This window comes from Heptranchias perlo, chromosome 6, assembly GCF_035084215.1.
Source record: "Heptranchias perlo isolate sHepPer1 chromosome 6, sHepPer1.hap1, whole genome shotgun sequence".
In the NCBI taxonomy this organism is placed as follows: Eukaryota; Metazoa; Chordata; class Chondrichthyes; order Hexanchiformes; family Hexanchidae; genus Heptranchias; species Heptranchias perlo.
Window position 1 is genome coordinate 106,652,949 of NC_090330.1, and position 72,089 is coordinate 106,725,037.

Genomic DNA, 72,089 nt, shown 5'->3' on the forward strand with positions numbered 1-72,089 from the left:
TGGAGGGTTGGCAACCCCTAACTGTCAAGCAGCTCCCAGTTGACGAAAACCGCAGTGGCAGAAGCCGCTGATCTGCCAGTGGGGAATAGCAATAACAGGAGGCTCCCTCGGCAGGAGCACGGTGGGTGTATTTGTGTCCCCACTCCCCTCTGTCGCAGGAACCCCCAAAGCTTGCAGCTCCTGCCACTGCAGTATATTCTGCTCAACCTGTGAGTGTACGGCTGTATTTTTTTTAAGATTCGTCTTGAGCTGGGTCTTTGCCAGGAGCTACAGAGAGGTGCACAGAGTTGACTGATCTGCCTTCACGTTCATTGAAGGCAGCATTTTTAGTACATCTCAACGCTGCAAGCACGACCCTGCCATCAAAGCACGGTACAAAAAACAACGTGTTTCAAGATAGAAATTAGGAGAAAGAAATGGGTTACAAGCATGATAAGGGGTGCAACTCACGCTGCACCTGCCCATTTCCAGGGTTAAAACTGAAACCAAGCCCCTTGATGAATGCAGTTTAGAGCTGAGCCATATGGATAAGGAAGTCCCAGGTTCAATCACGGCTCAGTGCTGATTTCGGCCAAGACGTGCGATCGATCGTGGTAGTGTAATTGGCCTCTGCTGTCCAGGGCCACAGTTCCCGCTCCTGATTTCGGTCCAGTTACCCTGCTGGGTAAGTGCAGGGCTGTCACCGCTCAGACGTGAGGTTCAGCTGTGTGTGAAGACAGCGTTTTTCCATTCTCCGCATTCATATACAGCTCTGCACTGGGAGCAGCAGGAAAGGTTGCTGGGAGCGCTTGGCCAGATAGGGTTGCCAACCCTCCAGGATTGTCCTGGAGTCTCCAGGAATTGAAGATTAATCTCCAGGACACTGGCTGCGAGTAACGCCCGGGAGAAAAATCATCGCGGAATTTAAAAAAAACACTGTTGAGACACCACCTGCTCAAAGGACTGCGCTGCTCACAGAAGACCAGAAAGCAAGCGATTCTGAAATGGTCCCACAAGTGTGAAGCATTTCCTGCAGCATTCCTTCCCATCACGCCCTGGACCCTGTAGCCGTCTGATGCTGCTCCCTCACACTTGCCACTTGCTTGTGTTCTAGCACTGCTGCCTCTTCCTGCGATTGACTAAGTATCGGTTGGTCTGGGTTCCCGAGCCTTCCCTGTGGCCACAGTGGGGGCTCGTGCCAGCTCTTCGCTGTTGTGGTTTCCCCCCGAGGCCTTCCAAGGACATACTGGGCAGAATCCCCAAGTATAGCCCCATAGACCACCCCAGACACACACACTTAATGTAAGGGTGCGGGCAGAAGAATCGTGCTCTCCCCTCCCGCCAGAAAACCGTTTAGGAGTACAATCGGGGGGGAAATCCTGGAGCAATCAATTTCTCACCCAGTCCTTGAACGGCGATTCGCTGCACTTCTGCCCAGGATTTGATTGGAATTTCAGGCCCTGAGGACATATTTACATTACAAGCCTAGCGCTGATGTGAAGTGGTTCCAGTTTTGCACCAATGCTTAACTCGCTCCTCTAAGGATTCTCATTCTAATCTGTTCCAATATCATGTCTGGCACTGAATCCACCGAATAGATGGAAGTATTATCATCAGCAGAGCGGTAGGATGCACAGGAATTGGAAGACAACAGCTCAAGTGATGTATGTTTCTGCATGCTTTGTAATAAGTGTATGGCATCAAAGATATTCAAACATGGAATCAAGGTTGAAGATGTTAATTTGTGTTGAGTCTTACTCTTTGTAGAAAAAAAAAGAAAGATAGCTTACCAGAATCAATAGTAGTTCAGCTGTATCATGGGCTCCAGCTCTCTCTAAGAACTCCCTGAAAACAACACCAGGCACTATCCTCAGCAATTATTAACTCATTGCATTTATATAGCGCTGTTAACGTAATAAAACGTCCCATAAGCACTTCAAACTAAATTTGACGCTGAGCCAGATAAAGAGATATTAGGACTAAAGCTTGGTCAAAGAGGTAGGTTTTAAGGAGCGTCTTAATGGAGGAGAGAGAGATAGCGAGGCTGAGAGGTTTCGGGAGGGAATTCCAGAGCTTAGGGCCCAGGCAGCTGCTACCCTACAAAGAGAGGTTCATTTTACATCGGAGACCACATTCAACAGCTGAGTTGAATAACTGCCATCTTCTCATCTCAAGGTACCTTGTAGTTGGGAAGTATTTATACTAATCCAGGTGTGACATTGACATCCCACCTCCTCTCTTCAAGGCATTGAAGTGAATGCAGAAGTTGCCAGAAATGTATTGCAGGTAAATCAGCGCCTGCAGGAAAAATATAAGATAATGTTTTAGTTCCAACCAGTTTCCAGCATTTTGAGTTTCCTCTTTACCTTATTGTTTGATTATATTTGGTTGGATATAAAATGCAGCAAATGAAAATTCTCTTTAGAAATTGGTGTTTAGTTATAATTTTCAGTTAGACTAAACCTAAATGTTGCCAATGATATACTAGGCTGGTTTCATTGCTCTGAAATATCTAATTACTGCAATTAATTTGCTTAATTCTCCAGAGCCAAACAAGACAGTGCAAAGACCATTGGAGTAATTACCAGTTTTAATAAGTAAAACTTAATTGTCTACCAAAATTAATAATTCTAAATGGCAATAAATGGGATGACTGTAAATGAACTACCAGATACCCAGATGTCAAAAGTATCTTGAAGCAATTTTTCCCGAGCTATATCTATCCTTGTGCTCTACATTAATCATTTCAAAAAGCAATTTTGAGAGTTGACCCAACAGCTCACTTGGTTAAGGGTTGTGTGTAACTGAGCCATGCAAGGCCAAAAGGCCCAACTTTAGATGCATAAGCTGAGCGTGACAGAAGAGGTGTTACAGTTGGCCTTGGAGCCGCTGGTCTCGGGAGGCGAACATCACTCAAGAGTCTGGCCTCTGATTGCTGTTGAAAGATCCATTCTGGAAACTGTGTGAGCCTGGATGTTGGTTGAGAACAGGACCAGGATCGGGATAAGGATCAGGATCAGGCACACCGCAGTAAATATCACAATTGCCTGCTCCCAGCTCAGGATACCTCTGGAATTGCCCTCTGTTGTATAATAACCTGCTGATATTCACTACGCAGATTCACATAAGAACGAAGCACATGTTGTTGAGGCAACAGATGGCGACCAACATTTGTGACGGTGAGAATCAGTGCCCTCAGGAGAGGAAGAGGGGGGTCAAAAAGGGGAAAATTGGCCAACATTAAAAAAAATACAATTTTGAAGAAGACCCAATGAAATAGCACATTGATGTCCCAAAGTGCTGCATCATGGCGTGGTCAGGTGCAGTTACATACTCACAATTCCTGATACACTGGAGCGAGGAGGGGGGATTCTGTGGTATGTTAATAAGATGGTTAAATACAGCAAAAACAGCCGCTAACAATTCTGAGAGATTGGAGCAAATTTTCCTTCCCACCTTCGTAAGAATCAGTTAAGTGAGGTTTCAGATTACCTAGTCCGTGCCATGCTTGGTGCTAGCTATCTTTCACATCGTGCTCAAGCAAGCGGAGAATCGTCGAAAAATAACCGCAGCAAATATTACAAGTGCAGAGCACTTCTCTGTAGGCCAGAAGGAAAACTGGATGGAATGCCATTCTATAGAAGTTGGCTATATGGCGGCCTTGGCAGATGACTGGGAGCAGGTTAACAAATGGTTCAAAGTGCAAAAGTAACTGAAGAGGAAGAAAAAGTGGGGGCAAAATAAATTTAAAAAGAAGTTTTGATTCGCATCAATATATGGGCAGATATTTTAGTCGTAAATATAAGGGAGTACATGAAAATAAGATGCGATTCACCAGTGTAACCTACAAAGTCAATAAATAATACATGGCATTATTAAGAGAGGTTATTTCACATGATGCAAATGCATTGATTAACCCAAATATTACTGTATGAGAATCACTGTTGATGTTACAGTGAGTAACTGCACTAGAGAGCAGTTATATCATAGGTGCTCCCAATTCTCACCTAGTTTATGCAAGCAGACAGATTTCAAGAGAGTGTCTTGTTGATGTTACAGTTCTAAAGATGTGTGCTCGGCTTGTTAAGGTCACTCCTGCTGCCCTGATAGGTATTGGCGGCTGTGGTATACGTATTCTTATGACAATGTACTTTACTTACAGAAAACTAAATCCCGACCTTTCAACAATGGTTTCTATAGTTCGTGTCCAATCCACAACCCCAGTTCTACACCCGAGCAGCAAGTTGACAATCCATCCCTTGAGGGCAATTTTAACCTGACCCGCCCGTCGGGGAGCTGACGCAATCGGGTGCAAAACTGGTTTTACAGCCCACCCTCTCCATTGGAGGCAGTGGAGAGCAATATTGGGCAGGGTGTAAAACCAACGTCCCACTTGATCCCATGGGATTCCCGCCTGGAGAGTTAGGTTAAAATGACTCCCTTTAAGTACATTGTAGTTTCTTTTTTAAAAGTTATTTTTTCTGGATTTAATGACTATTTCAGTTCTTATTTATTTGTTTCTATTACGAAGTAGCAGGAAGAAGAAGAGGATTGTGCTTATTTAAGTGTTGCTTAACACTGGCGGGAGCTGTAAACTATAGCAAGTTGCCACTTTTGCCCATTTTTTCTTATCGTCCCTCCAATGATAATACATTTCCAGACAATGGACTGCAATTAGAGGCTTTTTATTTTATTTTTTTGGCGGTCAACTTCTTTAAGTAAATAGATCTCCACCCCAGTTACAATGGCTCTTATATTAATGGGGAGGGGGAGAGGCTGATCCTGACCCTCACTCCACCCACCTCCTCCCCTCCCATCCCACCCACCCCCCCGCTCAGGCCTCTGGTTGATATTGCAGACTGGGGATGACATCATTGGACTCCCTCTGCATATTTAAAACAGGACCCCACTTCCTTCCTGTGGGTATCCTGCTCAAATGTTGGCTTTTATTGCTAGGGGGATAGAATATAAAAACAGGGAGGTATTGCTGCAGTTATATAAGGTATTGGTGAGACCGCACCTGGAATACTGCATACAGTTTTGGTCTCCATACTTAAGAAAAGACATACTTGCTCTCGAGGCAGTACAAAGAAGGTTCACTCGGTTAATCCCGGGGATGAGGGGGCGGACATATGAGGAGAGGTTGAGTAGATTGGGACTCTACTCATTGGAGTTCAGAAGAATGAGAGGCGATCTTATTGAAACATATAAGATTGTGAAGGGGCTTGATCGGGTGGATGCGGTAAGGATGTTCCCAAGGATGGGTGAAACTAGAACTAGGGGGCATAATCTTAGAATAAGGGGCTGCTCTTTCAAAACTGAGATGAGGAGAAACTTCTTCACTCAGAGGGTAGTAGGTCTGTGGAATTTGCTGCCCCAGGAAGCTGTGGAAGCTACATCATTAAATAAATTTAAAACAGAAATAGACAGTTTCCTAGAAGTAAAGGGAATTAGGGGTTACGGGGAGCGGGCAGGAAATTGGACATGAATTTAGATTTGAGGTTAGGATCAGATCAGCCATGATCTTATTGAATGGCGGAGCAGGCTCGAGGGGCCAATTGGCCTACTCCTGCTCCTATTTCTTATGTTCTTATGTTCTTAAAAGAGTCGGTAAGTCTGGGGAGACGCCGGAAAGGAAATGGAATCGGTGGGGGTAAGTGGCTCTTGCTATTTTAACTGCCCCCCCCTACCTCCACCCTGTTTCCACCAGGCGGGGGTAGTTAAAATCGGAGCCTTATAAACTCTGAATGTTCTTGATGCCAAGCACATGTGCAAGTGACCGGCATTCTACCAAGACCCAGAATGCAGGAGTTTGTCAGGGTCACTAATCTTCTTCATGTGTCGCCATCTTTTTTAATGTGGGCTTGATCGAGAATATGATCTATGATTTGGTCATCATCTCAGATTCTTTCTGCCCTTGGGCACTGATAGAAAATAAGAAAAATGCAAGCATCGAATGTCGGGATTTACGTAGATTTAAAAAAAGCCTTGTTTCCTGTAACATACGGGCAAAATAATTAACTGTGTGGCATGGATACTCTTCCTTTTGTACAAGGCTGTTATTGCAGCAGCTACATGGTGAATTGTATTAAGATTTCCAAGTGGCAAGTTGTTCTGAAAACATTAAGTGTTAATATTCTGCCTTGTGGGCTTTGAGAACCTTTAAACTATTATGTGGCACTAAATGCCCTCACTCAAAGGGGAAAGCTTCCAATTTTTTTTACAAACACGATCTAAGCTTACTGCCGGTGGCAAATTAAGAGACCGAGTTGGAAGTTATTTCCGCATTATTCAAATCGCCCATTTACATATGCTAATATATGCAAACAAATGCAAACAAACATGCGATGATATGCTGCTGATGGCAAAAGTCAAAATGGAGTCCACAACAGACCCAGATAAGGCAATATTTTTCTGAAGCTGAATGGAGATTCAGTCCTCATGCAGCTGAAACACATTATATCAAAGATTTTCAAATTACATTTAGGAACCTGAGGCCACAGTGTTGATGTTCGATCGATGTAACATACAAATGTTTCCTTTTATGCAGTCTCCCTATACAGTAAAAGTAACTAGAAAGTTTTGTGCATAAACAACATGCAAATTTCAATCTATAAAACTCTAAAATACAGGCATAAATTCTTGTGTACAGTATTCCACAGCAGCACTACCTGAATGTATTAGTTTCTGCCAACATGCTGTCCGCAGTAATCTATCTCCAGTTCCTTTGCGTGCGTAAGTCATTACTGTTTGTCCGGTCACACTACTAATAATAAGCAGAGATGGACTTTTTATGAGATTCATATCACAAACTGCTCTTCTCCACAGCCATGTTGGTACACCAGTGAACAAAATTGCACATCCCACATGCAACAACACAACCCCCCAATCTGACTCTATTCCATGGCACACTTTCCCTGGGCCATTTATTCCATATACTGGATCCCACCTGAACAGCCAAACTGAAGCAACAGCAAAACAGCACTGCTGTCTCATAAGAACATAAGAAATAGGAGCAGGAGTAGGCCCTGCGGCCCCTCGAGTCCGCTCCGCCATTCAATAAGATCATGGCTGATCTTCTACCTCAAATCCACTTTCCCGCCCTATCCCCATATCCCTTGATTCCCTTAGTGTCCAAAAATCTATCAATCATAGTCTTGAATATACTCAACGATTAAGCATCCACAGCCCTCTGGAATAGAGTGTCTACTCTGTCAAGCGCCCTAAGAATTTTATACGTATCAATGAGATCACCTCTCATTCTTCTAAACTCCAGAAAATATAGGTCTATTCTACTCAATCTCTCCTCATAGGACATTACACTCGGTCCCCTCATCTAAGTCATTGATATATATTGCAAACAGCTGAGGCCCAAGCACTGATCCTTGCGGCAGCCCACTTGTTACAAATTACCAACCCGAAAATGACCCGTTTATTCCTACTCTCTGTTTTCTGTCCATTAACCAATCCTCAATCCATGCTAATATATTACCCCCAATCCCATGAGCCCTTATCTTGTGTAACAACCTTTTGTGTGGCGCCTTATCGAATGCCTTTAGAAAATCCAAATATACCACACCCACCGGTTCCGTCTTATCTACCCTGTTAGTTACACCCTCAAAAAACTCTAATAGATTTGTCAAACATGTTTTTCCTTTCATAAAACCATGTTGACTCTGCCTAACCATATTATGATTTTCTAAGTGTCCTGTTACTATGTCCTTAATAATAGATTCTAGCATTCTCCCTACTACTGATGTCAGGCTAACTGGCCTGTAGTTCCCTGTTTTCTCTCTCCCACCTTTCTTGAATAGCGGGGTTACAATTGCTACCTTTCAATCCACGGGGACCATTCTAGAATCTAGGGAATTCTGGAAGATCAAAACCAATGCATCCACTATCTCTGCAGCCACCTCTTTTAAAAACCTAGGATGTAGGCCATCAGGTCCTGGTGATTTGTCGACTTTTAGTCCCATTAATTTTCCAGTACTTTTTCTTTACTAATCTCAATTACTTTAAGTTCCTCAATCTCGTTAGACCCTTGGTTCCCCACTATTTCCAGTATGTTTTTCGTGTCTTCTACTGTGATAGATACAAAATATTTGTTTAACGTCTCTGCCATTTCCTTATTCCCCATTTTAATTTCTCCTGTCTCTGCCTCTAAGAGACCGACGTTTACTTTCACTAATCTCTTCCTTTTTACATACCTGTAGAAGCTCTTACAATCTGTTTTTATATTTCTTGCTAATTTACTCTCATTTTCAATTTTCTCCCTCTTTATCAATTTCTTGGTTACCCTTTGCTGATTTCTAAAACCCTCCCAATCCTCGGGCTTACTACTCTTTTTGGCAACAGTGTAAGCCTCTTCTTTTAATCTAATAATATCCTTAACTTCTTTAGTTAGCCACAGTTGGATCACTTTTCCCGTGAAGTTTTTATTCCTCAAGGGAATGTATATTCGTTGGGAATTATGAATTAGTTCTTTAGATGTTCACCATGGCTTATCTACCGTCATATCTTTTAATCTAATTTCCCAATCTACCTTAGCCAACTCGCCCCTCTTACCTATGCAATTGACTTTGTTTAAATTTAAGACTCTAGTTTCTGACTTAACTACATCACTCTCAAACTCAATATGAAATTCTATCATATTATGATCACTCTATTCCCCATAGAATCCTTACCTATAAGATTACTTAATAACCCTGTCCCATTACACAATACTAGATCTAAAATAGCCTGCTCCTTAGTTGGTCCCTCGACATATTGTTCTACAAAACTGTCTCAAATGCATTCCATGAAGTCGTCCTCCAAACTACTTTTGCCAATTTGGTTTGCCAAGTCTATATGAGGATTGAGGACCCCCATGATCATTGCATTACCCTCGTTACATGCTCCTCTAATTTCCTGATTTATACCCTATCTAACACTAGAGCTACTGTTAGGGGGCCTGTAAACTACTGCCACCAATGTTTTCGGCTCCTTGTTATTTCTTAGCTCCACCCATACTGATTCTACATCCTGATTTTCGAAGCTTTCTCACTACTGCCTTTATCTCACCCTTTATTATCAGAGCTAACCACCGCACCCTCCCACAACACCGCTTTTTCCATTTTGCTTATCTTTTCTAAAGGTCAAGTACCCTGGAATATTTAGTTCCCAACCTTGGTCACCTAGCGATCGTGTCTCAGTAATGGCTACTAGATCAAACCCATTTATCTCTATTTGTACCATTAATTCATTTTTCTTGTTACGAATGCTTCGTGCATTCAGATAGAGCGCCTTTAATTTTAACTGTTTACTATTTTTCCCTGATTAGTAACTATTTGTCAACTAGGATCCACTGGATTATCTGTTGCTCCTTCACTGCTGCATCAATGCCTCATCCAGAAGTCGCCTTGTTGACCTAGAATCCTTGGCCTATGTTAGTGTTGGCAACTAAGCTTCACATGGGCAAAGAGATGGTTTTTGTCTCCTTGGCTCTTTCTAATTCCAGTTAGTCACCTTGCTACTATAGCATGGGAATGAGCCTGTTGTTAGGGTGAATCAGTGGGAATCATGAGGTCATGTATGTATCTTCCCGATCTTCCCTGGTGTCAGCGATGGTTCAGTGGGTAGGACTCTTGCCTCTGAGGCAGAAGGTCATGGGTTCATAGCCCCACTCCAGAGACTTGATCACATTATCCAGGCTGACACTCCTGTGCCAGTACGGAGGGAGTGCCTCACATAGAAAATAGGAGCAGGATTAGGTCATTCGGCCCTTCGAGCCTGCTCCGCCATTCACTATGATCATGGCTGATCCTCTATCTGAATACCATATTCCCGCTCTCTTCCCATACCCCTTGATGCCTTTTGTGTCTAGAAATCTATCTATCTCCTTCTTAAATATATTCAGTGACTTGGCCTCCACAGCCTTCTGTGGTAGAGAATTCCACAGGTTCACCACCCTCTGAGTGAAGAAATTTCTCCCCATCTCAGTCCTAAATGTCCTACCCCGTATCCTGAGACTGTGACCCCTCGTTCTGGACCCCCTCCCCCCCCAGCCAGGGGAAACATCCTCCCTGCATCCAGTCTGTCTTGCCCTGTCAGAATTTTATACGTTTCAATGAGATCCCCTCTCATTCTTCTAAACTCGAGTGAATACAGGCCGAGTCGACCCAATCTCTCCTCGTACGACAGTCCTGCCATCCCAGCAATCAGTCTGGTGAACCTTCGCTGCACTCCCTCTTTGGCAAGTATATCCTTTCTTAGGTAAGGAGACCAAAACTGCACACAATACTCCAGGTGTGGTCTCACCAAGGCCCTGTATAACTGCAGTAAGACATCCTTGCTCCTGTACTCAAATCCTCTTGCAATGAAGGCCAACATATCATTTGCCTTCCTAACTGCTTGCTGCACCTGCATGTTTGCTTTCAGTGATTGGTGTACAAGGACACCCAGGGCCCTTTGTACATCAACATTTCCCAATCTATCACCATTTAAATAATACTCTGCCTTTCTGTTTTTCCTTCCAAAGTGGATAACTTCACATTTATCCATGTTACACTGCATCTGCCATGTATTTGCCCACTCACTCAACTTGTCTAAATCGCCTTGAAGCCTCTTTGCATCCTCCTCACAACTCACGATCCCACCTAGTTTTGTGTCGTCAGCAAACTTGGAAATATTACATTTGGTTCCTTCATCCAAATCATTGATATGTATTGTGAATAGCTGGGGCCCAAGCACTGATCCCCGCGGTACCCCATTCGTCACTGCCTGCCACCCCGAAAAAGACTCATTTATTCCTACTCTCTGTTTCCTGTCTGTTAACCAATTTTCAATCCATGCCAGTATATTACCACCAATCCCATGTGCTTGAATTTTGCACACTAACCTCTTATGTGGGACTTTATCAAAAGCCTTCTGAAAATCTAAATAAACCACATCCACTGGTTCTCCCTTATCTATTCTACCAGTTACATCCTCAAAAAACTCTAGTAGGTTTGTCAAACTTGATTTCTTCGGACAGCCTAGAAGGAAGCAGTTAGGCTCCTGAGTCCTGTTTAGTGGCCTGGGATGGCTTTCCGGATCCCCAGAGCTCTCACCAGGTCTCCTGTTTGATTTGGGGAGGAGGTAAGAAGGTTGCAGCAGGCCAGGCGTGATGTCCAAAATTTTGGCTGTACTATGCTCAGGCAGTTATTTGGGCCCCTTTGACAATGACCATATTTGGGAGTTTTACCCCCATCCTGTCACAAATTAATTATAAGAACATAAGAACATAAGAAATAGGAGCAGGAGTAGGCCAATCGGCCCCTCGAGCCTGCTCCGCCATTCAATAAGATCATGGCTGATCTGATCCTAACCTCAAATCTAAATTCATGTCCAATTTCCTGCCCGCTCCCCGTAACCCCTAATTCCCTTTACTTCGAGGAAACTGTCTATTTCTGTTTTAAATTTATTTAATGATGTAGCTTCCACAGCTTCCTGGGGCAGCAAATTCCACAGACCTACTACCCTCTGAGTGAAGAAGTTTCTCCTCATCTCAGTTTTGAAAGAGCAGCCCCTTATTCTAAGATTATGCCCCCTAGTTCTAGTTTCACCCATCCTTGGGAACATCCTTACCGCATCCACCCGATCAAGCCCCTTCACAACCTTATATGTTTCAATAAGATCGCCTCTCATTCTTCTGAACTCCAATGAGCAGAGTCCCAATCTACTCAACCTCTCCTCATATGTCCACCCCCTCATCCCCGGGATTAACCGAGTGAACCTTCTTTGTACTGCCTCGAGAGCAAGTATGTCTTTTCTTAAGTATGGAGACCAAAACTGTATGCAGTATTCCAGGTGCGGTCTCACCAATACCTTATATAACTGCAGCAATACCTCCCTGTTTTTATATTCTATCCCCCTAGCAATAAAAGCCAACATTGCGTTGGCCTTCTTGATCACCTGCTGCACCTGCGTACTAACTTTTTGATTTTCTTGCACTAGGAATCCTAGTGCTTATGAATTTGTTTTAGGTCTCAGTCAGGAGAAATTAACAAAAAAAAATCGCTGGAAGAAAAACTGCAGAAATCTGACCTTGTGCTGCACCTAAACTTTTAGGGGTAAATTATACAGCCAGTTCAGAACTGGGATAAATTCAGGAAATTCACGTGAGCTTCATTGTGGCATGGGGGGCCTCCGAAACATGTCAATGAGCTGCCGGGGCTATTGCCGGCAATTTCGTGGAATTGTCGTAAAGGATTGAGGAAATTGAGGTGCAGCGTAAAAACGGGCTTGAGTCACTTAGGCCCGAATTTCCTCGACCTTCCATACCAAATATCAGCACCACGCCGTCGCTACACTGCTGTTTTGGCGGAAGTTTTAAGGAAATTTGTAGGCCATTGCTTTTTGGCAAATGGTGTCAAAGATATACCAGTGCATGAAACCACCGTTAAAATTGTCATTGTAAGCTGCTGTTAATGACGGCCAAATGCAATTTTACACCTTGACAGCTGTTATCTGAGAGGTGGTAAATCTGTGTAATTATTACTGACAGGCGGAATATCACTTTCCAAATTTCCACGCCGAGAGGGAGCGTAAATCAATAATCCTATTGAAAGAAATGGAAACAGAAATGCTCGGTATAATTTAGAAAACTACTTTCTGTTCTCATTGTTACTCAAGCACTGATGTGGGAATAGTGGCACAAAGTGGTTTCGCTGAGAGCTTTCTTAAAAGTAACTTTCAATTCTAAATATTCTTCAGCAGCCCCGTGGTGAACGCTGCATGAAAATAGAAGTTAGAAAATATGTGTAGTGACGAGAGCCAAAGGGCCAGATTTTGCCGAAAAGATAACCGCATGTGAATGACGCAGGCCGTTGTTAATGCACAAATCGGCCAGCAAGTTTAGCGAGGAAGAGATACCCTGTGAATTGCAAATCGCCACAAGTTGCTGGACAATGTGCCATTATCTTCACGAAAACGGCATCTCTCCCTTAACCTCCCCGTGATTTTCATGAAGTTGCTGCATTTGCACATTAATTGCCCATTAAACTCGCCACAGAAAGGGTGGTAGAAGTTTGGAACTCTCTTCCGCAAACGGCAATTGATACTAGCTCAATTGCTAAATTTAAATCTGAGATAGATAGCTTTTTGGCAACCAAAGGTATTAAGGGATATGGGCCAAAGGCAGGTATATGGAGTTAGATCACAGATCGACCATGATCTTATCAAATGGCGGAGCAGGTACGAGGGGCTGAATGGCCTACTCCTGTTCCTATGTTCCTATGTTCCTAGAAAGTTAAGTCTAGTAATTAATAGCGTAGGTACATTTTTAACATTTTAATTGTTAATGACTGCCAGTCAACCTCTTTAGCCCAGTAAGTGAACAATTAAAAATGTGGAGTCTCATTCCTTCAGGTAGTGAATTGTTGATGGAGATTCTTACTTTACCTTTCTGTCCTTTTTTTTTGTCTCTCCCACTATCCAATCTTTCTTTCTCTCTTTTTATTTCTCTTTCTGTACCTGATTTGACATTGAATTCACCCTCCTTCTCAGCCCTTCCTCTGTTTATTTCTCAATCCTTAAATCTCGTTCATTAAGCAGCTACACCGTTTGTCCCGTTGTTCACCAAGGTCCCAGCTGCCCCGTTTCCCTCGCTGTGCCGTTATCAGCTCACACTTCCAGCAACTTTGTGGGCAAAAAGTTTAAGAACCTAAACGTGCACGAGTAAGTTTAACTAACGGGACACACCATGAGATGCCCTACTCCAGCAAAATCTGGGCCATAGTTTCCACAATCGGCAACCTAATATGGGCCTGTACCTCCCACATAGTTTATTAAGTAGTAACACTATCGGGTTTATGTTTCACAAATGAAAAGCTAATCATTTTTTCTAATGCAATCAGAGTGTACCAGTACTTATATTCAGCCTTTTAAAATGAAGGATGTTGGTATTTATTTTTACTGAATGGCTCGCTCGATCTTATCTTATGTATTGGGAACCACATTCCTTCCTTTAGGCTACAAGATAAATTAGTTTCTAAGTAATGATCTTGTGGGTTCTTATTTCCACTGAGGGGATAAGGTTTGAAGTGTGATTCAGTGGAAGTACGTGCTAAAATTACAGTGAAATATGTACTCCGGACTTTCGTTTGTATTAGATTAACCAACGGCATTTTACCAGTTTAAACCCTGGTTTGTGTAAGGGAATCAAATTGAGAATTAAGATAATGTTAACCGTGTGCATGTAAATATGTGAGGCAGTTGCTGTGGTAAAGAACAACCAGCTCACTATATCTAGTGCAATATGAGAAAGAAAGTCTTGCATTTTTATAGCACCTTTTGCAACCTCAGGACATCCCAAAGCACTTTCCAGCCAAGGAAGTACCTTTGAAGTATAGTCACTGTTGTAATGTAGGAAATGCCAATTTGCAAACAACAAAGTGATAATGACCAGATCATCTGTTTTTTTTTTCAGTGATGTTGGTTGAGGGATAATTATTTGCCAGGACAGCTCCCACGCTTTTCTTCCAAATAATGCCTTAGGATCTTTCACTTCTACCTGACATAGAGCCTCGGTTTAATGTCTCATCTGAAAGACAGCACCTCCGGCAGTGCAGCACTCCCTCAGTACTGCACTGGAGTGTCAGCTTAGATTTTATGCTCGAGTCTCTGGAGTGGGATTCGAACGCACAACCTTTTGACTCAGAAGGCGAGAACGCTGCCCTCTGAGCCGTAACTGATACTCCATGGCGGACACTACGAGCAGGGAGTAATTTGTCAGATTGTGGTGCGTTTGGCTCAGTTTTACCTGAAAATCCTCGTATGGTTTCCAATTAAAAATAAGTCTTTATTTGCAGTTACTGATTGGCGCAGACACTTCCTCCCTGTCCCTTTGTTTAGGGTTTATGTATAACCCGGGAATGAAAATCTACAGTCCTTTAGTTGCATGCCCACCCTACCTCCGTTTACTCCACGCAAGGGCACTGGCTTCAGAGGGCCTTGGCCAGGGGAGGGGACTTCTTGGTTGGGAGTTTCCATGTCTCCAGCCTTGTGGGACAAAGATGGGTCGATACGCTGAGTGAGAGGAGTTGTACCAGCCTATATACTGGGCCCCTGCAGACAGGACATTATTTTTACCAGTATAAACATGGCCAATGTGTCACTGGGCGCATTTTTTCGGGAGCTGCAACAGCACCCCCCTCCCAGAGCGGGTACCCTACAGTGTCAGTTGTGGCTCAGTGGGTAGCACTCTCACTTCTGAGTCAGAAGGCTGTGGGTTCAAGTCCTACTCCAAGAGACTTGAGCACAACAATCTGGGCTGACGCTCCAGTGCGGTATTGAGGGAGTGCTGTGCTGTCGGAGGTGCCATCTTATGGGTGAGACATTTAACCAAGGCCCCGTCTGCCCTCTCAGGTAGAAGTAAAAGATCCCATGGTACAATTTCGAAGAAGAGCAGGGGAGTTCTCCCTGGTGTCCTGGCCAATATTTAACCCTCAACCTCCAACATCAGTAAATCAGATTATCTGGTCATTTATCTCATTGTGGGATCTTGCTGTGTGCAAATTGGCTTCCGCGTTTCCTACATTACAACAGTGACAACACTTCAAAACTACTTAATTGGATGTAAGGTGCTTCAGGATGTCATGAAAGATGCTTTATAAATGCAAGTCTTTCTTTCTTTCTGTAACCGATGACCAACAGGAGAAAAAGAAGCAAAGGAATCAGTAGCAGCTCTGATTCAACCCTCTGGTACCAAAATAGAACCATTGCATCCTGTAGTAATGGGTATGGGATCTTCATACTTTTCCCCTCCAATCAAACCTCCACCCTGGTACCCTTGAACACTGTGACAACATGATTATTCCAGGAATGGTATTCCAGGTAACAGATACTGGGCTTCATCAGTGAATACCTTAGCTAAATAAAAAATAAAACAAAACGTTATGGAGTTTAAAGAGGTAGAAGCTAATTTGGAGTCAATTTTAACCTAAATCGCCCGTCGGGCAACTGACGGGATTGGGTGCAACTCTGGCTTTACACCCTGCCCGATCTAACTCTCCATTGAAGTCCATCGGGCAGGGTCTAAATCCAGCATTCCACCCAATTTCGTGGGGTGCCGGCTCGGCGAGTTAGGTTAAAATTGCCCCCATAAAGTCATAATGGGCCTTTCATTGGAAACATTACAGGTAGGTTTGAGGGGAAAAAAAAAACCCATATATAAGGGTTGAAAACCAACAGGGCAGCACATTCTGCTGCAGTGCCAGGATTCACCCATCATTGAGCCCACCAAAGTTCATGGAGTCAAGGGAGGGTCTTACTCAACCATGGAGGAGGTATGGGAGCAGTGCCTTGGATGGACTGCAGATTTACGGCCCCCGATTGTTGTGTACAGTGAAACCTATAATAAAGGGACACCTGCAAAAAAGGGAAATTTATTGACAGTCCCAAATAATTAACTGGACATACAATGACTATTTTGAAAATAGGGACACCTGCAAATAAAGGACACCTGAAGCAAGTCCCAGGGTGTCCCTAATTTACAGGGTTCACTGTATTTACATGCTTTGTCATTGGCATTGAACGAGCATTTTATTGCAAAGTGCATATGAAATAAGAGAATACAAATCTAATTTACTTTTAACTCTTCTCATGCCAGGATTTATTTCCACCCTGAAGCTCTACGAAACTATATTTCTCCTCTCACTGAATGACTGGAATGATTTAAGTGACTTTGCGTTTCACAGGTTCATGCCTTTTTGCATCTCAGGTGTCACATTCAGATATTACTGGCGAGTCTGGGATGTTTGCAGTAGTTTGTTATTACATTCATGTCGACTTCAATTTTCTAACTTCCAGTTAATCAAACCGAAGGATTTTCAGAGCGCATTTTTAATCCCTCAATCTTTTTACCCTGCAGCCCCTGCTCATTACTTCTGAAGAAATATTGTTTGTGACAGGGAGCTCAGAGTACAGTGCATTAGACGCTCGCCTCCAAAACTAGACATACCTGCGTTTGTAATGGAAAAAAGAGTCCCGTCTCTGAATTACGAGTTACAAGAAAGTACCAGTCATCCACTATGATATCTAAACAATGCCAGTATTTCTATCAAGTTTCTTACTCAATATCTGCAGACATATCAATGCCTGAGAATAGACAAACATAACAGGACTTACAAAAATGTTAAGAAGTTAATTGATCTCCTTATTCAAATCAATGCTAATTACAACTGGACCAATTTTGGTTAATTTGCAGGGTGAATGCCTTAGGGATTTTCATGTCTTCATGGATCTAAGGAAAACAGGCATTTAGGGGGCTGTTTCATTCGATAACTTTCATTTGTCAGTAATAATGAATTTATGATGAATCATAAGTGGGGAAAAACCGTGTCAGCTTCCCATTTAATCTTTAGGCTGTAAGTTGCCTTCAGGAGTATGAACCTACCCTTCTTTAACTTTTAGCGCCAGCAAATAATCCAGTTGCTCCTTTTCAGAAACTTTTGTTTTAATTTGCCACTAAATTGACAATTCACTTGGAGAGGCTTGTATATAAATGGTTAAATTGTTACACCGATGTATTCAGGCTGCTGTTCTGAGATTGGGGATGAGGCACGATGTTGGGGCAGATTAGAGGAAGATTTACTTTGCATCTAACATGCAATACTTGACCTGGAAGTGCTTGAACTGACATTTGGTACTTGAAATGAAATAGATTCCATTTCCCAGCACGAACATTTTGGGTGTGTGAAATTCACAAAAAAAGGCGTTAAAAAATACTTTTGTTCTTAAACATACCCTTGTAACCTAATAGTCTATTAGCTTTAAAACCTGAAACCTGTCAGAAGATTCAGTAATATCAAAGATCCTGATAGTCATCTGTCCTGCCTTCATTCCATGTGAAAAGTTGGAATCTTGTATGTAGCTCTTGAGGCCGAGGATTTGTAGCCCTACGTCTCGTTCTATGTGGGGACAGAAGCAACTTATTTAGGGAAGAGATAGTTAGGATAATGTCTTGAGGAGCTTAAAGATGCTAGAGGAACCCAAACAATACAAATAGTTAATGCAGAGGATACCCAAAGATTATTCAATCCTTCTGCAACCACTTACTTTCTATTTGCATATACAAAACAAAGGTATAAAACTCTCAGTTTTGGTATTATCCATCAGGAAAGATTGAACAGGCTGGGGCTCTTTTCTCTAGGAAAGAGAAGACTGAGGGGTGACCTGATAGAGGTCTTTAAGATTATGAAAGGGTTTGATAGGGTAGATGTAGAGAAGATGTTTCCACTTGTGGGGGAGACCAGAACTAGGGGCCATAAATATAAGATAGTCACTAATAAATCCAATAGGCAATTCAGGAGAAACTTCTTTACCCAGAGAGTGGTTAGAATGTGGAACTCGCTACCACAAGGAGTAGTTGAGGTGAGTAGCAGAGATGCATTTAAGATGAAGCCAGATAAACACATGAGGGAGAAGGGAATAGAAGGATACAGTGATAGGATTAGATGAAGTAGGGAGGGAGCATAAACACCAGCATAGACCAGTTGGGCCAAATGTCCTGTTTCTCAGTGCTGTACATTCTATGTAATTCGATGTAATAATGGAGTGCCAGACTACCTCAACTATAAAAGTAGGCCTTAATTCAGCCTCAGTGAGTTTCTATCCTGGAATAAGCAGATGGTCTTCCAGGTTTTTATCATTTCCGCCAAGCTCTTTCTTGAACCATCAAATGTTCCAGTAGATGAACTATCCAGGTCCAAAGCACTTTGGACTGAGATCAGTATATTTTGATAAAAGCAGACCAATTTTGAATTCTAGTTTTATAATGTCCACAACCTAAAGCTACAGAAAAAAAAATCTCCAGTGGAAGTTTTGCAATACAGCATCTAAAGTGTACAATATTCAATTTAAACCTGTCAAGTTATGTTGATTAATAATCACTGGGGAAATCATAATGTGCCTCTGGACAAAATTATATTGCGTATATTTCTTTCACTAATATTCAAAGTAATTATGAGATGATTTATCAACTATAGCTATTAAGTGATTTGTATGACAAATATAATATGGCATTCCTCTATAAGTTTTATGATGGATTTTTTTGAAATTTCCTAAAAACTTATTCCTCTACGTTAAGGTAGAGGTGAATGACCCTGGTTTGGTGGCATTTGGAATGGCATCAAATTATCTCTATCAAGTTAATATGTAATAAATGGCTCTGCATAATCGTGGTAGACAGATTGATTCTTCCATAATCCTTGACTGCAGTGTAGACCACTAAAACAGGATCTTTCATTGGGACTTTGAACATTGATTCAACCATCGTTTATTAACATATTGCATGTAAAATGATTACATTTAAAAGAGAATACTGTTGTTGGGGAAGTACTTTGAATACAAAGTATTACACCTCCCCCTCCCCCCCCACCAATCTACATAACTGAAAACATAATTCAAAATGTCCTACATCTTATTTTTGCATTTCTGCTCATGGAGGTCCTCCATTTTGTGTTTCCTCTTGCCTACAAGAGCTGCTCCACTCATATGACTCATTATCAACTGCATCAAGAAGTGGATTTGTAAAGAAATCTGGAGATCAATAATTAGGATTGGTCCAGGTGCCAAATGGGAGACTTGCAAAAATGAGTAAAAGTCAGCACATCAATGACAACAACTGCCACTTGTTTGGTGTGTTCGACACGGCAAACATCTCAGGACACTTCACAGAGCAGAAACGGTAGTAACAGAAGAGGTGACGCAAAGCGGAGGTATAGGCATTGGTTTTTGAGGATGCTTTTGAAGGAGAGGAGGGAGGGGGGTCAAGCATGCACAAGAGGTTAAAGTCAGATGACCGAAGGCACAGGCTGGGGCGTAGGGCTGATGGAGTTTGCAGAGTTATGGTGGGGGTAGGTCAAGGAGACATTTATGAATAAAGGTGAAGATTTTGAATTCAATGTGTTGGGAGACAGGGACCTAATGGAGATTGGGGAGAACAAAAGGAGTTAGGCAAGAGGGATAGGATGTGAGATGGATGCTGCTGGGTACGTAGACGCTGCTGACATTTTGTTGCTTGGTGACTTCTGAAGCAGTTTCAGACATTGATTTCAGGGTTTCCTTATAAGATCCCTAATTGTTGTCAGGAAGAAGTTCCATAGTTGCTAGCGGAGATCATGAGGCTGAAACACAAGAAGAAAATTAACAACATTGTACCAGCTAGAAGATTCTAATTTTTTTTGCAACTCTGCCTTCCTCCATCTCTGGCCTCTTGTGCATCCTGAGTCCTGGCCATTGGCAGCCGTGCCTTAAGCTTTATAGGCCCTAAATTCTGGAATTTCCTGTCCACACCTCTCCGCTTTAAGACCCTCCTTAATACTCACCTCTTTGACCAAGCTTTTAGCCATCCCTCTTAATATCTCCTTCTATGGCTCGGTGAGAATTTGTGTCCGATTGTAGTTCCATTGAAGCGCCTTGGGACATTTTTCTACTTAACGGCAGTATATAAATGCAAGTTGTTATTGTTGTTGATGATGAGCTATGTTTCTCAGCCCCATATCCTCCCCACCACAAAGACTGCCTACTTCCACCTCTGTAAACCACCCACCTTAATCCACCTGCTGCTGAAAACCTCATCCATGCCTTTGTCATCTCCAGACTCAATTGCTCCAATGTTCTCCTGGCCAGTCACCCATCCTCAAATCTCCATAAACGTCAGCACACCCAAAACTTTGCTGTTCGGATCCTATCCTGCACCAAGTCTCACTTACCCAATCTCCCAACTCTTCAGATTTAAAATTCTCATCCTTTAAATGCCTACAAATCTTCAGCCGCCAAGGTTCTACCCTCTGTAATGCCCTTTCTAAACTCCTCTGCCTTCTGCACCTCACCCTTCTCCTTTAAAACTCCCCTTGAAGCCCACCTTTTTGACCAACCTTTTGTACTCATCCCAATAATATGTAATAAATGGCTCTGCATAATCGTGGTAGACAGATTGATTCTTCCATAATCCTTGACTGCAGTGTAGACCACTAAAACAGGATCTTTCATTGGGACTTTGAACATTGATTCAACCATCGTTTATTAACATTTTGCATGTAAAACAATTACATTTAAAAGAGAATACTGTTGTTGGGGAAGTACTTTGAATACAAAGTATTACACCTCCCCCTCCCCCCACCAATCTACACGTGTTTGCCGTGTCGAACACACCAAACAAGTGGCAGTTGTTGTCATTGATGTGCTGACTTTTACTCATTTTGCAAGTCTCCCATTTGGCACCTGGACCAATCCTAATTATTGATCTACAGATTTCTTTACAAATCCACTTCTTTAGCTCAGTGTCCAGTTTTCCTTATGACTCTGTGAAGTGCCTTGGTGCATTTTTCTATGTTACAGATGTGTAAAATGTTTTGACATTCATTGATTCATTCTTGTGAGCCGTTTTTGAAATTGTAATTTTCCATCTCTAATTGCCCTGAGGGTATTAAAAGTCATCTTTAGGCCATGATGTGGAGGTGCCGGTGATGGACTGGGGTGGACAAATGTAAGGAATCTTACAACACCAGGTTATAGTCCAACAATTTTATTTTAAAATCACAAGCACTCACTCACCTGACGAAGGGGATAATCTCCGAAAGCTTGTGATTTTAAAATAAAATTGTCGGACTATAACCTGGTGTTGTAAGATTCCTTACATCTTTAGGCCAGACTGAGTACAGATGATAGGTTTCCTTCCCTGAAGGCCATTAGTGGCCCAACTGGGCTTTTCTGATGCTGGCTCATCAATTAATAGATTTATTGAATTCAACTTCGCAACTCACCATGGTAGGATTTGAATTCATAAGCCTCGGCATTGCTAGTCTAGTACCATAATAAAGAAAGACTTGCATTTATATAGCACCTTTCACAACCTCAGGACATCCCAAAGCTTTTTACAGCCAATGAAGTACTTTTGAAATGTAGTCACTGTTACAATGTAAGAAATGTGGCAGCCAATTTGCATACAGCAAGGTCCCACAAACAGCAATGAGATAAGACCAGATAATCTGTTTCAGTGATGTTTGTTGTGGGATAAATATTGGCCAGGACACCGGGGAGAACTCCCCTGCTCTTCTTCGAAATATAGCCATTGGGTTCTTTTACGTCCACCTGAGGGATCAGATAAGGTGTCGGTTTGACCGAAAGACGGCACCTCCGACAATGCAGCACTCCCTCAGTACTGCACCGAAGTGTCAGCCTAGATTTTGAGCTCAAGTCTGGAGTGAGACTTAAACCCATGACCTTCTGCCTCAGGGCAAGACGGTGCTACCAACTGAGCCATGGCTAAATCCTAGTTGCTAGCCTAGTTGCCATACCAACCACAAAAAACATATACCCCTAGATATAAAGATGCATTTAAACATTCTGCCAGTGTAAAACATTCAACCAATTTAAAGCTTCGAGATTCTGATCAGTCTGGTCACTCTTCCATTTTGGTTCTTTTGTTATTTGACATGCTGATTAACTTCATATTGTGTTTCCAAGGAAATGTTATGATATTTTTCCTGTAGAATCGAAAATTTGGGGCACTGAAGAAAATGTAATACCTCATTCTCCAAAATTATACATTATCATTTTAATTATTACCACTGCATTTTCTATTATTATGTCAAATTGATCAAGGATGGAAAATATGCAGCTTCAACACAGTCAGCACTTAATTAATTTTTATTTTGGGTTCAGAAAAAGCTTTGAAATGCATTCATCACGTAAGCTATCATAACATTCTATGAACAATCTTTCATAAAGCATCCCATTATGTATTTGCAAAGGAAACAGAGAATCAAGGCTGTTATCTTCTTTGATCTTTCTCCTTACACACAGCGGTAGGACTCTCATACCCGCCTCTCAAAGGTGGCACATTAAAAACAAAAGAACGAACTTGCATTTATTCAGCACCTTATCACATCCTCAGGACAACCAATAGATTATTTTTGTCATGCAGGCAAATGTGGCAGCCAATTTGCACACAGCAAGATCCCACAAGCAATAGGTAAATGAATGCCCAGTTCATCTGTTTCTTTGGTGGTATTAGTTGAGGGAAGAATGATAGCCAGTACTCTGGGAAAGTTCCCTACTCTTCTTCAAATACTGTCGCAGGGTTTGTTTCCTGTTCACCTGAGGGCCAGACAGAGCCTAAGTTTAACATCTCAACTGAAAGGCAGCACCTCTCACAGTCCAATACTCCCCCATTACTACACTGACACATCAGGCAAGATTATGAGTTGAACTGCACAGTGGGGCTTGAACGAACTATCTTCTGTCTCCGAGGTTAGGGTGTTACTGACTGTGCCATGCTGGACAGAGTGCCACCGCTGCATCACACTACATCAACAACAACTTGCATTTATATAGCACCTTTAACATAATAAAACGTCCCAAGGCGTTAGGAACGTTATCAGACAAAATTTGACATTGAGTCACATAAGGAGATATTAGGACAGGTTGGTCAAAGAGGTAGGTTTTAAGATGCGTTTTAAAAGAGGACAGAGAGGTAGAGAGGCGAAGGGGCTTAGGGAGGGAATTCCAGAGCTTAGCGTCTAAGCAGCTGAAGGCACGGCCACCAATGGTGGAGCGATGAAAATCGGGGGTGCGCAGGAGGCCAGAATTGGAGGAGCGCAGAGATCTCAGAGGGTTGGAGGGCTGCAGGAGGTTACGGAGATAGGGAGGGTTGTAGGGCTGGAGGAGGTTACGGAGATAGGGAGCTACCATGGTGAGTTGTTACAGAGGTCAACACGAGTAACAGGAGAACCTCTGCTTCTTAAATATTTTTGGCGCATGTCAAAAAGTTGAGATGCTCAAAAAAATAACTCAAATACAAAGGACACGTTTATAATATTTAGAATATGTACAGATAAGCATTTGTCTAAATGCCCATGTTCATAAACTATAGGATTCATCAGACATTGCAACTTTGAAATCAAAGAAAATATTTACATGGCATTATTACAGGCCAAAGGCAGTCAGCTGGTCTTGAGTTATGCTACTGGAAATGTAATTGCCTTGTAATATTTTGGTCAATCCCTTTGAGAATATTAAATTCATGGATGAACACCATTTGCTAAGCTCAACCTGTTCATAAATAAAAATACACAATGTAGTCAGAATGATCTTACTGTTAAATTGAGGACATGTATCAGCTCAGGCAGCATTTGTGTTAGTTTTAACCATCTTAAGATGGGCAAACCATTCTGTCAGCTGAAAGATGTAATGTACTGAAGGACATTCGAGGAACCAAAATAGAATTAGTTTGAATAGTTACAGAAACCGTGCAACTAATTTATTTACTTTAAAATTACGTGGAGAGACTGGAGAATCTGGGATTATTCTCCTTAGAGCAGAGAAGGTTAAGGGGAGATTTAGTAGACGTGTTCAAAACCATGAAGGGTTTTGATAGAGTAAATATGGAGAAACTGTTTCTACTGGCAGGAGGGTCGGTAACCAGAGGACACAGATTTAAGGTAATTGACAAAAGAGCCAGAGGGGAAATGAGGAGAAATTTTTCTACGCAGAGAGTTGTTATGATCTGGAATGCGCTGCCTGAAAGGGCGGTGGAAGCAAATTCAATTGTAACTTTCAAAGGGAATTGGATAAATACTTGAAAGGGGAAAATTTGCAGGGCTATGGGGAAAGAGCAGGGGGGCTATGAATTGGGCGGCATCGCGCCCATTGTGTGGGACCCAAAATGGGGTCCGGAATGTGCGTGCACACTTCTAGCGCCGGACGCCATATTGGTACAAGCGTTCGCGCACGTGCAGATAATGAACGCCGACACCATGTAAAGGAGGGAGAATATGCAGAAGATCAGTGTGCAACGCTGATTTAAAGGGACAGATGTGATTTTGGAACTCAACGGTCCAGCCAATGTCTTAACCTCGCACAACTGAACAGGTCTTAAACAGCATGGAGGACCCCACCAGCATTAATTTAAAGGGATCATGCAGAAGTTAAAGGTTAGTTGCTGGATTATTGCATCTGGCTGCTGATGCATTTGTACCTGTTTTTGGAGGTTTCCTATACTTGAATACTAGGACTAGGGGACATCAACTAAAAATTAGAGCCAGGACTTGCAGGAGTGAAATTAGGAAATGCTTCCACACGCAAAGGGTAGGAGAAGTTTGGAACGCTGTTCTGCAAATTGCTATCTCAATCGTTAATTTTAAATCTGAGATTGATGGATTTTTGTAAACCAAAGGTATTAAGGGATATCGGGCAAAGGCAGGTATATGGAGTTAGGTCACAGATCAAACATGATCTCATTGAATGGTGGAACAGACTCGAGGGGCTAAGTGGCCTACTCCTGTTCCTATCTTCCTATGTTCCTATAATAAAGTTTCAATACTCTACAGAGGGGTTGGCTAGCTGACAGGCAACAGCAAGGGCAGGAGTGGGACAGGAATGCTGTCATCCTGAGAGAGGCCAGCAGGTTCATGTTCCATGGAGCCACTGCCACTTGCTGCCTCCTGTTATGTGCCACTTTCTCCTGCAAGAAAGCGGGACGTGTGTTGGTGAGTGTCCTGCAAGATGTTTGGGTGATGTGCCTGTCATGGTTGAATAGTTGCTGGTGTGTGTGACCTGTGAGTTGTGGGTGTGTGGCTTGCAACAGTGGTAATGTGTGAGGGTGAGAAAATGCATGTGATTGGAAGAGTTGAGTACTGATTGAAAGAGTTTGTTGGTAGGTGGGCGATGGGGGGTGTAATGCGAGGACCAGTGGATGTGACTAGTGGGGCAGTTGGTAGGCAAGTAACATTTGCACCAAACAAGTGCCAGGCAATGACCATCTCCAACTAGAGAGAGTCGAACCACTTCCCCTTGACATTCAATGGCATTACCATCGCCGAATCCCCCACCATCAACATCCTGGGGGTCACCATTGACCACAAACTGAACTGGACCAGCCATATAAATACTGTGGCTGCAAGAGCAGGTCAGAGGCTGGGTGTTCTGCACCAAGTGACTCACCTCCTGACTCCCCAAATCCTTTCTACCATCTACAAGGCACAAGTCAGGAGTGTGATGGAATACTCTCCACTTGCCTGGATGAGTGCAGCTCCAACAACACTCAAGAAGCTCGACACCATCCAGGACAAAGCGGCCCGCTTGATTGGAACCACATCCACCACCCTAAACATTCACTCCCTTCGCCACTGGCGCACTGTGGCTGCAGTGTGTACCATCCACAGGATGCACTGCAGCAACTCGCCAAGGCTTCTTTGACAGCACCTCCCAAACCCACGACCTCTACCACCTAGAAGGACAAGAGCAGCAGGCCCATGGGAACAACACCACCTGCACGTTCCCCTCCAAGTCACACACCATCCCGACTTGGAAATATATCGCCGTTCCTTCATCATCGCTGGGTCAAAATCCTGGAACTGCCGACCTAACAGCGCTGTGGGAGAACTTTAACCACACGGACTGCAGTGGTTCAAGAAGGCGGCTCACCACCACCTTCTCAAGGACAATTATGGATGAGCAATAAATGCTGGCTTTGCCAGCAACACCCACATCCCATGAATGAATAAAAAAAAGATTCCACTTGACAGTTGACCTCACTCACTTTGACCATTTGTGTCAGAGCATTGAACTTCTTCCTGCACTGCATCCATGTTCATGGAGCTATGAGCCTGGTATTGACGTTGTCCCCAACTGCCTCCCACTGCCTTGGGAGCATATGTCTGGAGGGCCTCTTGCTGCCCTGCAGATATGAGATGCCCCTCCTTCTAACCACCTCTAGTGCATCATCAGAGAACCTTGGTGCACACTCTCTCGCAGGCCTGGTACAAAATCAGATCGGCAGATTGGTGAGGTCTGGCGTGCAGATTGGAGGATGTGGGATTTAGTAGTGAGCAACCTTTGTCCAATGTTTTAATACAACTCAAAGGTTTGTAAATATAGGGATGGGACCAGCATCTGTGTTTTACGTGTGCAATGTCTGATCTCCGTTCAGACTCGTATCTTATATTTTGCAAATATGAGGTGCAGGCTGCCTTTAAGTGGTGCTAGTCACTCGCGATATCAAGGCCCCCCTGCTGGTGAGCAGCCACTCAACAGTGCAGGTAGCGCTGACTGCGCGCAGCAATCACTGAAATCATCAGGCAGCATGAATGTTACATGCTGCCTGCATCTCAATGACGGGTTAATCACGCACTGCGACCCCCGCGCCCAGTTTTGGGGTTATAACCCCAGGGGAGTTTGACTAATTGGAAAGCTCTGTCAAAGAGCTGGCACAGGCATGATGGGCCAAATGGCCTCCTTCTGTGCTGTAAGATTCTATGATTCAACAGAGCTAAGCGATTCCACAACCAACGGATCAGATCAAAGATCTGCAGTCCTGCCACATCCAGGCGTGAATGGTGGTGGACAATTAAACAACGAACGGGAGGAGGAGGCTTTGCAAACATCCCCATCCTCAATGATGACGGAGTCCAGCACGTGAGTGCAAAAGACAAGGCTGAAGCGTTTGCAACCATCTTCAGCCAGAGGTGCCGAGTGGATGATCCATCTCGGCCTCCTCCCGATATCCCCACCATCACAGAAGCCAGTCTTCAGCCAATTCGATTCACTCCACGTGATATCAAGAAACGGCTGAGTGCACTGGATACAGCAAAGGCTATGGGCCCCGACAACATCCCGGCAGTAGTGATGAAGACTTGTGCTCCAGAACTAGCTGCGCCTCCAACCAAGCTGTTCCAGTACAACTACAACACTGGCATTTACTCGACAATGTGGAAAATTGCCCAGGTATGTTCTGTCCACAAAAAGCAGGACAAATCCAATCCAGCTATTTACCGCCCCATCAGTCTACTCTCAATCATCAGCAAAGTGATGGAAGGTGTCGTCGACAGCGCTATCAAGCGGCACTTATTCACCAATAACCTGCTCACCGATGCTCAGTTTGGGTTCCGCCAGGACCATTCGGCTCCAGACCTCATTACAGCCTTGGTCCAAACATAGACAAAAGAGCTGAATTCCAGAGGTGAGGTGAGAGTGACTGCCCTTGACATCAAGGCAGCATTTGACCGAGTGTGGCACCAAGGAGCCCTAGTAAAATTGAAGTCAATGGGAATCAGGGGGAAAACTCTCCAGTGGCTGGAGTCATACCTAGCACAAAGGAAGATGGTAGTAGTTGTTGGAGGCCAATCATCCTAGAAGGACAAGAGCAGCAGGCACATGGGAACAACACCACCTGCACGTTCCCCTCCAAGTCACACACCATCCCGACTTGGAAATATATCGCCGTTCCTTCATCGTCGCTGGGTCAAAATCCTGGAACTCCCTACCTAACAGCACTGTGGGAGAACCGTCACCACACGGACTGCAGCGGTTCAAGAAGGCGGCTCACCACCACCTTCTCAGGGGCAATTAGGGATGGGCAATAAATGCCGGCCTCGCCAGCGACGCCCACATCCCACGAACGAATAAAAAAAAAATGAAATGAGGTTATATTGAATGTTTTTAAAAGATTTGCCGTGTCACCTATCTCACCCGAACTGGCTCCTCCAGGCTAGTGGCAGTGCTATAGGAAATAATGATATTATTGTATCTATGTTCCTATGTTCCTATCTGACACTTTACTAAGACTTGCTTGGAGAATGGAGTCAGGGTATAGGTAGATGGGATTGCAGCCACTTGTTCAACCTCACCTCGTAAATATAGGTTGGCCCTTCATAACAGATGTGTTAATCTGTTGGAAATGAATCATTGGTTTTAAATCTGAATCGTAGCTAAAATTTAATGTAATTGGTACCTTAGTTGCAATATAAGCGACATCAAATTTGTTGCTCCTTTAAACATCTTTGTTGTGTTCACAATGACAAAAAGCAGAACATCTAAATGTATTGTATAGAAGAGTTATATCTGTAACCATGGGCTATATCTTCTAACTCTTGGTGCTGAAATGGAATGGCGTCTAGGGGCAGTAGGGGGGGGGGTGGGAATCAGGTGGAGATCGGTCTTCCTGATCCCTGCTGCATGTGAATTTCTAAAAAAAAAACAGGCAATAGCGGGCAAGAATGTTCCAGGCTGGCAGAAATGCAGTATTTAAAGGATGATGCTAAAACTGAGAGGTTATACCGACCAGGAAAGATTGAATAGGCTAGAAAGAGAAAGCTGAGGGGTGACCTGATAGAGGTCTTTAAAATTATGAAAGGGTTTGATAGGGTAGACGTAAAGGAGATGTTTCCACTTGTGGGGGAGACTGAAACTAGGGGCCATTAATATAAGACGGTCACTCATAAATCCAAAAAGGAAATTCAGGAGAAACTTCTTTACCCAGAGAGTGGTTAGAATGTGGAACTCGCTACCACAAGGAGTGGTTGAGGCGAATAGAATAGATACATTTAAGGGGAAGCTCGATAAACACATGAGGGAGAAAAGAATAGAAGGGTATGTTGATAGGGTGAGATAAAGTAAGGTGGGAGGAGGTTTGTGTGGAGCATAAACACCAGCATAGACCTGTTGGGCCGAATGGCCTGTTTTTGTGCTGTAAAATTCTATGTAATTTTATGTAATGTATTTTGCCTTTTATGGTGCATTATTTGCAAATTCTCAGTAGACAAAGACAGGTAAAATTTACTGCAATTTCTAGCCAACCTTATTGAAATTTATGTCCACAAAGACAGTTATGATTCTGTATGACTGACCGAAATTAAAATAGGAATTTAGTGCCAAAGGTTCCACACACTGCATGCTAATATGACCAATATAACCCTAATATAACCCTTATTAATAAATGTTTTACCCCATCCAATAGAAGGCATAAATACAGCAACTCTAAAACCAAATCACATGTTTGTGATTGAGTCACGAAAGACGCATGAAAATAGAATTTGGTCTCATCTTGAAGAGTTCACCACTCTCAAAACAAAACAAATGAAATGTGGACCTTAATGCCTTTCTCAGTACATAACATTTCACTTCCAACACCAATCTGTGTACCATCTGTTGCGTAACCTCCTGGGAGTGACCTCTGTCTGTCAGTTCCGGTCGCTGCTAGCTCACGTCTGTTACCAGCTAGGCTAATTACTGAATACATGTCATAAAAAAAAGTATCAGCCATTTATTGGAGGCAATGCGAAGTGAAGTCACCCATGAAAAGTTATTTGTCACGATGTACTTGATAATTAAGCTTGATGCCAATGTACTGAGAGCTCACCATAAGGAGCCGTTTCCAATCCAAGCTGTACTGCAACAGTAAATATTTAAAAATGAGAGTCATGGAAATATACCAAGCACAGTTCAGGCTTGGAATATGAATTATGCATTGGAATGTACAACGAGGTGTAGAACTACAAAGCGAGTTTTTTTTTTAAAAGTGGAAAGAAGAAAGGCAATGAAAATATGTCACAGGGAAAATTGTTCTTGAGAGCGGTACACAGTGAGGATCAAAATGACCGTAATGGGCTAAATGGCCTCCTTCTGTGCTGCAATTTCCACAATTCTACGACAAGAAGTAGAACACAGGATTTAATGGAGTTTCTAGTCTCCTACACTTTTATAATGTAGAATCTGACTCCCTCCCCTAAAAAAAAAAGAAGAATTTTCTCACTAATGGTTACCGAATTCAAAAATGGATCAAGTCCTGGCATTTTCATCTTAGTCTGTCAGCCCCAGCAGGCAGACGCTCAATTTGGCAATCTGTTTGGCAAGTATCATCTTGAGAAGCTTGAGAGCATGAAGGATGAAAATATCATTTAATGTAACAGGGAGGCAGTCTACTCACATAGGGGGATGAAATGCAGCATCAAGTATACCCCAATCTCATTAGAAGGCTCTCGGTTACAATACCTTCTGTAGTGAGAGAATTGAGCGTTGGATTCCAATTGTTCCACATCATATTAGGCGCTATGTTATGAGACATTTGCTACAGTGTGCATCTCATTACGGCAAGCAAAAACACTTGGCTCTTCAGGGCTGTGTTATAATGAGGATGAACCCAAGAGTTGTGCTGGTGTCAGACAGCAATCATTAATGTCAGCAACATAAATCGTGAAAAATAGAAAACCTACAAAAGATGTTAAATAGATACAAGAGGGTGAGCAATCTTGATCTGCCACTCATCAAATGGCAATTATTTAAGGGATTGGTTTGTGGAGACCAGCTTTGCAGCTACAGTGATAGAAATTATTTGCCACTGCACCAAATGCCATAATAAATGAACAATACACGAGGCCAGAGGTATGCTTGGCCCAATCAGAGAGAAAGGAACAAATCTTTTCTTCCTTCATTTGATACCCAGTGACTGCCCTGCCACCCTCTCCGCTCCCCCCCCCCCCCACCCAAGTTGTCTTTGAGTCATCATTCTCCAACATGCTATGACCCCTAGTGAGGTAAATTTAGACAAATGCATTGATTGTACAGCTAACAAAACATTTAGCATGACAAATCTCAAGACTGCAATTACCAGCGAAGCTGTTTCTACATCTGCTGCCCTGTTCAAGCTGCTCTACTGCGGAGTAGTGAGAGTAACACATGCTGGCCCTATACATTCTGCTGCATTTCCATTTTGAGAACCATAATATACAGAGCAGTAATAGCCAAGGAAAGAGACCACTTCTAAAGTATCTTTGATAGGGTAGACGTAGAGAAGATGTTTCCATTTGTGGGAGGGACCAAAACTAGGAGCCATAAAAATAAGATAGCCACTATTAAATCCATTAGGGAATTCTGGAGAAATGTCTTTACCCAGAGAGGGGTAAGAATGTGGAACTCGCTACCACATGGAGTGGTTGAGGTGAATAGCATAGAAGCATTTAAGGGGAAGCTAGATAAACACATGAGGGAGAAAGGAATAGAAGGATGTGCTGATTAAGTTAGATGAAGAGAGGTGGGTGGAGCATAAGTGCCAGCATAGACCAGCTGGGCCGAATGGCCTGTTTCTGTGCTGTACATTCTATGTAATTCTATGCAACAGGCAGGCAAGAGAAGATCTGCTGCTAAACAAATGTATTTATGAAAGGAAACACATAATAGGTCGAAAATAGACATTACCAGAGAGAGCCAGAAAAAGAATCATTTGGAGAAGCGAGACAAGCAAAATAAAAACCAGAGAACTTAATGGCCTCGATATTAACCGCCTCATCCCCGACCCCCGACTGGGGGAGGGTTTAAAATTTAAACAGGGAACGCGTCCCCAATCCACCGTGTACACGCCTGCCGCCATTTTAACGGCAGCAGGCATCGTGTCTTGCGAGTGCCTCGCTGTGAAAAGACGGGGCACTTCATTAACATATTTGAATCAGGCTCCCACGGAGCGATTGGGAACCTGATTTAAATATAACAGTTGCCATGCGGATTTCCCTTACACCATTCCTTGTGGGCCAGGAGGAGCAGAAGGTCTCCTCCCAGCCCAACAAGGAAGCCTTTGGCCTCCCCTCTGCCGATCGCGACCTCTCTCTCCCCTCTGCCGTGTTCGGTGACCTCCCCCTTGCTCCACGCACCCTCCCTAGGCACCGATCTCCGGCCATCCCCCCTCCCAATTATTAGGGACCGTCCCCAAGGGTCCCGCGGCTGCGGCCTTCCGTCGCTGGCTGTTCCCACCCGGCAGCCGGCCGGCCTGTCAATTTGCCGGGCTGCCAGGCGGGAAGCGGGAGAAAAGAATGATAACGAGGTCCTGCCGTTAAATTTGGCAGGACCTCCGCGTCTCCGATCTCGCCAGGTTCCCTGGCCATTTTTGCCCTCCCCCACACCCTCCCTGCCTCCCCGCCTCCCCGTAAATATCGTGGCCAATATGCCCGGGTGAGCCAACCAGCACCACCACCCATTTAAATGTACTTTCACACTGCAGTTTGTGATGATGTAAATCTTCGAAGTTACTTTCCCATTAAATATCACTCCATATTTATTGTTTTACATTAGATATTTACATAAAGAGATGATAAAATATGATTATAAACGGGGGCTAAGAGCATTATAAGGTTTCATTTTATTGGAAGAATGGTGAACCATATTGAAAACACATCCTTTATGTTTAGTTTTGACCATGCAAATGCTAGTATTTAATGAGATTGAAATCCTAAATTGCACATTTATAGCATCCTGGTGACAACAGTTTCCAAAGATGAGTGATTTTAAATTAATCCAGCGCAATACCAATGATACCCAAAAGCTATTATAAAATGGCATTAATTAACATTTAGAGTGCTGCCAATCTAAAAGTATGTTCCAATACCACAGCAGAGATCTATGATTAGCAGGCCATAAATAATTCAAGTCTGTGATCAGCTTATTGAGTTATTTATTGTTCAACCTCCCAGAATGAAAGGATTATTTTTGGTTGAATAATTTTTGAATTACATTACAGAACGAACTTGTGCATTTTCCTGATCCTAGTGATTTACATATGTCTAGACATTGGTTTTATTTTGCATTCTCAGAACATTTATCCTTTTATACAAGAGGATGGTTTGATTGAGTGGAGTTCAAGTTTAAAGAAAGAACTTGCATTTATATAGCGCCTTTAACGACCTCAGGTTTTCCGAAATCAGTTTTGCGGCCAGTGAAGTACTTTTGAAGTGTAGTCGTTGTTGTAATGTAGGAAACGTCAATTTGTGCACAGCGAGGTCCCACAAACAGCAATGTGATAATGACCAGATAGTCTATTTATAGGTGTTGGTTGAGGAATAAATTTTGGCCAGGACACTGCTTTTCTTTGAATAACGTCATGAGATCTTTTACATCCACCTGAGAGGGTCGATGGGGCCTTGGTTTAATGTCACCTCCGAAAGACGGCACCTCCGACAGTGCAGCACTCCCTCAGTACTGCACTGGAGGGTCAGCCTAGATTATGTGCTCAAGTCTCTGGAGTGGGACTCAAACACACAACCTTTTGACTCACTGAGCCATAGCTGACACTGGGGTAGGACATTGGGTTAGAAATTGATCAGCGCTGCGGCCATTTTCTGGATGAAAAACTGGGGGGTCAAAAGTGACCAATTTCTCTGGGCTATACCCTGCACCCCAAGGACACCTGAAAAACGTCCATCACCATATTGGCCTTGGACAATTTTCTGGGGCGGCCACCTAAAACAGGCGTTGGGCACCTTGCATGAGAGGTCTAACATCTGTTTTAGGAACACTCAGGGAAATTGGACTGCTCTGAGCAGGCGTGCTCATATTTTCTAGGCTTGGTTACAGTCAATCAAAATTAGTTAGCTGAGGCCCAAGGCCCAATTTCAGGTGGGCCTCGGGCCACCCAGTTCGGGTGTGCACTGCTTGCACAGCACTGATTCTGGGCCCACAAATGGACCCATACGAATTTCTACCCCGTTTGTGTTGCTCCTCTTTCTATTGCTAATTTCTCCCACTTCTCCTCCTCTCCTGAAGGCCTGGTTTTGTTACTGTTCCACATGATCAGTAGCCCAAGTAGCCATTATTCATTGGTGAGCCGTATTAGTGAGTATCGGCCAGCTATTTGACTGCAGGAGCCGTTGTAAATGAGTCTGATCCTGTCCTCAATCGATGTCTATATTTGTGCACTCTCAATAGGGGATCACTGGAAAGCAATTAACAACGGAAAACATGCCTGATTATCTACTCCTCAACCCAACGATAGGGAGGCTATTGGACAAACGAGCTAAGATAGGTTTGTTAACACTATTTATGCAGTCTTTTTATTTCCATGTTATCCAATCAGATCCAATAGTTGTACAAATGTTATGTTCAATTATTCTAGTCAGCCTGATGTGATAAAAATTACAAAATTAATCGTTTGATGGTGCAAATGGAGAAGATACTTTGAAAAGAGACAGTCTCAATCACTGGTAATCAAAAGCAAGATGGAACTGGGTGGGAAGGTAACATGCAGATAGTTATGACTGCCCTGTTTATAAGTTACTGACTCTTTATAATCTACAGTGTTAATGTACATTTTACTATGTGATTGATTTTGAGTACGTAATTTTGAAACAATCTGTGAAATACTTTTTTTTTAACTAGCCATATTGACGCAAAAGTTGATGTTCTGAATGCATAAAGTATTGGGTCACCCTGATGGATAGTCTCCTATACAATCTGTACCAAATGCCTATGAAACAATATTTCATCCTGGCAGTAGACAGCAGAGTCTACAAGATGTATGGTTAGGTTTCTCTCGGCATTTCCACAAGAAAACGTACAACAGTCTGTGTTCATTAACAGCTGAATACATCATACTGCTGAATTCATGATCCTTACAACATGACAACTGACAATATTTAACATGTTTCTACACTCCCGTGTAGATTACGTAGTTGAATGTACGCTGACCTACATTGGCTCCCAGTCCGAAAAAGCCTCGATTTTAAAATTCTCATTCTTGTCTTCGAATCCCTCCATGGCCCTCGCCCCTCCCTCTCTCTGTAACCTCCCCCAACCCTACAACCCGCCGGGATCTCTGCGCTCCTCCAACTCTGGCCTCTTGCGCATCCCTGATTTTCATCGCTCCACAATTGGCGGCCGTGCCTTCAGCTGCCTGGGCCCGAAGCTCTGGAATTCCTCCCTAAACCTCTCCACCTCTCTACCTCTCTCTCCTTCTTTAAGACGCTCGTTAAAACCTACCTCTTTGACCAAGCTTTTGGTCACCTGTCCTAATATCTCCTTATGCGGCTCAGTGTCAAATTTTGTTTGAAAATCGCTCCTGTGAAGCGCCTTGGGACGTTTTACTACATTGAAGGCGCTATATAAAATGCAAGTTGTTCTCGTTGAATCTGTGGAAGAAAATTCTGCCATCAATTATTGGTGAGGTATTAACACTGCCATAATTTTAAGATGCTAATTCTATAACATACGAGTGCATAGAAAACACAGGCTGTGATCATCAATTATGCTAGTATAATTTATAATAACCAAAATATGCCACTGTTGCTGCATACAAGATGAAATGACATGGGAATCAGTGTACAATAAATGATGCTATGATTATAAGTATTTAGTTCACAGAATACATGAAAGTTGGTTTATTTCATCAACAGCATAATAGCTACTTGACATTTCTGAACCTATAGAGATCATCAAAAAAACATCTATTATACTTAATTGATTTTTCACACTCATAGCAAGTTGCATTAACTATGAATTTGTCCTTGAAGGCAGTCGGGAATGCTAATCAGAGAATCATTAAGGAATTGTACGAGTGATGATTTCTCTATAGAACAAATATGTTCTTTTTAAGATACATCTGTAACCCACAAAAATGGTGATGAGTAATAACAATCAGGTAGCAAACAGCAATTTCCTTGTTCATTATTCTTTAAGTGAAGGGCACATGAAATGTGATAACATCAGCCTCTTTGCAGATTTTTTGTTGTTCAAAATCATCCAACTTTGAAAATTTTTTTTAGAGGCGGATGTATTATCTGCCAGTTAACTCTCAAATTGCTCCACAATTTGAAATACCTACAAACAAGTACAAGTGTTATAGTTGGAAAAATATCACTAATATTTTAATATAATCTGAGTGAAAGATATCTCTGGCCTTTTTTGCTGTTTCTTATTTCCTCTTGATCACACTTTCCTACATACACAGCTGACACACAGTGGCAGTAAACACCATTGGTGACTCTCAGGGTTGACATTCCACTGCGTGTGGTAGAACATATCATAGAATGATACAGCAAAGAAGGAGGCCTTTCGGCCCATCGTGTCTGTGCCGGCTCTTTGAAAGAGCTATACAATTAGTCCCACTCCCCCTGCTCTTTCCCCCATAGCCCTGCAAATTTCTCCTTTTCAAATATTTATCCAATTCCCTTTTGAAAGTTACTGTTGAATCTGCTTCAGCCGCCCTTTCAGGCAGTGCATTCCAGATCATAACAACTCGCTGCGTAAAATAATTTCCCCTCATCTCCCCTCTGGTTCTTTGGCCAATTACCTTAAATCTGTGTCCTTGAGTTACTGACCCTCCTGCCAGCGGAAATAGTTTCTCCTTATCTTCTCTATCAAAATCCCTCACAATTTTGAACACCTCTATTAAATCTCCCCTTAACCTTCTCTGCTCTAAGGAGAACAAATTCAGCTTCTCCAGCTTCTCCACATTACTGAAGACCGTCATCCCTGATATCATTCTAGTAAATCTCCTCTGCACCCTCCCCAAGGCCTTGACATCCTTCCTAAAGAGTGGTGCCCAGAATTGGACACAATACTCCAGCTGAGGCCTGACCAGTGATTTCTAACGGTTTAATGGGGGCAGTGGGTGATCTTTTGTGCATCTTAAGGCACCTATTTATTTTACGGTGCATTCACACTACAGCTGCAGTGTTGGTGTGAACTGGTCTCACTTTGGACTGATGCATATATTGAAACGTATAAAATTCTGACAGACTGGATGCAGGAAGGATGTTTCCCCTGGCTGGGGTGGGTGGGGGGAGGGGGTCCAGAACGAGGGGTCACAATTTCAGGATACGTGGTAGGACATTTAGGACTGAGATGAGGAGAAATTTCTTCACTCAGAGAATGGTGAACCTGTGGAATTCTCTACCACAGAAGGCTGTGGAGGCCAAGTCACTGAATATATTTAAGAAGGAGATAGATAGATTTCTAACACAGAAGGCGTCAAGGGGTATGGGGAGAGAGCGGGAATATGGTATTGAGATAGAGGATCAGCCGTGATCATATTGAATGGCGGAGCAGGCTCGAAGGGCCGAATGGCCTACTCCTGCTCCTATATTCTATGTTTCTATGCTTTGGTTCTGTTGGAAATGCAGTTTGAATCCAGACTCAATACTTGGAGGAGGGAATCACACTCTGCTTCACTGCAGGCTCAGTTTGGGCCCTGACACCTGTTTCACAATCCATATGTTTAATGACAGTCTGAAGCTGAAAACACTTCAGCACAATGCTAAACCGATAGAGTCGATGCATCCTTAAACAGTCTAGCACCTGGCTTCGAAATGAACCTAGACCAGAATTTGGTGTGAGTGCATAAAGATTACCCATCGGAAAATTTCCCCAGGACCTTAATAAAACGGTGCACAAGGAGTATCACATGAATCTGTTAACCAGATTGATCAGCAGAACTTCAAACTCTTAGAGAATAAAACTGATTGCAGATAGTAAATAAAGTAGATGAAACACTGTCTCATACCAGCCATATATTACCTTTTAGGTAATCAGACGCTCTTGTATTATGTATGTTGGTGCCATTTATTAAATCTTTACTTTATACAACACCTTCGGAAGGACATATTGGCCTTGGAGGGAGTGCAGCGTAGGTTTACTAGAATGATACCCGGACTTCAAGGGTTAAGTTACGAGGAGAGATTACACAAATTGGGGTTGTATTCTCTGGAGTTTCGAAGGTTAAGGGGTGATCTGATCGAAGTTTATAAGATATTAAGGGGAACGGATAGGGTGGATAGAGAGAAACTATTTCCGCTGGTTGGGGATTCAAGGAGCAGGGGGCACAGTCTGAAAATTAGAGCCAGACCTTTCAGGAGCAAGATTAGAAAACATTTCTACACACAAAGGGTGGTAGAAGTTTGGAACTCTCTTCCGCAAATGGCAATTGATACTAGCTCAATTGCTAAATTTAAATGTGAGATAGATAGCTTTTTGGCAACCAAAGGTATTAAGGGATATGGGCCAAAGGCAGGTATATGGAGCTAGATCACAGATCAGCCATGATCTTATCGAATGGCGGAGCAGGCACGAGGGGCTGAATGGCCTACTCCTGTTCCTATGTTCCTAACAACAACTTGTTTTGATGTAGCGCATAGAAAGACTTCTGCTTTCACACCTTGGTCAAAGAGGTGGGATTTAAGGAGGGCCTTAAAGGAGAAGAGGGAGATGGAGAGGTTTAGGGAGGGAATTCAAGCATGGGGCCCACCAGCTGATGGTGTGGCTGCCAATGGTGGAGCGAAGTGGGGGAGGGGGGATATGCACAAAAGGCAAGAGGTGGAGCAACTGTGTCCTGGGAGGGTTGTAGAGCATGGAAGGGGTTACAGAGATAGAGGGGGGCGAGGCCATGAATGGATTTCAACATGAGGATCAGAATTTTAAATTGGAGGCATTGGGTGACCGGGAGCCAATGTAGACCAGCAATGACATGAGTGATGGGTGAGCAGAACTTCAAGGAGGATAGGATATTGGCAGCAGAGTTTTGGATGAGCTAAAGTTTACATAGCGTGGAGGATGGGAGGCAGACAGATTGAGGCAGAGGCGGAGACAGGCGATGTTACAAAGGTGGAAGTAGGCTGCCTTTGTGATGGAGAGGATGTGGAGTTAGAACATAAGAAATAGGAGCAGAAGTAAGCCATACGGCCCCTCGAGCCTGCTCTGCCATTCAGTAAGATCATGGCTGATCTTTGACCTCAACTCCACTTTCCTGCCCAATCCCCATATCCCTCGATGCCCTTAAGAGTCCAAAAATTTATCGCTATCATTATTGAATATACTCAACGACTCAGCATCCACAGCCCTCTGGGGTAGAGAATTCCAAATATTCACAACCTCTGAGTGAAGAAATTCCTCCTCATTTCAGTCTCAAATGTCCAACCCCTTATCTTGAAACTATGGCCCCTAATGCTTGACTCTCCAGCCAGGGGAAACAGCCTCTCAGCATCTACCCTGTCAAGCCCTCTCAGAATCTTGTATGTTTCAATGAGATCACCTCTCATTCTTCTAAACTCCAGAGTATATTGGCCCATTCTACTCAATCTTTCCTCATAGGACAACCCTCTCATCTCAGGAATCAATCTAGTGAACCTTTGTTGCACCGCCTCTAAGGTAAGTATATCCTTCCTTAGGTAAGGAGACCAAAACTGTACACAGTACTCCTGGTGTTGTCTCACCAAAGCCCTGTACAATTGCAGCAAGACTTCATTACTCTTGCACTCCAACCCCCTTGCAGTAAAGAACAACATGCCAATTGCCTTTGTAATTGCTTGCTTTACCTGCACGTTAACTTTTTGTGTTTTGTGTACAAGGACACCCAAATCTCTCTGAACACCAACATTTAATAGTTTTTAAAATATTCTGTTTTTTTATTCTTCTTACCAAAGTGAATAACCTCACATTTCCCCTTTTCTTGCCCACTCACTTAACCTGTCTTTGCAGACTCTTTGTGTCCTCCTCACTCACCTAGCTTTGTATCATCAGCGAACTTGGATACATTACACTCGGGCCCATCATCCAAGTCATTAATATAGATTGTAAATAGCTGAGTCCCAAGCACCGATCCTTGCACAAAAGGCAAGAGTCGGAGCAACAGTGTCCTGGAAGGGTTGTAGGTCTGGAGGAGGTTACAGAGATAGGGAGGGGCGAGGCCATGAATGGATTTCAACGTGAGGATCAGAATTTTAAATTGGAGGCATTGGGGGACCGGGAGCCAATGTAGACCAGCTCTGACATGAGTGATGGGTGAGCAGGACTTTGTGGAGGATAGGATATGGGCAGCAGAGTTTTGGATGAGCTAAAGTAACACCACTAGTTACAGCCTGCCAACCTGAAAATGACCCGTTTATTCCTACTCACTGTTTTCTGTCCGTTAACCAATCCTCTATCCATGCTAATATATTACCCCCAAACCCATGAGCCCTTATCTTGAGTAACAACCTTTTTTGTGGCACCTTATCGAATGCCTTTTGAAAATGCAAATATACTACATCCACTAGTTCCCTAGACCTTCAAAACATTCCAGTAGATTTGTCAAACATGTTTTCCCTTTCATAAAACCATGTTGACTCTGCCTAATAATGTTATGATTTTTTACGTGCCCCATTACCACTTCCTTAATAATAGATTCCAGCATTTTCCCAACTACTGATGTCAGGCTAACTGGTCTGAAGTTCCCTGTTTTCTCTCTCCCTCCTTTCTTGAATAGCGGTGTTACATTTGCTGCCTTCCATTTTATCTGGGACCATTCTAGAATCTAGGGAATTCTGGAAGATCACAACCAATGCACCCACTATCTCTGCAGCCACCTCTTTTAGAACCCTGGGATGTCGGCCATCAGGTCCAGGGGATTTTTCAACTTTTAGTCCCATTAATTTCTCCAGTACATTTTCTTTACTAATATTAACTTCTTTAAGTTCCTCTCTCTCTTTAGACCCTTGGTTCCCCACTATTTCTGGTATGACAGATACAAAATATTTGTTTAATGTCTGTGCCATTTCCTTATTCCCCATTATAATCTCTCCTGTCTCTGCCTCTAGGGGACCCACGTTTACTTTCACTAGTCTTTTCCTTTTTACATACTTGTAGAAGCTCTTAAATCTGTTTTTACATTTCTTGCTAGTTTACTCAGATATTCTATTTTCTCCCTCTTTATCAACTTTTTGGTCATCCTTTGCTGATTTCTAAAACTCTCCCAATCCTCAGGCCTACTACTCTTCTTGGCAACATTTTAAGCCTTTTCTTTTATTCTAATACTGTCCTTAACTTCTTTAGTTAGCCACGGATGGATCACTTTTCCCGTGGGGTTTTTATTCCTCAATGGAATGTATATTCATTGAGAATTATGAATTATTTCTTTAAATGTTTGCCATTGCTTATCTACCGTCATATCTTTTAATCTAATTTCCTAATCAACCTTAGCCAACTCGCCCCTCATAGCTATGTAGTTGGCTTTGTTTAAGTTTAAGACTCTAGTTTCGAACTTAAGGACGTCACTCTTGAACTCAATATGAAATTCTATCATATTATGACCACTCTGCCCCAGAGGAACCATTACTATGCGATTACTAATTAAACCTGTCTCATTATACAAGACAAGATCTAAAATGGTCTTTTCCCTGGTTGGTTCCACAAGGTATTGTTCTAGGAAACTGTCTCAAATGTATTCTATGAACTCGTCCTCCAAACTACTTTTGCCAATTTGATTTGCCCAGTTTATGAGGACTAAAGTCCCCCATGATTATTGCATTGCCTTTGTTACAAGCTCCTCTTATTTCTATGATTAATACTCTGTCGAACAGACCGGATGGTTTCCATCCCAGGGTTTTAAAGGAAGTAGGTGAGCACATTGCAGATGCCCTAACTATAATCTTTCAAAGTTCTCTAGATTCAGGGACTGTACCTCGAGATTGGAAAATTGCACATGTCGCTCCGCTTTTTAAGAAAGGAGAGAGAGGGAAGCCAGGGAATTATAGACCAGTTAGCCTAACATCTGTTGTGGGGAAAATGCTGGAGTCTATAATTAAGGATAGTGTGACTGAACACCTCGAGAATTTTCAGTTAATCAGAGAGAGCCAGCATGGATTTGTGAAAGGTAGGTCGTGCCTGACAAACCTGATTGAATTTTTTGAAGAGGTGACTAAAGTAGTGGCCAGGGGAATGTCAATGGATGTTATTTATTTGAACATCCAAAAGGCATTTGATAAAGTCCCACATAAGAGACCGTTAGCTAAGATAGAAGCTCATGGAATCGAGGGAAAAGTACGGACTTGGTTGGGAAGTTGGCTGAGCGAAAGGCGACAGAGAGTAGGGATAATGGGTAGGTACTCACATTGGCAGGATGTGACCAGTGGAGTCCCGCAGGGATCTGTCTTGGGGCCTCAATTATTCACAATATTTATTAACGACTTAGATGAAGGCATAGAAAGTCTCATGTCTAAGTTTGCCGATGACACAAAGATTGGTGGCATTGTAAGCAGTGTGGATGAAAACATAGAATTACAAAGGGATATTGATAGATTAGGTGAATGGGCAAAACTGTGGCAAATGGAATTCAATGTAGACAAATGTGAGGTCATCCACTTCGGATCAAAAAAGGATAGAACAGGGTACTTTCTAAATGGTAAAAAGTTAAAAACAGTGGATGTCCAAAGGGACTTAGGGGTTCAGGTACATTGATCATTGAAGTGTCCTGAACAGGTGCAGAAAATAATAAATAAGGCTAATGGAATGCTGGCCTTTATATCTAGAGGACGAGAGTACAAGGGGGCAGAAGTTATGCTGCAGCTATACTAAACCATGGTTAGACCGCATCTGGAGTACTGTGAGCAGTTCTGGGCACCGCACCTTCGGAATGACATATTGGCCTTGGAGGGAGTGCAGCGTAGGTTTACTAGAATGATACCTGGACTTCAAGGGTTAAGTTACGGGAAGAGATTACACAAATTGGGGTTGTATTCTCGGGAGTTTCGAAGGTTAAGGGGTGATCTGATCGAAGTTTATAAGATATTAAGGGGAACAGATAGGATGGATAGAGAGAAACTATTTCCACTGGTTGGGGATTCTAGGAGTAGGGGGCACAGTCTAAAAATTAGAGCCAGACCTTTCAGGAGTGAGATTAGAAAAGATTTCTACACACAAAGGGTGGTAGAAGTTTGGAACTTTCTTCAGCAAACGGCAATTGACGCTAGCTCAATTGCTAAATTTAAATGTGAGATAGATAGCTTTTTGGCAACCAAAGATATTGAGGGATATGGGCCAAAGGCAGGTATATGGAGTTAGATCACAGATCAGCCATGATCTTATCAAATGGCGGAGCAGGCTCGAGGGGCTGAATGGCCTACTTCTGTTCCTATATTCCTATGTTCCTTTGTTCCTAACAAGAGCAGGTCAGAGGCTGGGTATTCTGCAGCAAGTGACTCACCTCCTGACTCACCTCAGCCTTTCCACCATCTACAAGGCACAAGTCAGGAATGTGATGGAATACTCTTCACTTGCCTGGATGAGTGCAGCTCCAACAATACTCAAGAAGCTCGACACCATCCAGGACAAAGCAGCCCGCTTGATTGGCACCCTATCCACCACCCTAAACATTCGCTCCCTTCACCACCGGTGCACAGTGGCTGCAGTGTGTACCATCCACAGGATGCACTGCAGCAACTCGCCAAGGCTTCTTCGACAGCACCTCCCAAACCCGCGACCTCTACCACCTAGAAGGACAAGGGCAGCAGGCACATGGGAACAACACCACCTGCACGTTCCCCTCCAAGTCACACACCATCCCAACTTGGAAATATATCACCGTTCCTTCATCGTTGCTGGGTCAAAATCAAACAGCATTGTGGGAGAACCCTCACCACATGGACTGCAGCAGTTCAAGAAGATTCACCACCTTCTCAAGGCAATTAGGGATGGGCAATAAATGCTGGCCTTGCCAGCGACACCCACATCCCATGAACGAATAATAAAAAAATTAAAATCCCTGACTCCCACACCATTCTTTGAGCCACATATTTAACTCTCTGATCTGTTTGACCCTATGCCAACTTACTCGTGGCTCAGGTAGTAATCCAGAGATTATTACCTTTGAGGTTCTGCTTGTTAATTTGGACCCTAACTCCTCAAACTCCCTCAGCAGAATCTCATTCCCAGTTCTACCTATGTCGTTGATTCCTATGTGGACCATGACAACTGGATCCTCCCCCTCATGCTCCAAGTTCTTCTCCAGCCACAAGGAGATATCCTTAACCCTGGCACCGGGCAGGCAACACAGCCTTCGGGATTTCCAGTTGGAAGCTCAGCTTGGACTCATATGGGATACTGAGGTTGCAAACAGACTACTTCAACCCGAGGGAGTGCGCCAGGAGAGGTTGGAATTGGTGGCAAGGGAGCGTAGTTTGTGACAGGGGCCGAAGATGAAGCTTTCAGTCTTCCCAGTGTTTAACTGGAGGACACTGTACCTTATCCAAGACAAGGGGCACGGTTTTCTCCCTGGGCCGGGTACCCCGCGCATCCGCAGATATTTGTGTGGGGAACTCAAAAGCGAATTGAGTGCATCGTAATCTGCGATCGCAACTCAATTGAAGGTGAGTATTTGTGCTTCTGGGTTTCCCATGCGCCAGGCAGCCAGATTTTTTTTTATTCGTTCATGGGATGTGGGCGTCGCTGGCGAGGCCGGCATTTATTGCCCATCCCTAATTGCCCTTGAGAAGGTGGTGGTGAGCCGCCTTCCTGAACCGCTGCAGTCTGTGTGGTGAAGGTTCTCCCACAGTGCTGTTAGGGAGGGAGTTCCAGGATTTTGACCCAGCAACGATGAAGGAACGGCGATATATTTCCAAGTCGGGATGGTGTGTGACTTGGAGGGGAACGTGCAGGTGGTGTTGTTCCCATGTGCCTGCTGCCCTTGTCCTTCTAGGTGGTAGAGGTCGCGGGTTTGGGAGGTGCTGTTGAAGAAGCCTTGTGAGTTGCTGCAGTGCATCCTGTGGATGGTACACACTGCAGCCACAGTGCGCCGGTGGTGAAGGGGTTGGCTGCCTGTTGGCAGTGAACGGAGCTGCAAATCGGAGAGGGGGCAGGAGGGAGAGAGAGATCATCAGCACTGGAAAAAATCGGAGGCGGGGGGAGGTGGGGGGACATGGATGACATATGGCTTCGGGTGGGGGGGGGGTGGGGCCAGCCACCATCGGGATCGGGGTGGGGGATGGGTCGGCCGATCGCGGGGGTCCTGTCGGCCAGGTGAGCTTGTTGGGCCTGGATGAAGCACTCCTGCTCCTCCGGGCCCACAAACAGTGCAATAAAGGCCCTCACCTCATGGATCCGGCCCTTCCCGCCTGCTTTCACCCAACATGAATGGGAAGCGATGGGAAACCTGAACAGGTAAGGTTAAATTCATTTTAATTTTCCAATACGCAAAATGTTAAGTACCTCAAAGTATCTCAATGAGATACACTGCCCTTTTAAGTACCGGCCCACCGGCTTTAAGTGGGGGTGGGACTTCCTGGTGTCTGCTCTCCACACGCAGACAAGCCTGCCTGGGTTAAACCCAGAAGCAAGTGTGTTGGAGATGTGATGGGGGTCCCACTCTGAAAAGTTATTATTTCAACCTCCCACCCGCTCTTGGGGGTTAAGGTTACCCCAAGATGACTGACAAGCAGTCTGACAACACGGAGCAGTGGAAGAGACGTAGTGGAGAGGTAGCGATGGGTGTCTGTGGAACCTGATCTCCTGTCCTTGGGTGATGTTGCTGAGAGGCAGCACGTAGACGAGGAAGAGGAGGGGTCCAAGGACAGATCCATGGGGGACTTCAGAGGTAATGGTGCAGGGGCAGGAAGAGAAATCATTGCTGGTTTGCTCTGGCTATGATTGGATAGGTGCGACTGAAACAAAGCTTGAAAATGGAGGGGAGGCGTTGGAGGAGGTTGGTGAGGTCAATCAGGTCAAGGGTTGCAGAGGTCATTAAGGATGAGGAAGGATAGTGCACCACAGTTACTGAGGATATCATTTAATGACTTTGACTGAGGCTGCTTTAGTGCTGCGGCCTGGGGCTGAAGCCTGATTGGAGAGATTCGAACATGGAGTTGCAGGAAAGATGGGCATGGATTTGGGAGGTGACAATGCATTCAAAACCTTGGAAAGGAAGGGGAGCTTGGAGATGGGTCACTCGTTTACAAGGGCAGAGGCGTTGAGGATGTTTTATTGAGGAGGGGGTGATGAGAGAGAGAGAGAGAGAGAGAGAGAGGGAGGGAGACAATGCTTGAGGAAAGTAAACCATTTACAATGTCAGCTAACATGGGGGCCAGGAAGGGAAATTAGGTGGTCAGCAGTTTTAGTGGAATGGGGTCAAGGGTGCAGGAGATGGACCTCATGGAAAAGATGAGCTTGGAGATAAAAGACCAGCGAGAGGACGATGCAGTTTCAGGGTCAGAGGGGAAAGGGGGGAAGGAGCAGGGGTAACTGAAAGTCATAGAAACAAAACCAATGAACAAACTCATCTGTGTTTTCCTGAATAAAAGGATTTGAAGAGCTGCATATCTAGTAACACAAGGCAGTGGTGAAGAAAATTCAATGGTGTCTTATGTAGTTGCAGGTAATCTTTTTTTTTATTGACAAGTTCCTCTGATTGGTTGAAAATTACTTTGCTAACACATCAGAAAACAACGGGGTAAGATTTAACAGTTACTGGGGATTAAGGAACTTTAATGTAGTTATTTGCAGTGAAATGCCTTCAGCCACTAACCCGAGTGGGGCAATGGGGATTTTCCAATCAGCAGCAATGTCGCTGCCCCAATCAGAACTCATCTGTGACAATCACAGCTTATCACCTTAACCAGCAGGAAATGAGTCTCTTGACCCAAATAAGGAATCAGGCAGATGGTGTTCCAGATGAGCTGATTGGAAAATTGCAATGTAGTGGCAGAGAAAAGACAAAAAGCACATTTACTGAGTCAGAGGTGGTGATCGTTATTGGCGAGGTATTCTTAATGAGGGCAGTAATCTTTTGCTACCCCCTTCTCGCATCTGCGATGAAATACCAAAATAGTCGAATCTTATGTGAGCCAACAGAAGGATTAGCAGGAGGTACAAAAAGATTTAATATTCTCAAGAAGATAAGTAAGGAAAAGTGCTTCTGGGGAGAGGGAGGCCCTCGTCTGATGGCATTAAAGTTAATGGATAGCAAATTGTAGGCAATTTATTTCTCCCTTTTTTCCTTCCTGCTCAATGGCCGCTGTTCCTTTTCCTCCTTGATGTAAAGTGCTTTAATACGTCTTTCTGTACGTAATGAGCATTATAGAAACACAAGTTCTTGTTGTTGATATCAGCAGATCCACCCCAGAATCGGGTATCTTCCCTTCAAAGAGATGCTGCCTCCAAAATTCTGCTGCCCATATCTTAACTCGCACCAAGTCCCAATCACCCATCATCCATCACATTGGCAACACCTCGAATTTGAAATTCTCATCCTTGTGTTCAAATCCCTCCATGGCCTCCCCCTCTCTATCTCTGTAACCTCCGCCAGCCCTACAACCCTCTGAGATCTCTGCGCTGCTCCAATTCTGGCCCCTTGCGCATCTCCGATTTCCTTCGTTCCTCCATTGGCGGCCGTGCCTTCAGCTGCCTCGGCCCTACATTCTGGAATTCCCTCCTGAAACCGCTCCGTCTCTCTCTCTCTCTCTCTCTCTCCTCCTTTAAGATGTTCCTTAAAACCTATCTCTCTGACCAAGCTTTTGGTCACCTGTCCTAATATCTCCTTATGTGGCTCGGTGTCAAATTTTGTTTGATAATCGCTCCTGAGAAGCGCTTTGGGACATTTTACTATGTTAAAGGTGCTGTATAAATGCAGGTTATTGTTGTTGCCTACTAAACCTTAACTAATATGAAACTTAGCCAACAATAATAATTGGAAAACATGTCATTACATTTGACTGTTTACTTAATGTACAAGATTTTCTGCCTGTAAGTACTTATATAAGAGCAAAATCATTTTACTCAAACTAATCTTCTGAGGTATGCTGCTAACTTTTACTTATTTTGTCTCCGTAGATGAACCTAGACCATCTGCAGTATCAAGAACTACCTCACCACAAACTGCTCCAGATTCCACGCATACAGGCACTACAATAACACCAGTGGAGCTGCCTGCACCCCTGGAACTTACTGAATCACCAGCACACGAGAGTATTTAGCAAGCGCAGAGGATATAGCATTTTGACTGGTCGATAGTGCTTTGCAGGTCAGTGACGGGTCGCAGGCATCCTTTTACCAGGTTTGCCAACCCTCCAGGATTGTCCTGGAGTCTCCCGGAATTGAAGATTGATCTCCAGGAACTGCTACGAGCAAACCCGGGAGAAAAGTCGCAGGTTCACTAAAAGTCACAGGTTCACTTTTTTCATTCTCTTCGAACACTTTCCTTTATTAGTTTTTAAAAGTATCAGAGATGGGGAAGAAAGATTGTTTGACTGACAGTCAAGATTCATCCCATCGGGTAATGGAGAGTCTGTTTATTTTCAGCAGGCGGGGGAAGGCATTGTGCCTTGAGAATCGACATGTTGTGTGACCAATGGCGGGAGCATGGGGGCGGGGCTGTTGGAGGTCATGTGATGAAATCTCACGGAGTACGTCCAACCAGAGTTGGCGATGCTACCTCTCACTGAGGCCCAAACAGTGATTAGTGAAAATGTGTCGAAAGTGAAACAACTAAGAGAGCAGGTTACACTTCAGGTGCAAACTGATTTCACTTCACACCAATGCTGCAGTTACTCTATAAATGCAGCTTGAATCGGAGTCAGGGTCCAACCAGACATTGAAGCAAAATATGCTGCTTCACTTTGGAGTAAGTTCAAGGCCGTAATTCCCAAGTTATACCACACAAATTTAGCATCGGTGCGAAGCTGAAATCACTTTGCACCGATGCTAAATTTGTGTAAATGCACCTTAAATGCATCATGGAAGTATAGAATTCAAAGTCAGTAAAATGATGCACTTGGATATATAATTAGTCAAGTCAGCATTTGCTGCTCTAACATAACTCATGCCAACCTAGAAAACTCGCAAAAGCTGGCCAAAATCTTTTAAAAACTCATAAAACAACCAACTATTCAAAATCTAGGCTTGTGACCAGGGCCATTGTTTTTGCATTGGCTGGGCAAGATGAACCATTTCTTTGACGATCAGCATTTTATCTTAAGCAGACAGTGATGCAGCTCGGGATAAACAGTTCTATTGTTAATGATTTCATAGAATTTCTCAATATCTCTGTCGTGACTTAACAGGGGTGTGACAAAAATGAAGTATTTTTCTGAGATTGATTGATTATTGGATTCTTCCCTGGGTCACAGTACAGTCAGTGTTAAAATGAAGTACTGCCAGCTGATTCATTAAGCTGCAGAGGATATACATCATGGTTTGGTATGCAAAAGGCCATTTCAAATGCATTGATATGTGAATGTTTGCCAGCTTGTTTTGTTCATTGTGGACTAATACGTGTCAAGTCAATTGCTCAAACATTCCCTGGTCAAAAACACCGTTTAATCGCAGGGATATTCTCTCGTGGCAATTTTCCCCTCAACCCAAACTCGGAGCAACCTGTACTCATACCCATATGAATTCTCTCTTTTCCCACTCGAGTCATCTTAATGGCCTCTCAGTCAGTTGTTAATTCGATGCCAATTATGGTCAGATTTAGGCTTGGATCTTGCATCTGCCGTTCTCTGGGTAAAATCACATCACGTAAAACCCTTAAAGCCAGCAGAGAGAGACGAAAATTGCTCCTATCAGCTTGAGTGGATTTGAACCCAGGTCTCAAGAGGGGGGGAAAAAAATTAAAGTTTTGATCCATTATGTTGCACTGAAAGTTGAAAATGACATTCAGTTATCTAAAAGTTAATCAGGAATGTTCCTGATTAAAACATTTGCAGACTTTAAGCAAACGTATGTCATTTTAAAGTCACTGGTCTGATGATAATTTCAATTGCGATTCAATAACTACCCTAAAGAAACCAAGACTATCTGGTTACGTAGCAGGTTGTTAAGTAATGAACATTCCTGGAGGTTCATTTTTTTTTCCGATTGCCGAAAGGATGTTTTATTTCACAAATGACACTAACCTTTATAGATATTCCTTTTTTTTTTGTCTTACTCTTTGCAATTTTTTGGCTTTTAAGAATATCCCTTGAGGAGAAATTTTAGCGTGTGAGATTTGGTTTGACTTTATTACAGACTCCCTTTAGTCCCTGATTAATCATATCTTTCTTCGTAGTGAATAGTTTTCATTAGATATGAAGATGCAGGAATCTATTTTTTTTCTGACACAGCAGTATCTGTATATGGGGGCGATCAGATTGCTTGTTTCTCTGTTGCTGTTGATGTAAATGTATTCTTCTGAACTAATGGAAAAAACACTGTCATTGCTTGCAAAATGAATTAAAAGGACAGGACAGAATTTCAATGTTAATTAATCTACTGCAGGAAGCTGTGGTAAGAACCGAAATAGTAGTGTTTCGACCAGAATTGATGCAGATAATAATATTCCAGATGGTGATTGATGTTCCGAATGCAAATTCCTGACCCAACGAGAGCACTATTTTCCTGTTCAAGACACGTCTCAAATAATTTGTGTTGGAGTTATTTTGTCTAATATTTCAACAAGGCTTTTAGTCCAACACTTATGTTAAGCAGATAAACGCCTTGGTTAAAATAACGACCAGAGGGCTATTCACAGCACGATTTCAATTCAGAGTGTTGAATTTTCACTCTGGCTGATTCAAAAATGAGACACCCAGACAGTTGAGAAAAATGTGCATTTCAATAGTGGGCAGCAGCTTGGAAGAAAGCCCAGGATTAATCAAGTTGGATGGGACAGCAGAGGTACAGAGAGGGTGAGCACTCTTTGGCAAGATAATCAATGCTTGGTAGATAATCAATTTCTCTTTCTATCTCTCTCACTAATAGCATCCTTAGTGGACTTTGAGGATAAATAGCTAAGGACATCACGGCTGAACGTGATGGGCCATAAATTGCACCCGAAATAACGGAGGAGATTGACAGCGGTCTCTGTTTCTGGTGGTGAATTGAAGAAGCAGGTTCCTGTGTTTCCACACGCGGACTAAAACGCGGAAATCGTGAACTTATGGTTCGCCAGCGATAGGACAGCTTCGAGTTAAAGAGCCAATCAGAAAAATCACTGAACCAGCGCCAACTTGTTGCTGGAAGCAGGTAAGTACGGACTAAAGTACACTTTAAAAGTTAGGGCTGTGCTGACGCCATTTCTTGCGTTATTAATGAAGCCAGGATGCAACCTGAAGGAACTTTTTTTAGCTGTTAGGGAGTTGTTTAGAAGTTCTGAGAGAGCCGTGTGTCAGAGCTTTCAATTTCTTTTCCGATTTAAGAGCCCCGGAAGTGCCATGGGGACATGAGTAAAAGTAACGTCAGGTGTAGGATCAGCTCCTGGCCCTTTGGCCAGTACTGTATCTGCGGTGGGAGGGGACACGGGGGGTGCAGCAGAGTCACACTCTCATTCAACTCCATGAAATGGACGAGAGCCTGGTGAATATTTGCCAGCTGGGCCCTAATGTTCTGGCCAGCGTCCTTGATCTCCAGTCTCATGGAGGCGAAACGGTCAAGGCACTTGTCGCTCTCATCAGCCATCAATCGTCTCACTCAAGCACTCTCCCTGAGGGTGGCATGTGGGGTCAGGAATGAGGACATTGCTTGAGGTGCCCTCCCCCCCAGGGTGCACTCCCTCCTCATCCTCTAGATACCCCCACCCCCCACCCCTCCCGTTCTTCCTCCTCCCGCTCACTTACTGTGTCACAACCCGCGTCAGCTCAAGCATCATCGCGCTCTGCAGCCAAACGGACACAGGCCTCTGCAGCTGCCGACTCACCGCCTTCTGCAGCCCGAGCGTCCTCAGACGGCTGTGCACCCGTGGGAAGGAAGAACAAAATGTTAAACTGGCGAAGCAACTTCATCTGCCACGACACAGACGCTCGTGTGCTACAGAGCACTGTCATACTCTAATCTCCTTTCCCCAGCCTGCAGCCAACAAACTGGTTTTAAACATGCAGCTGGCCGATACAAGAATGTGAAACTCCCCCCCCCCCTTTCCTCTCGCTCCAGTATCTGATCGGGCACCAGGCACTAAACTGGAAGTGTTGCCCTGCAGCTGAGTGGCCTTTTCTTCATGCTCGGTCATCTCCTTCGTAAAGGCTGAACCGCCGCCGGCCTTTGACCTTTCACGGGCATTACGAGCCGTTTTACTCTGCGCAGACATTTAAAAATAAAACTCTGTTTTGTGTGAGAGACACAAGTTGGGGGTTTGGAGACCGGGACTAATTCACTAGTTGTAATTTAGCACCTCTGACCTCTGGAGCATAGACGAGAGATCTCTACTTGGCGTAGCCCGTCTGCAATGGGAACTGAGTTTTCCGACCAGCTGACGTTAGATTGAACCTTGACCAGACCACCCATGAACAAGCTACTCACAATTCATTGCATTAGTAAAATCGCTGACATTTAGATCTTTACTTTCAAATTTCAAAAAAACTCTACAAGCCCTAGTCGACCGCATTAAATAACTAAATTTTTTGCGGCACTGTTCTGCTGTCCGTGGCATGGTTCTGTTAACGCACGGAGCCTGTGCCACCTCCTTCCGTGCCAACATGCTAAATTTCCGAGGCACCCTAGACTTCCCTAGAGGTCGTCATCACAAAATTTATTACACCTCTTCTCATTGATCTTTTGCTGTAAGTGCAAGAACAGTTCAAACGCCTTTTCAAAAACAGTTCATTTTATTTTAAAGTTCCTTTTAAAGACTGTTTATTTAAGTTTCCTCTGCTTTTTTATAAACTGTTCATTTAGCTTTGGCTGTTTATATTTTTTTTTAAAAAAACATTTTTATTTACAATTACATACAGGATGCTTAACTTTCAATGAATGAAGCCTGCTTACCTCTTTGAGCAAAGAAAGCTGAATCTGTGGGCATGACTTCTCTTCCTGACAGATTTTGTGGGGGTGTCTTCTATTCTCTCAGACTGTTCCATGTGCGCCAACTCTCGCTGCTCAGAGGCTGGGTTGATGGCGCGCAATTAAAATTCAAAATCAAGCAATTCGAGGCCGCGGAGCCCGCAGTGAGTATTTTCGTCACTTTAACTCGCAGGAGCTGCGGTGAATGTTCCCTCGCTGTCCTGCATGATTTCTGGCCCGATAATATACCCTTCTTCAGAAACATGCTGTTAGTTTGTGATTATTCTACTGCAGTGGCTTCACACATGTATTAAAGAAGAATCACTGAGACTGCAAGGACGAGTTAAATATTCAAAAACTGGAATTTGGGCAACAGGCTTCAAATAATTCTCTCACTAGAATCATAGAATCATACAGCACAGAAGGAGACTATTCGGCCCATCATGGCTGTGCCAGCTATTTGAAACAACAGCAACAACAACTTGCATTTATATAGTGCCTTTAACATAGTAAAATGACCCAAGGCGCTTCACAGGAGCGATTATCAAACAAAATTTGACGCTGAGCCACATAAGGAGGTATTAGGACAGGTGACCAAAAGCTTGGTCAAAGAGATAGGTTTTAAGGAGCATCTTAAAGGACGAGAGAGAGAGGTAGAGAGGTTTAGGGAGGGAATTCCAGAGCTTAGGGCCCAGGTAGCTGAAGGATCGGCCGCCAATGGTGGAACAATTAAAATCGGGGATGCGCAAGAGGCAAGAATTGGAGGAGCGCAGAGATCTTGTAGGACTGGAAGAGGTTACAGAGATAGGGAGGGGGTGAGGCCATGGAGGGATTTGAAAACAAGGATGAGAATTTTAAAATCGAGGCGTTCCCAGACCTGGAGCCAATGTAGGTCAGCGAGCACAGGGCTGATGGGTGAACGGGATTTAGGATACGGACAGCAGAGTTTTGGATGAGCTCAAGTTTACAGAGGGTGGAAGATGGGAGGCCAGCCAGGGAGCGCATTGGAATAGTCCAGTCTAGAGGTAACAAAGGCATGGATGAGGGTTTCAGCAGCAGGTGAGCTGAGGCAGGGGCGGAGATGGGCGACGTTATGGAGGTGGAAGTAGGCAAAAGTTTTGGTGGAGTGGGTATGTTGTCAGAAGATCATCTCGGTCAAATAGGTTGCCAACGGCCTGGCTCAGCCTCAGACATTGGCCAGGGAGAGGGATGGAGTCAGTGGCCAGGGAACGGAGTTTGCGTCGGGGACCAAAAACAATGGCTTCGGTCTTCCCAATATTTATTTATCTAATGGTTATCCAACAGCTATCCAATTAGTCCACTCTCCCCGTTCTTTCCCCATAGCCCTGCAAATGTTTCCTCTTCAAGTATTTATCCAATTCCCTTTTTTTGAAAGTTACCATCGAATCTGCTTCCACCGCCCTTTCAGGCAGCGCATTCCAGATCATAACAACTCGGTGCGTAAAAAAAAAAACATTCTCCTCATCTCCCCTCTGGTTCTTTTGCCAATTACCTTAAATCTGTCTGCTCTGGTTACCAACTATCCTGCCAGTGGAAACAATTTCTCTTTATTTACTCTATCAAAACCCTTCATAATTTTGAAAGCCTCTATTAAATCTCCACTTCACATTCTCTGCTCTAAGGAGAACAATCCCTGCTTCTCCAGTCTCGCCACATAATGAAATCCTTTATCCTTGATACGGCAATAGTAAATCTCCTCTGCCCCCTCTCCAAGTCCTTGACATCCTTCCTAAAGTGTAATGCCCAGAATTAGTCACAGTACTCCAGCTGAGGCCTAACCTATGATTTATAAAGGTTTAGCATAACTTCCTTGCACAACTTGCACTAATTTCTCAATTGTAATTAAAGCTTTATTTATAGAGGGAAAAAATGGATAAATCTTTAATATTTATACCATCATATTATTAATGGAAGAGACAAAATATCAAACCCAATTCTTGTGCAGAGCCAGCCTGTTGCAAACCAAAGTTTGGGTATGAGATAACTTGAACTCAACACTCGTTTAACAATCAATTTTGTACCCAAGCACATTTTCACTGAGAACAGCTCGATTGTTCATGAGATAGAGTCATGATTCTGTGTACCTTATAACATACTGTGGGCATTGTACTCAGAAACCTACCTTATAATTAGAAATGTTAAATTTTTATTTAAGCTAACATACAGAAGTTTACTATTAAAGGAATGAGTTTTACTTGCCCACTTGTGGGCGGGGCTTCTCTTCTTGACAGATTCTGTGGGCGGGGCTTCCATTCCCACAGTCTCTATCGGTACAAAGTGACCTGCTCTGATTTCACAGCGCTGAACCGAAAAAAAAATTGAAAGGGGAGCAAGCAGACGTCTGAGACCACGAGGTAAGAATTTTCGTAATCTTTGTCCACAGGATGTTGTAAATATCATCTTAGATAATAAAAATGTTTATAGATGCAAACACGAAAATAATTACTTGGAATGAAAATTTCTCTGATTGTTATTTTAATTTGGTAACTTTTCACCGTTGTTTGAAACAGGTAAAAGTACACATTGAAAAAGTGCAGTATCCATTACCAAATGGTCAACCAATGCCTTTATAATCTGGATAATGCATGTCAGAATTAATTTAAATGCAGGATGAAATTTGAGAGTGAATTGATAAGGCCTCACAGTGTCAGCAGGATCTCGCACGCAGCCAGCACGTACTCGAGAATCACCGATGCCCTGTGTGCTATTTTTCATCCTTTGACCTCAACGGATGGAAGCAGTTTTTTTTCAGAACTGTGTCTGAGGCCTTACCGCCAGCACAAAGCCTCCCAAAGTTTAACTTTTGATCTTCAATATTACAAATATTCCGGAACTTCATTATCTAACACTGAAAATATTTCTAACTACACGTAGGACGCATTTAATCCCTAGTGGCATACTACAGTTGGCCTCCCCACATCGGGGAGGAATAAAATCAGCCAGTGTTTCTGCTCCTGATTGTACACAATGACCCTGATTAGAAATGGTTATCTTTATAGATCCTTTGCTGAAGTCAGGGTTGGGCTTAGTGATGAGGGATTCCATGGAGAGCAGTCTGTTGACATCCATTGACCAAGTTTACTCATGAAGAATGGTCATTGCGTCGAGGCAACTGCGTGTGGTTGGCACTTTCTTTGAGTGAAATGCTTGTACAATAATCAATACACAACAGGTACCTAGAAATGTTGTTCCAATGGTGTTACACAATTGAGGGCTTTAGTTAATAACACAAACTCTGAGTGAGGATAAGCACTTTAAAGGCGAAAACAAACAAATAAATTCATGCAATGCTTATGGCCGACATTAGGACACTGTTCATGGCTGTGTTATTCCAACAGCATATTTATTTAAGCTTAACGATGTACAAGACAATACATGGACCAAAGTGTAAATTTAAATCTGTACCTCCTCAGCCAAATATTTCTGAAGGTTCCCATGTTTTCCATATCAAAATTATATATAAAAAGTTGTTTTTCAAGGATATGACCCAAGGCTTCAGATGACATGAAGTGCCTTAATCTTCACTCTTGCAGTTTGCAATATTAACCGTACCCCTCAGTTATGTAATACCCTTGGAACATCATTCCTAAAGAAAGATTTGCATTTATGTAGAACCTTTCACAACCTCAGGACATCCCAAAGCACATTACAGCCAACAAAGTACTTTTGAAGTGTAGTCAAATGTTGTAAGATAGGAAATGCGGCAGCCAATTTGCACACGGCAAGGTCCCACAAACAGCCAGATAATCTGCTTTTTTGTGATGTTAGCTGAGGGATAAATATTGGCCAGGACACCGGTTAGAATTCCCCTGCTCTTCTTCGAATAGTCCCATGGGATCTTTTATGTCCACCTGAAAGGGCAGACTTGGTTTAACATCTCATCCGAAATGACAGTATCTCTGACAGTGCAGAGTATTCCCTCAGTATTGCACTAGAGTATCAGCCGAGATTTTATGCTTAAGTTTCTAGAGTGGGACTTGAACCCACAACTTTCTGATTCGGAGGCGAGAGTGCCACCCGCTGAGCCACTAAATACCTGCTGTGTATTTATTATTGTATGGACATCAGTGCGCAACCATTTCATTCAGAGAAGGTCACAATATTAAGATACTTTTCTCATATGTAACAGCAATAGAAAAATGATTTAAATTCATAACTTGAAATTACCTTAAAATAGAGTGAGCATTTATGAGCATAAACAAAACTGAAATTAAATAGCTTCCTTGTGAAGATTTCATTTACTGAGTCTTAAATTGCCAATACCATTCTTTACAGAATACCTCGGCTCTCCACCAAGAAAGTTGAGCCAATATCTGGGTGAAAAGAACAAGGTGCCTGATCTTTGAATTATGCATTCAAAAGTTGATTACAGCTCAAGGATATGGTCACAAACTATGGACCAGTGCCTGAGAGTTAGATGAGCATATTTCAAGCTCAAGGTCACTTCTACAAACTGACAGGCAATAGTCTCCCAATTATTGCCTAAAAAAATACAGATTGCAGTCAGTATTTGTTCCATGGTTAAAATCTCTTGCAATTATTTGAACGGAGTCAATTCATTGAATAGATCTCAGGCAATACGTTTTGTGGCACCAGAGGTCAAAGATAATCAGACAATACAAATGTCTTTTGAACTGTGCCTTAGAAACGTCTTAGGAAGGAATTCTAAAGTACAAGATATGCTTGTTGTACGGGAACTGGGGAAAGGGGAATTACACATCCAAGCTGGCACTGTAATAAAAAAAGACAGACACAGTTTAATGCCTTTTCTTTGTTCCTAAGACACTAAAGTTTGGAAATTAATTTAATTTATATTTGAACTTTTCAATTTCATAGTATCATAAGTATCATAGTAGGTGGGTACAGCACAGAAGGAGGCCATTCGACCCATCGTGCCTGTGCTGGCTCTTTGACAGAGCTATCCAATTAGTTCCATTCCCATGCTCTTTCCCATAGCCCTGTAATTTTTTTCCCTTCAAGTATTTATCAAATCCCTTTCTAAAAGTTACTATTGAATCTGCTTCCACCGCCCTTTCAGGCAGCGCATTCCAGATCATAACAGCTCGCTGCTTTTTTAAAAAAAATGTTTCCTCATGTCGCCTCTGGCTCTTTTGCCGATCACCTTAAATCTGTGTCCTCTGGTTACCTTCTGCCACTGGAAACAGTTTCTCCTTATTTACTCTGCCAAAACCGTTCATGGTTTTGAACACCTCTATCAAATCTCCCTTAATCTTCTCTGTTCTAAGGAGAACAATCCTAGCTTCTCCAGTCTCTCCACATAACTGAAGACCCTCATCCCTGGTACCATCCGAGTAAATCTCCTCTGCACCCTCTCTAAGGCCTTGACATCCTTCCTAAAGTGTGGTGCCCAGAATTGAACACAATACACCAGCTTAGGCCTAACTAGTGCTTTTTAGATGGTTTAGCATAATTCCCTTGCTTTTGAACTTTATGGGCATGATTTTGATCCCAAGCCGGGAAGGAGGCGGGGGGAGTCAATTTGAGGTCAGGAAACCCATTAGTATGATGACACAAAGATTGGTGGCATTGTAAGCAGTGTAGATGAAAACATAAAATTACAAAGCGATATTGATAGATTAGGTGAATGGGCAAAACTGTGGCAAATGGATTTCAATATAGACAAATGTGAGGTCATCCACTTTGAATCAAAAAAGGATAGAACAGGGTACTTTCTAAATGGTAAAAAGTTAAAAACAGTGGATGTCCAAAGGGACTTAGGGGTTCAGGTACATAGATCATTGAAGTGTCATGAACAGGTGCAGAAAATAATAAATAAGTCAAATGGAATGCTGGCCTTTATATCTAGAGGACTAGAGTACAAGGGGGCAGAAGTTATGCTACAGCTATACAAAACCCTGGTTAGACCGCACCTGGAGTACTGTGAGCAGTTCTGGGCACCGCACCTTCGGAAGGACATATTGGCCTTGGAGGGAGTGCAGTGTAGGTTTACTAGAATGATACCCGGACTTCAAGGGTTAAGTTACGAGGAGAGATTACACAAATTGGGATTGTATTCTCGGGAGTTTCGAAGGTTAAGGGGTGATCTGATCGAAGTTTATAAGATATTAAGGGGAACAGATAGGGTGGATAGAGAGAAACTATTTCCCCTGGTTGGGGATTCTGGGAGTAGGGGGCACAGTCTAAAAATTAGAGCCAGACCTTTCAGGAGCGAGATTAGAAAACATTTCTACACACAAAGGGTGGTAGAAGTTTGGAACTCTCTTCCGCAAACGGCAATTGATACTAGCTCAATTGCTAAATTTAAATCTGAGATAGACAGCTTTTTGGCAACCAAAGGTATTAAGGGATATGGGCCAAAGGCAGGTATATGGAGTTAGATCACAGATCAGCCATGATCTTATCAAATGGCAGAGCAGGCTCGAGGGGCTGAATGGCCTACTCCTGTTCCTATGTTTCTATCCTTACGATTTTGACGTAAGGACGTCTTTTATTTTTTTTGTCGGTTTGCTGTCTGACTGACCGGCTGATTGACAGACTGGTCTCAGTCAGACGGGAGAGCAGCCAGGGAGAGGATGTCTTCAGGTAAATCTTTGTTTGTATGGATGGAGGGGGGCACGGGAGGCATGGGGGGCATGGGTTGTCACAGGGGTTGGAGTCTGTTATGGGGGGATAAATCAGGGGTCAGTCATGGTGGTGGGTGTCAAGATTGGGGGTCATCGTGGGGGTCCGCAATCGTTGTGGGGGGGGGGGGTCGGGGATCGGGGCGAGGGTCTGCGATTGTTGTGGGGGGGGGTCGGGGCGAGGGTCCGCAATCGTTGGGGGGGGTCGGGGATCGGGGCGAGGGTCTGCGATTGCTGTGGGGGGGGGTCGCTGCTGGTAGGCATGTTGGGCCTGGGGGAAGCATTCCTGCTCCTCCGGGCCCACAAGCTGCGGCCTTTCTAGGCACCTGCCTGTTAGACTTGGGCCTTCTCGCCTCCTTTCACATGGCGTGAGAGAGAAGGCCCGGAAATCCCGGCCCCCTGGAGTTGAAATCGGAAAGTGTAGAAAAATGGAGGCCCGAAGCCTCCTTGAAAGGTTTTAATCCCCAACCCGCCTGCTGGGAGCGGGTTGGTCACCAGCCCCTCGTACCACCCTGATGGAAACCGGAAATGGGTGAGTTGGGGGCGGGTCCGAAATGGTTGCGATTTTGAATGCCCCCCGCCCCCAAACCACTTTTAAAATCGTGCCCTATGCCTCCATTAATAAAGCCCAGAATCTCAGATGCTTTTTTAACAGCCTTCTCAACTTGTCCTGCCACCTTCAAAGATTTGTGTATGTGCACCCCCAGGTCTCTCTGTTCCTGCGCCCCCTTTAAAATTGTACCATTTAGTTTATATTGCCTCTTCTCATTCTTCCTACCAAAATGCATCACTTCACACTTCTCCGCATTAAATTTCATCTGCCATGTGCCAGTCTGTCTCTCTCCTCCTGAATTCTATTATTAGCTTCCACATTGTTTACTACATTTCCAAGTTTAGTATCACCTGCCTGCAAACTTTGAAATTATACCCTCTATACTCAAGTCCAGGTCATTAATATATATCAAAAAGAGCAGTGGTCCTAATACTAACCCCTGGGGAACACCACTGTATATTTCCCTCCAGTCTGAAAAACAACCGTTCACCACTACTCTCTGTTTTCTGTCCCCTAGACAATTTTGTATCCACACTGCAACTGTCCCCTTAATCCCATGGACTTTAATTTTGCTAACAAGTCTATTATGCGGTACTTTATCAAATGCCTTTTGAAAGTCCATGTACACAACATCAACCATACTATCATCAGCCTCTCTTCATTAATGAACTCAATCAAGTTAGTCAAACACGATTTTCCTTTAACAAATCCGTGCTGACTTTCATTTATTAGCCCAGACTTTTCCAAGTGCCAATTTATTTTGTCCCGGATTATTGTCTCTAAAAGTTTCCCCACGACCAACTTTAGGCTGATTGGCCTGTAATTGTTGGGTTTATCCCTCTCCCCTTTTTTGAACAGGGGTGTAACATTTGAAATCCTCCAGTCCTCCAGCACCAGTCCCATATCTAAGGAGGATTGGAAGATTGTGGCCAGAGCCTCCGCAATTTCCACCCTTACTTCCCTCAGTAACCTCGGACGCATCCCAACCGGACCGGGTGACTTTTCTACTTTGAGTGTTGCCAACCTTTTAAGTACCTCCTCTTTATCTATTTTTATCCTATCCAATATCACTACTACCTCCTGAGTTTACATATGGTTATAATCTTAATCTTTGGATTCATATTGACATTTTTTTTAAATCCTCAGCTTGAATTTATCTTCCCTCCTAAACTCACATTTACCAGCGCTATGGAGTGTGCCTTTCACCAAGGGGTAGCATTCCCGCCTCAGAGCCAGAAGGTGCAGGGTTTGAGACCCGAGCTCCGGGCGGTCGCGGCGAGCGGGGACCCGAGCTCCGGGCGGTCGCGGCGAGCGGGGACCCGAGCTCCGGGCGGTCCCGGCGAGCGGGGACCCGAGCTCCGGGCGGTCGCGGCGAGCGGGGACCCGAGCTCCGGGCGGTCGCGGCGAGCGGGGACCCGAGCTCCGGGCGGTCGCGGCGAGCGGGGACCCGAGCTCCGGGCGGTCGCGGCGAGCGGGGACCCGAGCTCCGGGCGGTCGCGGCGAGCGTGGACCCGAGCTCCGGGCGGTCGCGGCGAGCGGGGACCCGAGCTCCGGGCGATCCCAGCGAGCGTGGACCCGAGCTCTGGCTCTGAATTGAGGGTTGACATTCAGCGCGATACTCGGGTCCAGTGGGTGCCCCCTCACCCACATCGTATGGGTTATGGGAGCTCATAAAACCCTCCCACTGTACAGGACCCTATCAGCTGGTTGGTTATGACCACGAATCATGGTTAATGTTGTGACCTGTCGGACTGTAAAGCAGCCTGCGATTCCTTCCATTACTTTCTCCAAGGGAAGAGCACGAAAATACAACAACAACAGCAATGATTATGAAAGCAAGCTGGAATTTTAACAGCACATTGAGAAATAAAACAGCCAAAGAATAAGAACAATTTGTAACAATATATAAAAGGATATGTTTTGCTAAAGAACCCCTTTTGGTGAGTTATATGAAGTAACTTACAATGATTACAGTCATTCTTAATCAATGAGGAATTATTATTCTGTGAAGCAGAAGATGAGGAGATTGAAGGTCTAGCTTTATTTATTTATTAAACCTTCAGGGAATGATTGGGAAGCAATGTAGAGGAAGTTCATTTATTGTTGTTGTTGCCTAATAAATGTATTACCAGGATGAGCTTGTGTTCAGAGCAATTACTTCAAAAATAAATACTGTCTTATGCATAATGTATTGCATTTGTGAAGTGAAAAAGTAGGTGGATCTCTATTACTGATTGTTTAAGGTCTTTAGCTAATTTAAATAGATGCAAATTTATTACAAATTGTAACTGCAGCTTTGAAAAGATTTGTAGAAGGTAATTAGGTTTTGAGACTATTTCCATTTTATGTTGCTATGTGTAGGCTCTTACTCTTACCCTTTCCATTTCATCTCGTGATGATGTTCAAGAATCTAGACCAAATGTGTACTAACTAAACTGAACTCAATAAAAAAATAAATACTTGTGCCTCTGTGAAGCACTTTTGCCATGTTAGCGGTGCTATATAAATGCAAGTGGTTCTTGTTACCCGATGTATTCAGGCTGCTGTTCTGAGATTGGGGATGAGGCACGATGTTGGGGCAGATTAGAGGAAGCTTTACTTTGCATCTAACATGCAATACTTGACCTGGAAGTGCTTGAACTGACATTTGGCACTTGAAATGAAATAGATTCCATTTCCCAGCACGAACATTTTGGGTGTGTGAAATTCACAAAGAAAGGCGTTAAAAAATACTTTTGTTCTTAAACATACCCTTGTAACCTAATAGTCTATTAGCTTTAAAACCTGAGTTCCCCTTTAAAAGGCTGTCAGAAGATTCAGTAATATCAAAGATCCTGAGAGTCATCTGTCCTGCCTTCATTCCATGTGAAAAGTTGGAATCTTGTATGTAGCTCTTGAGGCCGAGGATTTGTAGCCCTATGTGGGGACAGAAGCAACTTATTTAGGGAAGAGATAGTTAGGATAATGTCTTGAGGAGCTTAAAGATGCTAGAGGAACCCAAACAATACAAATAGTTAATGCAGAGGATACCCAAAGATTATTCAATCCTTCTGCAACCACTTACTTTCTACTTGCATATACAAAACAAAGGTATAAAATTCTCAGTTTTGGTATTATCCATCAGGAAAGATTGAACAGGCTGGGGCTCTTTTCTCTAGGAAAGAGAAGACTGAGGGGTGACCTGATAGAGGTCTTTAAGATTATGAAAGGGTTTGATAGGGTAGAGGTTGACAAGATGTTTCCACTTGTGGGGGAGACCAAAACTAGGGGCCATAAATATGAAATATTCACTAATAAATCCAATAGGGAATTGAGGAGAAACTTCTTTACCCAGAGAGTGGTGAGAATGTGGAACTCACTACCACAAGAAGTAGTTGAGTGCACTTGTCTAATCTTCCAAAAGATGATCAGATGAACAATTTTTAGTGAGATGACGCTGATTATAACTAATCAACAAGGTGATTTATTTTACAAACAGTAAGTGAATAAAGAGAGTAGCGTTTATAGTAAATTTCACCTTCCTTCAACTTATTTTCGTAACTCTTCGTATAACATAGAAAATAGGTAGACTCAGTGCACTCTTCTGACCAGAAAACTCTAGGAAATGGTCAGTCCTGGTCTTTCACAAAGCGTCCTCACTCTCTCCAGGCCTGGACTTCCTGCCAACTCAAACTAGACTGCTCTTCACCATTTACTTCTTCATTCTCTTATTTCTTAGCTGTGCCAAACAAAGTGTTCTGCTGTGTGTTGCATAACATCGTAGTCAAGAAGGTCACTTTGAATGAGTGGAAAGGTCATTTCAGTGTACTAGAGTGCGAGTTGGCGCATCTTGGTAGGAAGAATAAGGAGGCCACATACTCCTTGAGGAAAAAATGGAGTAGAGGAGCAGAGGGATCTGGGGGTACAGATACACAAATCACTAAAAGTAATGATGCAGGTTAATAAGGTCATAATAAAGCACTGTGGTTCATTTCTGGAGGGATAGAATCGAAAAACAGAGACGTTATGTTAAACTTGTATAGAACCTTGGTTAAACCACACTTAGAGCACTGTGCACAGTTCTGGTCCCCATATCATAAAAATGATATAGAGGCATTGGAGAAGGTGCAAGAAATTTGCTATAAATGCTACTCTCTTCATTCACTTACTGAGTTAGATGATCAGCCATGATCATTTCGAATGGCGGAGCAGGCCCAAAGGGCCGAATGGCCTACTCTTGCTCCTATTTTCTATGTTTCTATGTAAAAAAGATTTACAGGAACTGAGAGGTTATATTTATCAGGAAAGATTAAACAGGCTGGGGCTCTTTTTTTCTAGAAAAGAGAAGGCTGAGGGGTGACCGGATAGAGGTCTTTAAGATTATGAAAGGGTTTGATAGGGTTGAGGTTGACAAGATGTTTCCACTTGTGGGGGAGTCCAAAACTAGGGGCCATAAATATGAAATATTCACTAATAAATCCAATAGGGAATTCAGGAGAAACTTCTTTACCCAGAGAGTGGTGAGAATGTGGAACTCGCTACCACAAGGAGTAGTTGAGGCGAATAGCATAGATGCATTTAAGGGGAAGCTGGATAAACACATGAGGGAGAATGGAATAGGTTGTGCTGATAGGGTTAGATGAAGAGGGTGGGAGGAGTCTCATGTGGAGCATAAACAATGGCATGGACCAATTGGGCCGAATGGCCTGTTTCTGTGCTGCAGGTTCTATGTAATTCTATTTAATGTTTGGAAGACTGGACTATGCACATTGGGCTCAGTTTTTACTCTGGAATCTTGAACAGAAACAGATGATGGCGGCTGTCAGTGGTACAAATGGAGGTTTTAAACTAAAGTAGCTTGATCTCCCTAGGTGTTCCAACAAATCTCCAGGCAGTACACATATCATATGAGCAAAATCACAGTGGCTACATGAAAGTACGTTGGATGATAACCAAAGGAGACAGCAATTTCCCACGTTTCTCATTTTGAAATGTGCGACAAATATAAAATCAGCTGACCAGCATACTTCCTCGCAATACAGAGGTGAGACATTTTTTAAATGTTTGCCAAATATTAAAAAAAAGATTGTTTTATACCAAAATAATAATGCTCTTTATTTAACTGTATAAAAATGCTGGGTATACTGGGCGAAAAGTAACATGATGGCTCCACGATGCACACACAAATCTAAACTTGTAACATCTATATACAGTTAGAAATCCCACTATGCAGCACCCATATTCCATGGGCAAAGTAATAGTGGCCATATGACTTTGCCTGTCAGATAAATTTAAGGCATGGAAGAAGTTTTAACCAATGGTGTTTGAAAACAATGCAGCAAATTCAAAGCAAAAATATACGGAGAGAACATTGACATGGTCTTCGTCGCATGGCATTCATTTAGTTGCCATGGTATCCGGGACCTAGAAACTGAGTGCTGGGATAACCACCATTGAAAAGTTTGGTTATGGAGAATTCTTTTCCTAGTCTTAATTTACCACTGTACTATCCTGTTGGATGCTAGGGACGATTCCATTAATCAATCAATGTTGCACTTTATCACGCAAAGAATCTCATAAACCCTGTATAATTTACCTACTCTACGGTTAGTCGTGTAGTCAATCTTTGTTTGTGTCTGGAGCTTGGTATACCTGCTTCTCAAAGTTGGACAAACTACTTAGTTTTAATGAATTCATTTTTCTGACGTGAATATATCTTCTACTGTTACTACGCTTATTTTTTGATTACTGCTTTGCTACAGCTTTTGGACTATGAGCACATCAGGATTTACGCCCGTTGTGTTTTTTCCCAGCATTGGTCAGAAGCAAAATGTTTACTGGTATATCACCTTCAGGCACATTTTAGCACTATCGACATGGGGCACAGAACGAAACGTTTATCTCTGTTCGCCAAGAAAGGTACAGGCATTTAGCCCTAGGACAATGCTGACACCATTTCTGGTGAAAATTTGGTCCATTGTTGAGTTGAGTTCTGCATTGAGCCTGACCCTTGATGTACTCATCCCAGGAGTTCTCAATTCTTTCAGCGGTATAAACATTAATAAGAAGTGTTTGGTCCACAGCACTCATTCTCCTTCACAAAAGAGCCAACAAAAATTTGGGAAAAAAATTGTGTGAGGAACCATATTACTTCCTTCAAGCACAAATCACACTCCAGCCCAACCATAATCCCTTGTAGCTGTTATATGACAGATTTTTTTTTCCACAGAAACAGTTTAAATTGCATGAAGCAACGAGTGTGGCAACAGACTTTCTGGTCTGATTGATATACATCTGACTTAGCCATTAGTCTAACAGCAAGCTACTTAATGTAGGCGTAAGCTACATCATTGCTTCCAACTCCAGATATTCAAAAGCTCAGTCCATTCTATTCAGCTTTTAATGAATGGCACAGAGAGTGCTCATTAGCAAGTTAATAGCACATTATGATGACAAAAAAAGCAATTGCCTAAATTTAAATTATTAAATAAGTCGATTTATTTTCATTATTGGATCAACCGAGCTTTCGTACTGATGTCACCTGAATCACAAATCAATTCCATTCTGTTGCAGGAAGTTTAGGGCTGGTCTGAAGTTATATTGAACATTATTAATTTACTCGCGTTTTTGTTCATATAAGCAGTTAATCTCTGGTTGTAACAGAAGAAATATACCCTGAACTCTCAATTCTAGCTTAAAATAAATATCAGAATTTTGCCTATTTGCAGTTGTCCATCATTACTTGCTTTCAATTTAGCAATCAAAAGTTTTTTGTGCAATGAATTGACTATTGGCCACACAAGACTTGGAGCTATTTTCGAACTGAAATATCATTCAAGCTTTTAAGAATGAAATAGGCCTTTTTATTACATTTCTTACCCTGTTCAAAGTAAAGTTGTACCAGGTCATTAACATAGAGTTGGCTACCATAAAAGAATATGAAATATTGTCCTTTTGAATGAAAGTATTATGTTTCTAACAGTTACTCAAATTTACAAGAACATTACCTGAAAGCTGGAGTTCATTGTTGAATAAACTAGAGATCATCTAAATTAAATTTATTCAGTTGCTCTGATGTTAGTGCCACCTTAAGAGGTTATTTATTATCAAGGAACAATGGTGTCTTGAGTGACAGAATTCTCCTAAATTGGCATTAAATTGGAAGAGCCAAGCCTTTTCATGGCTGATGAACTCCAAGTCTGTTAGCTGGGAATAATATGTTCAAAATGTTAAGGGCAAGCCTGGAACCATCTGGGATTCTCATTAAAGTCCATTTTTTTATTTTCTTTTACTCTACAATGTGAGCTACCAATTCTTATCTTTTCTTGCTAATTGCTGTCACTCATGTGATAAACCAAAGTTTGCTGAGGTACTCTACAGGTTTCCAAATTTGATATAAACAAAGTTTTTAAAAAGTTCCCCAGTTCTGGTTGCAATGGGCCCGAATTTAGCAGGCCTGCGGGTTCCCAGCGGGTGGTCCTCCGGGAGCGTGGTCAACACGCTCGGCGAAATTAGTGGGTTGCCCGCGCGATCGTAGCAGGCAACCCACCAATAGGAATCAATTACCTGCTCCTCCGGGGTCCACGGCGCTGGTCTGCGCGTCGGGCGGGCTGCGCATGCGCAGTACGATCTGTCAGCTGGAGGCTCTCTAGTTAAAGGGGCAGTCCTCCACTGACAGATGCTGCAACCAATGGGACAAATTGCAGCATGGAGCAGCCCAGGGGGAAGGCTGCTCCCAGTTTAATGATGCCTCACCCCAGGTATCATCAGATGGGGTGAGGAGGAGGGGGAGGACACAGATCTTCCCCCCGGCGGGCGAGAGGAAGCGGTCTGCCTCTGCCACCAAGAAGGCCTGGCTCGAGGTGGCAGAGGGGGTCACCTGCGCCACCAACATATCGCCCACCTGCATACAGTGCAGGAGGCGCTGCAATGACCTAAGTAGGTCAGCCAAAGTGAGAACACGAAGTCTTTCCCCTACACTCCGTCTGCCACAACACTGCCCCCACCCCACATCTCCTTCGGCACCGCCAACACTATTCTGTCACATCACCCTTCATACCCACTCACACCCCATCCTCATCTTACCTCCACCTACTCACCTCGCCAGTACTCACCCTGCCACTAACACGCAACCCAATCCTCATACAATCTCATTGCTCCATCCCATACTCACCCTCTCGTGCATCTCCCTCACAGCCAGCCTCACTCAACCTGCCACCACCTGTGCTGCAGCCACAGGGCATGCATCACATATGTGCAGTAGGCAGCGTAAGGCAAACGTCTCATCAGCATGAAGGGGGTGCACAAGGGTGTCTGAGGGTTTGTCATGGGTGTTACCCATATTGAATTTCAGAGCAACAAACAACACACATTATATTGACACCACCACTGCCATGTCTCCGCGAATCCTGTCCGTTGTGTCCAATAATGCCCGCTCCTGGGTATCACTATGAGGACCCACCACTGATGCCACCCATCGTGTTACTGCAGAGTAGGTGCAGGTGTATTTGCAGGGCTCGTCCGCGCAGACGACTGAGAGACATCGGCGGTGTAGCCGGCTGCACCCTGGAAGGATGCGGAGGAGAAGGTGTGGAGGGCAGTGGTGACTTTGCCAGCGACAGGTAAGCAGTTGGTGCTGGGGCCAGCCAGGAGCAGCTCGGCATGAAAGAGCCTGCAGATCTCCACGACTACATGTCGAGCGAATCTGCGCCTCCCTGTGCACTGCTGCTCGGAGAGGTCCGGGGAGCTGCGCCTTGGTCTGTGGACCCTGTGGCGAGGGTAGTGCCCTCTGCGACGCGTCTCTCTCTGCGGTAGCCCTCCCTCCTGCTGTGCAGGTGAGCGTACAACAACACCGTGTTGGGGAGATCCACGTCTCTGCGGCGGACGGCGTGGACTGCGAGGCTGCTGGTGCTGGTCATGCTCTTCGTCCTCCGAGGGTGTCCACACAACACCCAACTGGCAGGTGTTGGTCTGAGGGGTTGTGCAGGGTAGGTGTGTGGTTCCTCGGACTGGGGCTGCGGTTTCGTGTCGGTCTGTCCTCTGGCTTGGCGGGGGGTGGTGGAGGGCAGGGGTTGCCCTATGTGACGCGGTGGCCTCCTGCGTGGGTGAGGGCTCTCCCCCGTGGAGCGCACCTTGGCACCTGCCACAGGCTGCTGGCTGCAACACGCCTGGTTGGAGGGAGACTGTTTCCCCCAGTGCGGGAAACTCACTGCCTTGAACCGAAAATCCCACACTTCCTCTTTTGACAGCTGCTTCAGCTCATTAACTGACCACAACGAGCAAGGTAAGTACTCTCAAGTGGAACCCCGCTGGCTTTAATTGCCTGCGGGATTCCCACCAGCGGGGCTTGCGCGCGCAGCCCCGCACGTCAGCGCGGTACCCGGAAGTGGCCGGGATTTCGTCGCGATCCGGTCACGTGACCGGATATCGGGATTTTCGGGGCCACCCCGCTGGGAACCCGCCGGAAACATGATCCTAAAATCGAGCCCAATGATACCATAGATGGCGCAAAGCTAAAATATTGATTTTACGGGGTTTTTTTGCATTGAGTTGATGCAAAATTTGCAGTTTAACTGTCCTCCGAGATCTCTGCGCTCCTCCTGTTCTGGCCTCTTGAGCATCACCGATTTTCATTGCTCCAACATTGGCGGCCATGCCTTCAGCTGCCTCGGCCCTAAGCTCTGGAATTCCCTCCCTAATCCTCGCTGCCTCTATACCTCTCTCTCCTCCTTTAAGTCAGTCCTTAAAACCTACCTCTTTGACCAAGCTTTGGGTAACCTGTCCTAATATCTCCTTATTGGTGTCAAATTTTGTTTGATATTCGCTCCTGTGACACGCCTTGGGACATTGTATTATGTCAAAGGCGCTATATAGTTGCAAGTTGTTGTTGTTGGCCTATCAAATGTTACCTGGGCTAAGTTAACCATGCAGTACTCATGTCAATTTTGATGTGGTCCTAAAAAGAGGCAATTAATCTATCATATCACATAATTTTTACATACATTAAACTAAGTATAGCCAGTATACATGCATAAAAAAAGGCCATAATTATTGACAACTGGGTACAGAATAAACACAGTCCGTTAGAATAGTGTTTGTTATTCTCTCCTAAAGGTTAAGTGGTTTGGTTGCTGACTTATATCTATTCATTCTGTACAAACGTCAGTTTGGAATCGTTACCATGCTCGGTCAGACTAAATTCTCTACCTAAATCACAAATGGTAAACGTTTTAAATGATGTCCAATATAATTCTTTATTAAAATTATATATATTTTTTTCTTAATAAGATGCGTCATTCGTAATGTTATGGGTTGGTTCCTAACAGTAATAAAGTAAGCAGGAACAAGGAGAGCTCATTGAGTCCAACTAACCTGTTTGCCATTCTTTCTATTCTGTACTCATTTTATCTCTCCACTGCTTTGGCACCAAGCTTGTATCTTATTCCCGATCGGTCAGTTTACTGTAGAATGCTGTACGGCTGATGTTGTGCTACTGAGACTCTGGATGGTTTCACTTCTGAGGAGCACGGTGTGCCAGGCAGTTAGATCTCCACTCTGCCTCCAAGGTTATACTGCTGATTGATGCAATGCAGTGGTTTGTCTCAATTCAAAGGTGCTTACATAATGAAAGATTGTGAGCTTTAGAATTGTAGATTTTTATAAAATGTTCATTTGCTATCGGGTTTAAAAGTCTCTATCTCAATAATCATCTTGAAATTAAGAATCCTTTGGCAATTTTTTTTTGCTAGGAAGCGTCCCACATGGCACATTGTAACATAATGCCTTCTGCGTTTTCTTTTGTTGAAAGTATGTTTATATTAATTACTGATATAATGAGTTACTTCAGGGCATTGGAACGTACACGAGACTCAACATTGCCTTTAATAGAAAATGAGATGAACATCGCGATGGTTTATACTCAAGTGTCTTTTTTTTAATTCAGGATGTGGTACGTTTCTTCGGGGAGGAGGGAGGGGAATGTTTACCACTCTTGATTAATGGTGACAGTGGCAGAGATGGGCATTAATACTGGTGGAAAACTGAGTGATAAACCAAGACCAACCCATTTTTCCTCTCTATCCCCACAATAAAAGGGAGATGAAACCGTAATATTTTTTTAAAAATCTGTTGCTCGTTAATGAGCTTTCGGAGAAAGATGCAGTAGTGTCTGCTGGTGGTAATTCCAGTCACACAGCTGGAATTAATTCACCGATGGGATGATAGGATCTGGAATGCGCTGCCCAAGGGGGTGGCGGAGGCAGATTCAATCATGGCCTTCAAAAGGGAACTGGATAAGTACTTGAAACGAAAAAATGTGCAGGGCTACGGGGATAGGGCGGGGCAGTGGGACTGGCTGGATTGCTCGTGCATAGAGCCGGCGTGGTCTCGATGGGCCGAATGGCCTCCTTCCATGCTTTAACATTTCTATGATTCTATGATGGAGCATTCTTTCAATGCGACCTTTGCTGCAATTGTTATGTTGACTGGTTCAGTGTTGCCTTTAGTGAGAGAAAATGCCCAGGGCCTCAACAGAGACCGCTCCCCCCTACCAACTACCATCAACAACAACAACTTGCATTTATATAACGCCTTTAATGTAGTAAAACGTCCCAAGGCGCTTCACAAGAGCGTTATCAGACAAAATTTGACACCGAACCACATAAGGAGATATTAGCACAGATGACCATAAGCTTGGTCAAACAGGTAAGTTTTATGGAGCGCCTTAGAGGAGGAGAGAGAGGTAGAGAGGCAGTGAGGTTTAGGGAGGGAATTCCAGAGCTTAGGACCGAGGCAGCCGGAGGCACAGCCGCCAATGGTGGGGCGATGAAAATCGGGAATGCGCATGAGGTCAGAATTGGAGGAGCGCAGAGATCTCGGAGATTTTAGGGCTGGAAGAGGTTACAGAG

At 43.6% G+C, this 72,089-nt stretch overlaps 1 long non-coding RNA gene across 1 annotated transcript; it reads right to left on the reverse strand.

The window, feature by feature from the left end:
* Nucleotides 1-19,257: 19,257 nt before the first annotated feature.
* Nucleotides 19,258-52,203, reverse strand: LOC137322598 (uncharacterized). Its single transcript, XR_010963199.1, has 2 exons — nucleotides 51,870-52,203; nucleotides 19,258-20,123 (listed from the first exon to the last, which is right to left on the reverse strand). It is a non-coding gene; the product is annotated as an uncharacterized lncRNA (long non-coding RNA).
* Between the last annotated feature and the right edge of the window lie 19,886 nt (nucleotides 52,204-72,089).